Genomic DNA, 72089 nt, shown 5'->3' with positions numbered 1-72089 from the left:
CATGTTAAGTAACATACATAACCAAATATGTCTGGAAATACAAACCATATCTCAATAGTTACCCTAAATGTTAATGGCTTAAATGCACCAATCAAAAGACATAGGCTAGTAGAATGGATTAAAAAAAAGATCCAACAATATGCTGCCTACAGGAGACTCATCTGATAGGAAAAGACATACACAGACTGAAGGTGAAAGGTTAGGAAAAATCATATCACTCATACGGACCCCGGAAGCAAGCAGGGGTGTCCATACTTGTATCAAATAAAATAGACTTCAAGCCAAAGTTAATCAAAAGGGATAAACAAGGACACTACATACTGCTCAAGGGAACCATACACCATCAAGACTTGACCATCATTAATATATATGCCCCAAACAATGGTGCAGCTACGTTCATCAAACAAACTCTTCTCAAGTTCAAGAGTCTAATAGACCACAACACAATAATCATGGGAGATTTTAACACACCTCTCTCACCAATGGACAGATCTTCCAAACAAAAGTTGAATAAAGAAACCATAGAGCTCAATAATACAATTAATAATTTAGACTTAATTGATATATACAGAATATACCACCCAACATCAAGCGGATACACTTTCTTCTCAGCAGCACATGGATCCTTCTCAAAAATAGACCATATATTATGTCACAGGGCAAATCTTAGCAATTACAAAGGAGTTGAGATACTACCATGCATTTTATCTGATCATAATGGAATGAAATTGGAAATCAATAATAAAATGAGAAAGGAAAAATCCTACAACACATGGAGATTAAACAATATGCTACTGAATGAACAAAGGGTTACAGAAGACATCAAAGAGGAAATTAAAAAATTCTTAGAGGTAAACGAAAACTCAGACACAACATATCGAAATCTTTGGGACACTATGAAAGCAGTACTAAGAGGAAAATTCATTTCATGGAGTTCATTCCTTAAAAGAAGGAAAAGCCAACAAATAAATGACCTCATACTACACCTCGAAGCCTTAGAAAAAAAAGAACAAATCAGCAGCAAATACAGTAGAAGGCAAGAAATAATTTAAATTAGAGCTGAAATCAATGAAATTGAAACAAAAGAAACAATTGAAAAAATTGACAAAACTAAAAGTTGGTTCTTTGAAAAAATAAATAAGATTGATAGACCACTAGCCACGCTAACAAAGAGAAGAAGAGAGAGAACCCAAATTACTAGCTTACGGGATGAAAAAGGCAACATCATAACAGACAATTCAGAAATACAGAAGATAATTAGAAATTATTTTGAAACCCTATAATCTAATAAAATAGAAGATAGTGAAGGCATCGATAAATTCCTTGAGACATATGAACTACCCAGATTGAGTCAGGAAGATATAAACAACCTAAACAGACCAATATCAAGTGAGGAAATAGAAGAAGCCATCAAAAGACTACCAACCAAGAAAAGCCCAGGACCCGATGGATATACAGCAGAGTTTTACAAGAACTTTAAAGAAGAACTAATACCAATACTCCATAATCTATTTCAGGAGATAGAAAAAGAGGGAGAACTTCCAAATTCATTCTATGAGGCCAATATCACCCTGATTCCCAAACCAGATAAGGACACCTCAAAGAAAGAAAACTACAGACCAATATCCCTAATGAATTTAGATGCAAAAATCCTCAATAAAATTCTGGCAAATCATATACAAAAACATATCAAAAAGATCATGCACCATGATCAAGTAGGATTTATCCCTGGGATGCAAGGCTGGTTCAATATACGGAAATCAATAAACGTTATTCATCACATCAATAGACTTAAAGATAAGAACCATATGATCATCTCGATAGATGGGGAAAAAGCATTCGACAAAGTACAGCATCCCTTTATGTTAAAACCATTAGAAAAACTAGGGATAACAGGAACTTACCTCAAAATTGTAAAAGCTATATATGCTAAGCCTCAGGCTAGCATCATTCTAAATGGAAAAAAACTGAAGGCATTCCCTCTAAAATCTGGAACAAGACAGGGATGCCCTCTCTCACCACTTCTATTCAATATAGTTCTCGAAATACTGGCCAGAGCAATTAGACAGACAAAAGAAATTAAAGGCATTAAGATAGGAAAAGAAGAACTTAAATTATCACTATTTGCGGATGATATGATCCTATACCTAGAAGACACAAAAGGGTCTACAAAGAAACTACTAGAGCTAATAAATGAATTCAGCAAAGTGGCAGGATATAAAATCAACACGCATAAATCAAAGGCATTCCTGTATATCAGCGACAAATCTTCTGAAATGGAAATGAGAAAAACCACCCCATTCACAATATCCTCAAAAAAAATAAATAAAATACTTGGGAATCAACCTAACAAACGAGGTGAAAGGTTTATACAATGAAAACTACAGAACTCTAAAGAGAGAAATAGATGAAGATCTTAGAAGATGGAAAAATATACCCTGTTCATGGATAGGCAGAACTAACATCATCAAAATGGTGATATTACCAAAAGTTCTCTATAGGTTCAATGCAATGCCAATCAAAATCCCAACAGCATTTCTTGTAGAAATAGATAAAGCAATCATGAAATTCATATGGAAAAATAAAGGACCCAGAATAGCAAAAGCAATTCTAAGCAGGAAGTGTGAATCAGGAGGTGTAGCAATACCAGATTTCAAACTGTACTACAAAGCAATAGTAACAAAAACAGCATGGTACTGGTACCAAAACAGGCAGGTGGACCAATGGTATAGAATAGAGGACACAGAAACCAATCCACAAAATTACAACTGCTGGGAGCCATCAGCCAAGTAGGTATGACAAATTCCTTGCCAGCTTACTCCCATGCTGTCTAGTGGAAGGACTTCTGAAAGGTGACCTTGCTCAAGGACCAGGTCAGGATCCGTGTTTAGGGTGTTCCCCCTTTAGAATAGGGCAGTTTAATAGGAGATTAGGGTGTTCCCCCTTTAGAATAGGGTGTATCCTGCTGCTGAGTTCCTCTTGAGTGCTTAGGGTCAGACAGTATATTTTGGGAGACAGAAGCCCATGCGGAGTGGATTTGGGCAGAGAGTGGATTTGGGAGAGAGTGGATTTGGGCAGAGAACGTGGATTCCCCCAGAGCGTGTTTGTAGACGGCCGGTGTGAGTTAGGGAATAAAGAATTGCTGTTTGAATCTACAAGCTGTGTGGAGACTCATGATTTGTGCCCAGCCAGAGACTGCGGCATTTGGTGGCTCGTACGTGGAACGCCTGAAGCTTGGGGGTAAGTGAAATTGCTCGCCCCTGAGGGAAGGCGAGAGATGAGTGACCATTTCAAAAAACAGTATGCTCTTGTTCTAATTTATTTTGTTTTTATTTCAAGTTGCCTGTTCCTAGAACTTTCTCAGGCAAACTGGGGAAAATGGTTGGCTCAAAGTTTGAAGTTGTTCGCCTCCGAGGAAGAGAAATTGTTAGAGAAAGGAGGCAACCCAGTAAGACCAAGAACAATTAGGGCATATGTTGATACAATACAAAAATGCAGCCCATGGCTTTTAAACGAGAAGTTATTAAATATATCAAAGGGACCATCATGGTATCCTGTAGAAGGATTTTTCTTCAACAAGAAAGAGATGGTTAATTCTGTTTACTACATTTGTCTAAGGTCTTGGTTTCTACAAAGTTCTGATTAATTTACAAAGCTAAAGTGTTAAAATATCAACCACTAAATATAAAATCAAGTACTCTTTACTTATTAAGTTCCATAAGGTAATATATTTAAACATTATGTGTGTTTTCATAAATTGGTAAATGGAAAAAAAAAGTTTAATTTTGCTTTGGTCTGTGTCTTTGCTAAAACAAGGTTACTAAGTGTTAAGATTCTATCAGGTGTAATTTATATACAATAAGAAAGAAGAAGTTTCAATTGGGTTTCAATTACAGTATTATAGTACCATAAAAAAACATGAAAGTATTTCATCTTATTAAAGTGGAGTAATTTGTCTAAATCAGAAATTTTATAAGAGTTGTTTCAGAATGTGAATTTATAAAAAGGGTTAATGGCTAGAAAAGAAATATTAAAAGATTGAAGATGTGAAAATATATTTTAATATAAAAGGTTAATAGAAAAATAAATGTTTCTAGATGAGATAATCTCTGTGTGGTAAAGTAAAAAGTTGTGAAATGCCATTTAAAAAGATTTTGAGGAAACTAGACTTACTTTAAAAGTTTGAGAAGGGAAGAAAGAAAAAAAAAGATATTTGTACATGGCAGATTGAGACAAAGCTTCTTAATGGAGTAAAAAAGGCCTTTGGTTGAAGGGCAGCCATGTAAACTAATATTAAGCGATTTAAACAGAATCTAAGCCTCGTTTAAAATAGTGAAGCTGTAGGTAGGTAGTGAAAAAGTACATTTAAAAGTACAGTATAGATGATAATTAAAAGGCTTTAAAAGGTTAAATTGAAGGTGGTTAAGATGCCTTCATGACGGAGGGAAAAAAAAAAAACCCAGGATAATGGGAAGATAATACGATAAAAGATATTTAGATAAAGAAGATTAAAAATTTGAAGTGAAAAACTTTAAAGACAGAAGTATAGAAAGTTAAAAAGAAAAAAGTTAGAAAAGATGTAGGAAGACAAGAATTAGAAAATGGTTAAAAATGTCAAGTAAAGGTATTTCAAATTAAAAATACAAAAAGCTAAGACAACTATTAGATACAGACATTCAAGATAGACTTAAAACGTGCTTATTAAAGCAAAAAGAGGGAATTGGAAAGGGGTATATATCCCCCAAAGATAAACTTAAAATAACCCTTTTTACTCTAAACTTTTTAAATTTGGATTCATCAGGACTTAGTGCTGCAGAAAGGCATATGTATCCAAAAAATGTACATAAGCCTAAAGTATTTTGGAAAGATATTCTAACAGGACAATGGAAAGGTCCTGACCCAGTGATTGTCTGGAGTCGGGGTTCTGTTTGTTTTTCCACAGGAGAACAGCAGCCGATTTGGATTCCAGAAAGACTAACCAAAATGATTTCTACAGATCGAAAAGAAGATGATTTGACTCAAATCCATAACAGCTGATATCCAGAACTCCAGCTTGGCCATTCTTACATCTGCGACTGTGATTAACCAGGATGCTTTTTTCAATATCTATTTTATTATTGCATTTTCCACATCATAAGGTTCTATTTTTATTTTTTGAGCTCATACAAACCTAGGTTAATGTTTTTCTGATCAGTTTTATTTTTTTGACTGTGGAGTTTTTAAACATTGCAATGGAGATTTCACCTAGGTAAAGCTACAAGGCCTTTATTATTATCTTATGTGTTGTACGTTTGTTTGCACATTTGTGTTTTGTGTTGTATGTCTGTGTGTGCGTATTTTATATATGAGGAGCGCTCATGAGAAAATGGATCCAAATAATCATTTTTTTTATTCACGTGATTTAAATGGCCTAATTTAAATTAGGTAAACAGCTGTTAAGGATTGTTTTTAAAGGTGGTTAACAGATCTGCTTGTTTACTAATTTAAATCAGGTAAACAGCTGTTAAGGATTGTTTTTTAAGGAGGTTAACAGATCTGTTTGTTTACTTTCACCTTTCCTTTTCATTATATTTAATAATTCTTTTCAGGATAATGTCTTTTTAGCATCATTGCCAGAATTCCTATCTTCATCCCAATGAATATAACTCAACAAGTATGCTCAATCAAGAAGTCAACTTACTTTGGGAGGAAACGGACTTTGGGAAGAGACGGACAGATTGATAGAGTCCTCCCCTTTGAACTGCTTACAGAACTTGCCTGGACTATGTAACTACGTTTAGTGCAGCAAATTGTGGTAATGCTGGCATATCTTTGCTGATGGTGTCACCAGTGATCTTTGCTGATGGTGTCACCAATGATGCAATTTTTCCAAAGGAACTGTCAATTGGCTTGGTGTCGTGGCATTTCTGTATCCTCCTCCCTTCTGCTAGTGATGGTCTAAATTTGGGGGCCAATGGCTATATGCTGGACCGGCAGTCAGTGACGGGTATGATCCAATTGCAGTGGTATCAACCTAAGACAGGAGGCTGACGCCTAAAGGTCAGTTGCCTAAAGGTCAGTTTTCCGATGACGGGTAAGAACCATATGTTGAATTGGACAACCTACCAGGCGCAGTCCTTAAGCCACATTAACCTCACTCCCCCACTGGCACCAAGGCCAAATTTGGGGGCCAACAGAGGTGAGGCAAAGAACCTCACCCCCCCACTGGTGCATAGACCTATCCACAAGTATGGCTGTATGCTGGACCGGTAGTCAGTGACGGGTATGATCCAGTTGCAGTGGTATCAACCTAAGACAGGAGGCTGACGCCTAAAGGTCAGTTTTCCAATGACGGGTAAGAGCCATATGTTGAACTGGACAACCTACCAGGCACGGTCCTTAAGCCACATTACTTGTTGTTTAATTAATCAGAAGGGGGGAGATGCTGGGAGCCATCAGCCAAGTAGGTATGACAAATTCCTTGCCAGCTTACTCCCATGCTGTCTAGTGGAAGGACTTCTGAAAGGTGACCTTGCTCAAGGACCAGGGCAGGATCCGTGTTTAGGGTGTTCCCCCTTTAGAATAGGGCGGTTTAGCATAATAGGAGATTAGGGTGTTCCCCCTTTAGAATAGGGCAGTTTAATAGGAGATTAGGGTGTTCCCCCTTTAGAATAGGGCGTATCCTGCTGCTGAGTTCCTCTTGAGTGCTTAGGGTCAGACAGTATATTTTGGGAGACAGAAGCCCATGCGGAGTGGATTTGGGCAGAGAGTGGATTTGGGAGAGAGTGGATTTGGGCAGAGAACGTGGATTCCCCCAGAGCGTGTTTGTAGACGGCCGGTGTGAGTTCGGGAATAAAGAATTGCTGTTTGAATCTACAAGCTGTGTGGAGACTCGTGATTTGTGCCCAGCCAGAGACTGCGGCATACAACTATCTTATATTCGATAAAGGGGCTAAAAGCATGCAATGGAGGAAGGATAGCATCTTCAACAAATGGTGCTGGGAAAACTGGAAATCCATATGCAACAAAATGAAACTGAATCCCTTTCTCTCGCCATGCACAAAAGTTAACTCAAAATGGATCAAGGACCTTGATATCAAATCAGAAACTATGCGTCTGATAGAAGAAAAGGTTGGCTCCAATCTACATATTGTGGGGTCGGGCTCCAAATTCCTTAATAGGACACCCATAGCACAAGAGTTAATAACAAGAATCAACAAATGGGACTTACTTAAACTAAAAAGTTTTTTCTCAGCAAGAGAAACAGTAAGAGAGGTAAATAGGGAACCTACATCATGGGAACAAATATTTACTCCTCACACTTCAGATAGAGCCCTAATATCCAGAGTATACAAAGAACTCAAAAAATTAAACAATAAGAAAACAAATAACCCAATCAACAAACAGGCCAAAGATCTGAACAGACACTTCTCAGAGGAGGACATACAATCAATCAACAAGTACATGAAAAAATGCTCACCATCTCTAGCAGTCAGAGAAATGCAAATCAAAACCACCATAAGATACCATCTCACTCCAGTAAGATTGGCAGCCATTAGGAAGTCAAACAACAACAAGTGCTGGCGAGGATGTGGGGAAAAGGGTACTCTTGTACATTGCTGGTAGGACTGCAAATTGGTGCGGCCAATATGGAAAGCAGTATGGAGATTCCTGGGAAAGCTGGGAATGGAACCACCATTTGACCCAGCTATTGCCCTTCTCGGACTATTCCCTGAAGACCTTAAAAGAGTGTACTCCAGGGATACTGCCACATCGATGTTCATAGCAGCACAATTCACAATAGCTAGACTGTGGAACCAACCCAGATGCCCCTCAATAGATGAATGGATAAAAAAAAATGTGGCATTTATACACAATGGAGTACTACGCAGCACTAAAAAATGACAAAACCATGGAATTTGCAGGGAAATGGATGGCATTAGAGCAGATTATGCTAAGTGAAGCTAGCCAATCCCTAAAAAACAAATGACAAATGTCTTCTTTGATATAATGAGAGCAACTAAGAACAGAAAAGGAGGAAGAGCAGGAGGAAAAGATTAACATTAATCAGAGTCATGAGGTGGGAGGGAAAGGGAAAGAAAAGGGAAATTGCATGGAAATGGAAGGAGACCCTCATTGTTATACAAAATTACATATAAGAGGTTGTGAGGGGAATGGGAAAAAATAAGGAGGGAAATAAATTACAGTAGATGGGGTAGAGAGAGAAGATGGGAGGGGAGGGGAGGGGGGATAGTAGAGGATAGGAAAGGTAGCAGAATACAACAGTTACTATTATGGAATTATGTAAAAATGTGGATGTGTAACCGATGTGATTCTGCAATCTTTGTAATGTTTTGAATAACCAATTAAAAAAAAGTACAGCACTTTAACTTATAGGGGTTTTCTTTGACAAAGAAATAACTTGAAATGCTTGTCTGATATTTTATGTATGTAAAACTGTCAATGATAGATTAGGTGGATGGAAATAAAATAAATATTTATAAATGTACTCTTCATGGAGTTTTAAATTTCTGTTATGCTGAATATTGATTAAACATCTGAGTCATTTATAAATAAGAAATTTAGGGAATGTTGCTTATTTCCCAAAACAGCTGGATATCATCAGTAAGGATGCCCATATGCCCGAGTATGGTAGCACCCCTTGTGATTTGCCACAGAAGCAGAGAAATTGACCTCCAGGTAGGCTGTCACTGTACATATTCCCCTTGCAGGTACAAAAGAAGTCTGTGGACTTACCTGGGGAGATGAGGCAAGTATCAAACTACATTACTAAGTACTTCTAATGTCACCCTGAATTCATGATACACTTAAACCCAGCCACCATGTTTCCCACTGATGCTTAAGTACCTATTCATGATTGTGTACAGATTATAGAACAAATTTATCCCTGGCATCCTGATCTAATAGAGCTGCCTTTCAAGAATCCATAACTTCAGGTGTCCACTTACAGAAGCATTTTTTAGAACCAAGTTGTGTTGCCTTGCTGTCACTATGATAAAAATACCAGATAAGAATACATGAAGGAAGAAAGTATCTTCCACAGGTATGGTGGAGGAAAGTGGCTCAGTCTTGGAAGCCAGGAAGCAGGGAGAGAGAGAGAGAGAGAGAGAGAGAGAGAGAGAGAGAGAGAGAGAATTCCTACACAGCTGCTTTTGTGCAGAAATCACTGCTGTTGTGCCTGCATGTAGGGCTCCAGGCCTCAGTGTTCGAGCAGGGAGAGGAGAAGGAGGAGGAAAGAGAAGAAGAGGGGATGGGAGGGGACAGGAGAACAGAGGTTAGGGCAAGATACAATACCCAAAGGCAAACAACCAATGAACGACCTTTTCCAGCCATGTCCCACCTGCCTACTCTTATCACCCCATAATCCATTCAAATTATTAATCCTTCAAATGGATTAGTCTACTAACCAGGTTATAGCTCTCATAATCTAATAATTTCACTTATGAACATTCCTGCATCAATATATGAGCTTCTCCAGGGACACTAAAGAGCCAAACCATAAACAAGGACAGCACAGAGCAGGTTATAGGGTGGTACCCTGAAAAACATTGGAAGAAGAAGTCCTACCATTCATTGCCTTTACACAAGGAAGGATCTAGTGACTCTCACAAGGCCACTCCATTTAGCTAAGGAATAATGGGCACTCTAGAAACACACACACACACACACACACACACACACACACACACAGAAGCTCTTTTATAAGTTAGATGAAATATAAGGTGCAAACTTTTTTGATTCTCTTGTTTTGGCCTTGTTTTGAATGAGAATATGATGCTAAGCATTGTGTCTCTTTATATGTTCATTTTATCAATTGATTTTACCTTTGAATAAAACGATATGTTAATTTTAAGAGCTGTAGTTTTGTAATAAATCAACTATAAAAAATTACACTAGGGATTCCACCTCTTGGGTCTCCTTCTTCCTCTGGGGAGAAGTCTTTTCTGCTGTCCTTTAATAAAGCTTGTACTTTCCACTCTTAAAAAAAATTACACTAAAATACATCATGAAAAAAATAATAATATTATTGGCCACAACAAATATTTCATTATTTTCATCCAACTCTTTTCTACACAGAAGTTTTTGGTATACATTTTGGATTGATTTATTTATTGACTTCTTTATGTGTGTGCAGAGGATAAATCCAGGCTGCAATTCCTCTATCATTGAGCTTCATCCCCAGAACGCTGATTTATTTTATTTATATAATTTCAAAACACTATATACAACCTGTTATACTGTTTCTGATTTTTTATGCTTCATGTCAATTTCACATTTTATTTCTCCTTTTTTAATAAATATAACCCTTCTTTGAACTGCTTTCAGAGAATTCTGATACCACAATAGTCATTAAAATCCAGCAATGAATAATTTATCCTAATTCTGTTTTAAAATGAAACATGAATAAAATGTATTTCTATATGGGTCTTCAAGAGTCTTTAAACTACCAAATGAATCCAAAAGAATAAATTCATGATAATGTTTGAGTGCATATAGATATACACCTAAGTTATTTAAAAGTCTACAATATAGTATTTTTAATATTCTGAAACATTATATACTACAAAATTTGTTATCTTCCCTGTTTGCCTGAAACTTCCCTGAATGGAACAAAGAAATAATGCTCAAAGTCTGGGATCCAAGATGGTGGGCCAGAGGGGGGCAGCATTCTGAGTTGCTCCGTGACCCGGGTCTCAACTAGTGGGAATACTGCTTTTCTGAGAGTGATAGAGGACCCCTACACAGCTGCTTTTGCACAGAAATCACCACTGCTGTGCCTGTGTGCATGGATACAGGCCTCAGTGTTGGAGCAGGACCCCTGACTCCCGACTCCCATCTCCCAACTACTAGCCCACTCAGGACTGCAGGTGCCTTACCAGGATCACGGCACCGTTTCTGAACTCCCAGACGCGCTCTGCTCCCATGCAGGACACTCAGCTGCTACCCACCCATAGGAACTCCAGCTGCCACTCCCTCGTGGACCCCCATCTACTAACAGGGGGCTCTCCCAGTCACCTCTTTTTGGGACTCAGCAGCTACTGCCATAGTCCCCTACACACGGTAGTCTGCCTGCACCTGGGGACATCCCACAGTGGCTGAACAGACAACAGCTGCAACACTGCATGCCACAGAGAGCTCATCTCTGAACACGATGCACAATGCCTTCACCCAGCTCCCCCCAGCCAACCCAACACTCTATCGCCAAAATCAGTCTGCCTCCATCTTGGGTCACCTTCATCACCATCTTTATTGGGAGTAACTCTCAGATTGGAATTCCAGCTGGCCAGGAACCCAGTTTCCAACCTCCCCCTCTCCCCAGTACTCAGTAACCCGGCACAGTTTCTGCCCAACACAAAACAGCTCTCAGGGAGGCAGGTATGCAGTGTGATCAGGGCGCCACACACACGAGTCCCAGTGAGAGAGGTCCCTTACTTAGGAGAGGGTAAGGGTTCAACAGTTTAGAGACTAACAGAGAGACCAGGAACTGGGAGATCTTTAGGCAATATCAATAGATAAGACCAGACATTCAAATCATACGAGCAAGTGGGCCCAAAAAGATACCCTTGGGGTGCAGTCTCCCTTCCAGGACTGGTGGGTGCCACACCCCACTTCCAGGAGCCCTGCACCAGGAACAGCCCACCCACAATGGCTACCTTCACCATCCTGAGGTTAGAGACACCACCTAACAACAGACAACCCTACCTAATGGATGAGAAGGGAAGCAGGAAAAAAACTGATCTCCAACCAAAACAATCAACAAAACTGGTTCCTTCCTTCAAGGTATTTTTTTCTTCTCTCCCTCTATTCTCTCACCCTCACACCCCCAACATATGTGAAACCAAGTACTTTGCATTAATTAGGATTTTGAGAACTGGGATGTCTAAATAGTATATTATTGTTGTGTTGTATAACCCTTTTTTCTTTTTTTCCCCTCCAATTTTACTATTTTAACATCCTTTATTTTTCTTAATAGATGTGTGTGTGTGTGTCTTATGTACTCAACTATCTTCCCACATACTTGCCTACCCAAATTACTTCCTGTCTATTTTCCTACTACTAATCCTCATTTTTCTTTCACACTTCCTAATATATATTAACTCTAGATCCTCACATCCTGCCTCCTCAGCATATCATCCTATGCCTCTCCCCTGGTTCATTGTCCATCAGAAACTGTAAACCCTTTTACAAGCCTAGGGATTATATTATAGATAATAATCTAATTCAACATTTCTGTACATTGTGACCAAACTGTATACTTCTTAATAGCAATGAATTGTATATAGGTTGTATATTATTTATATTGGGATATGTGAACATTGTCCTTCCCCACAAAGGAGAGGTATTGGAACCCTACAGGAGCCTACAGGGTAAAAATGGTAATGCTTCAGACCCACAGTGCTGGAAGGGAAGACACAAGAGCAAGATGAAAATACAAGGGAAGAAAGTGCCCCAAACAAATCAAGATACCACATTATTAGAATCCATGGCCAGTCCAGCAGAAGAAATTACAGAGAAGGAGTTTAGAATGTACATAATTAAAATGTTTTGTGGATTAAAGGATGATATAAGAGATAAAATACAGGCAGCAAAAGATCATTTCAACAAAGAGCTACATAAACAAATACAGTAAGCAAATGATTACTTCAATAGGGAGATAGAAGTTCTAAAACAAACAAACAACAACAACAACAACAAAATAACCCAGAAAACCTTGAAATGAAAGAAACAATAAACCAAATAAAAATTTCAATTGAAAGCATCACCAACAGAGCAGACCACGTAGAAGACAGAACCTCAGACAATAAAGACAAAATATATAATTTTGAAAAGAATGTAAAACACACAGTGAAAAACAGTAAGAAACCATGAGCAGAACATTCAAGAAATATAGGATAGAATAAAAAAAACAAACTTAAGAGTTATTGGGATAGAGGAAGCCATAGAGTTCCAAACCAAAGGAATGAACATTCTATTCAATGAAATAATATCAGAAAACTTTCCAAACATGAAGAATGAATTTGAAAGCCAAATTCAAGAGGCTTACAGGATGCTAAATGTACAAAATCATAACAGATCCACACCAAGGCACATTATAATAAAAATGCCTAACATAGAGAATAAGGAAAGAATATTAAAGCCATGAGAGAAATGAATCAAATTACATATGGGGGAAAGCAATTAGGATAACTGCAGATTTTTCCACCCAGACCCAATCCTGGAACAATGTATATCAGAACAACATATAATGGTCGCCAACCAAGAATCTTGTATCTAGCAAAATTAAGCTTTAGATTTGATGATGAAATAAAAAGCTTCAATGATGAACAAAAGTTAAAAAAAATTTACAGCTAGAAAACCTGCACTACAAAACATCCTTGGCAAAATATTCCATGAAGTGGAAACAAAAAACAACAATGAAAACCAGCAGAGGGAGGTATTACCATAAAGGAAAAACTAATTAAAGGAGAAACCAAGTCAAGTTAAATAACAAAAATGGATGGGAATATAAATCATGCCTCAATAATAATCCTGAATGTTAATGGCCTAAACTCATCACTCAAAAGACATAGGCTAGCAGATTGGATTTTAAAAAATTACCCAACAATATGCTGCCTCCAGGAGACTCATCTGATAGGAAAAGACATACACAGACTGAAGGTGAAAGGTTGGGAAAAATCACACCACTCACATGGACTAATGAAGCAAGCAGGGGTTTCCATCCTCATATCAAATAAAGTAGACTTCAAGCTAAAGTTAATCAAAAGGTATAAAGAATGACATTTCATACTACTCAAGGGAACCATACACCAACAAGACATACAAATATAAATATATATGCCCCAAACAATGGAGCATCTGTGTTCATCAAACAAATTCTTCTCAAGTTCAAGAGTCAAATTGACCACAAAACAATAATCTTGGATGACTTAACACACCTCCTTTACCTCTGGGTAGATCTTCCAAAATACAACTGAACAAAGAAACTATAGAACTCAATAATATAATCAATATCTTAGACTTAACTGACATATATAGAATATTTCATCCTTCAACAAGCGAATACACTTTCTTCTCAGCAGCACATGGATCCACCATATATTATGCCACAAAGTAATTCTTATCAAATACAAAAAGTAGAGATACTACCCTGCATTTTATCAGATCATAATGGAATGAAATTAGAAAACAATGACTCCAACACCTGGAGACTAAATAATATGCTATTGAATGAACCATGGGTTGCAAAAGACATCAAGGAGGAGATTAAAAAATTCTTAGAGGTAAATGAGAATACTGACACATATATAAAATCTCTGGGACACTATGAAGGCAGTATTAAGAGGAAAGTTCATTTCATGAAGTTCATTCCTTAAAAGAAGGAAGATTCAACAAATAACATTACATCTCAAAGCCCTTGAAAAAGAAGAACAAATAAACATCCAAACCATTAGAAGACAGGAAATAATTAAAATCAGAGCTAAAATCAATGAAATCAAAACAAAAGAAGCAATTTTAGAAATTGACAAAAAATTGATTCTTTGAAAAAATAAAGAAATTTGACAGACTCTTAGCTATGCTAACAAAAAGGAGAGAGAAAACTCAAATTACTAACATACATGATGAAAAATGTGACATCACAACAGGCACTACAGAAATACAGAAGATAATTAGAAATTATTTTTAAAATTGTTCTCCAATAAAATAGAAAATACTGAAGGCATCAACAAATTTCTTGAGTCATATAATTTGCCCAGATTGAACCAGAACGATATACACAATTTAAAGAGATCAATATCAGGGGCTGGGGATGTGGTTCAAGTGGTAGCACGCTCGCCTGGCATGCGTGCGGCCCGGGTTCGATTCTCAGCACCACGTACAAACAAAGATGTTGTGTCCGCCGATAACTAAAAAATAAATATTAAAAAATTCTCTCTCTCTCTCTCTCTCTCTCTCTCTCTCTCTCTCTCTCTCTCTTTCTCTCCTCTCTCACTTTCTCTTAAAAAAAAAAAGAGATCAATATCAAGCAATAAAATAGAAGAAACCATCAGAAAGGAAAGAAAAGCCCAGGACCAGATGGATACACAGCCAAGTTCTACAAGATCTTTAAAGAAGAACTAATACGAATAGTCTTCAATTTATTTCAGGAAACAGAAAAAGAGGGAGCACTTCCAAATTCATTCTATAAAACCAATATAACCCAGATTCCAAAACTAGTCAGAAACACATCAAAGAAAAAAAAAACTTCAGACCAATATCTCTAATAAACATCAATGCAAAAATTCTCAATAAAATTCTGGCAAATTAAATACAAAAACATACCAAAAAGATTTTGCACCATGATCAAGTGGGATTTTACCCAGGGATGCAAGGTTGGTTCAACATATGGAAATCAATAAATATAATTCATCACATCAATAGACTTAAAGATAAGAATCATATGATCATCTCAATAGATTCAGAAAAAACATTAGACAAAATACAGCATCACTTCATATCAAAACTCATGAAAAAATAAGAATAGTAATAACATATCTCAACATTGTAAAAACTATCTATGCTAAGCCCCAGGCCAACATCATTCTAAATGGAGAAAAATTGAAGGCATTCCCTCTAAAAACTGGAACAAGATAGAGAACAAGATAGAACTTTCACCACTACTATTTAACATAGTTCTTGAAACACTGGCAAGAGCAATTATACAGATGAAAGAAATTAAAGGGATACACATAGGAAAAGAAGAACTCAAATTAGCACTATTAGTTGACGATATGATTCTATACCTTGAAGATACAAAAAGTTCCACCAGAAAACTTCCAGGACTAGTATATGAATTCAGCAAAGTAACAAGATATAAAGTCAGCACCCATAAATCAAAGGCATTTCTGTATCTCAGTGACAAATCCTCTGAAAGAGAAATGAAGAAAACTACCTTATTTACAATATCCTCAAAAAATAAAATACTTGGAAATCAACTTAATGAAAGAGTTGAAAGACCTCTACAATAAAAACTACAGAAGCCTAAAGAAAGAAATCAAAGAAGACCTTAGAAGATGAAAAGATCTACCTTGCTCTTGGATAGGTAGAATTAATATTGTCAAAATGACCATACTACCAAAAGCACTGTACAGATTTAATGCAATTCCAATCAAAATCCCAATGGCATTCCTCATAGAAATAGAAAAAGCAGTCATGAAATTCATCTGGAAAAATAAGAGACCCAGAATAGCTAAAGCAATCTCAGCAAAAGAGTGAAGCAGGTGGCTTCCCTATACCAGACCTTAAACTCTACAACAGAGTAATAGTAACAAAAACAGCATGGTATTGGCACCAAAACAGACTGGTAGACCGATGGTACAGAACAGAGGACACAGAGACTAACCCATAAAATTACAATTTTCTTATATTAGACAAAGGTGCCAAAAACATGCATTGGAGAAAAGATAGCCTCTTTAACAAATGGTGCTGGGAAAACTGGAAATTCACATGCAACAAAATGAAATTATATCCCTATCTCTCATAATGCACAAAACTCAACTCAAAGTGAATCAAGGACCTAGGAATTAAACCAGAAACCCTGTGTCTAGTAGAAGAAAAAGTAGCCCCTATGCTTCATCATGTCGGATTAGGCCCCAACTTCCTTATAAGACTCCTATAGTTCAAGAATTAAAAGCAAGAACCAATAAATGGGATAGATTCAAACTAAAAAGTTTCTTCTCATCAAAAGAAACAATCTCTGAGGTGAATAGAGAGCCTACATCTTGGGAGTAAAATTTTACCCCTCACACATCAAATAGAGCAATAATCTCTGGGGTATATAAAGAACTAAAAAGCTAAAAAAAAAAAAAAAAAGTAAGTCAATAAACGAGCCAAGGACCTGAACAGACACTTCTCAGAAGATGATGTACAATCAACTGACATATATGAAAAAAATGTTCAACGTCTCTAGAAATTCAACGTCTAGCAATTCTAGAGAAATACAAATCAAACTACTCTAAGATTTCATCTCACTCTAGTTAGAATGGCAGCTATTATGAAGACAAACAATAAGAAGTGTTGGCGAGAATGTGGGAAAAAAGGAACATACATTGCTGGTGGGACTGCAAATTGGTGCAGCCAATATGGAAATCAGTATGGAGATTCCTTGGAAAACTGGAACTGGAACCCCCATTTGACCCAGATATCCCACTCCTCAGTCTATATCCAAAGGATTTAAAAACAGCATACTACAGGGATACAGCCACATCAATGTTTATAGCAGCACAATTCACAATAGCTAAATTGTGGAACCAACCTAGATGCCCTTTAGTAGATGAATGGATAAAGAAACTGTGTTATATATACACAGTAGAATATTACTCAGCAATAAAAGATAATAAAATCATGGCATTTGCAGGAGTTGGAGAATATAATGCTAAGTGAAGTTAGCCAATCCCAAAAAATGAAATGCTGAATGTTTTTTTTCTAATATAAGTAGAACTCATAGTGGGGTAGGGAGGGGGAGTATGAGAGATATAGACAAACTCTAGATAGGGCAAAGGGGAGGAAGGGGATGGGAGGGGGCACAAAGTTAGAAATGATGGTGGAATGAGATGGACATTATTAAACAAAATGCATGTATGAAGACACGAATGGAGTGAATATAATTGTATACAACCAGAGATATGAAAAAATGTGCTCTATATGTGTAATATGAATTGTAATGCATTTCACTGTCATATATAACAAATTAGAATTTTAAAAAAGTCAAAAAAAAATAATGCTCAAGGTCAACAACGTGATAATGTGAGATTTCTTTGTAAACTGCAGATAGAAGAATTTCTCCATGCTGATGCTAGTTTCTGAGGGTAAAGCCAGGGAGTGAATTCTGGGATGGCAGTACTCACTCACAGAGCCTGGTAACCAACCCTTCTCCCAAATCCATTCTGTAACTTTCTAGGATTTTTACAGCCTCAAATTTTTGCAGAGAAGTAATTATTTCAGCAGTGTGAAAACACTGAAACAGTCCACAGGAATACTTTCATTCAAACTCTCCACCTCCTTATATTCAGTTTCTGATTTATTTGGCCCTGGGCACAATCATCTAATTTGTCCCAAACTCATTGGCCAGAAATTGCCTATTGCCCTTGGGATGGGTGAAGTGTGAGAGGAAAAGCCTAGGTGTCAGAGTCCCCAGGGCTCAGGGGCAGGAAAGCAGCTGTGCCAAACACTTCCAGCCACTTGAGGTGTCATCAGCTCGGGAAGTCCCACTGATACCAGAGCGAATCTCTTCTGTTCATTTGGAAAAAGCACCAGAGCCTGGGGTTTCGGTTTGTCCCTGTGTGATCAGGGACAGTGATCTCTGCGACAAGAATTCCAAACGAAGGTGGAGGTCCCCTACAGGAGCACCCAGGGCTGACTTATCAAGGTTGGTCAGGCTGCGCCACACCTTTTGCCTTCTGTCCCGCCCTGACCCAAGGAGCTCCATCTCTGGGGGAGAGGTGGTCTTGGGCATTCTGGCCCCAAAGCCTGAGCATCACGGTGCGAAGTCAGGTACACGCGCCTTCTTGCTGTCCAGCTCGCTGCCCACAACCCTGAGCAGGGCTGATAGCACCTTCCCAGGAGGCCGCCCGCGGTGAGTGCCTGGCTCCAGGAGACCCCCGCAGTTGGGGTGTTCCAATACTTGGAAGGGCTCTGCCTCTGCTGCAAGCAGTGTCCTGAGTCCAAGCGACGGAGTCCCCAAGGTGCAGAAGGGAAGGGGAGGCCCTTAGTCCTCCAGTGAGCAGGGAGGAGCAGAGAGGAGTGGGAAGGAGCAGGTGGGGGCGGGGCGGGGGGTGGGTCGGGAAGCCTTCGGACCTGGGGAAGTGCTTGAGGATTTCCAGGGCGGCACTGATGCGTGATGTCCTGCTTCAGGGAATGTTTGGAAGATCAAGCTGACTCCTTTCGACCTTCTTATCCGTGCTTTATATCCATCTGTTTTAAAGCTCTGCCCTTAGTCACTTGAACTAATATTAAATGAGCAAATTTGTGTGACAGGAAAGGTGGATGGATATTAGGTGCACAGTTTGTTAAAAAAAGAGCATACTGCTCAAATTACATGACTAAGTTTGTGCACTTGGCAGTTTGATTTCGAAATAGGAAATAAAAACTGTCCATTAAGAATGTTTTATTCAGAAAATAAAGTGGTGGTGCTACTGATTCTGCTTCTGGTGGGGAGTCTTGCATAGGTCGGTTAAGATAAAACTCTTGCCTGTCCCCAAATGTGTGATGATAAGGAGAGTTAATATTGAAGAAGGAAATGGGAGTTATTGCTAGTGGAAAAAACACTTTTTAGCATTAATATTTTGAAGAAATTGGGGAAACTATTCTTTTTCTTATACTAAGACATAAATTTTGCCCACAAGTTTGGATAGCATACTACAGAGTTCTTGGATCTCTTTCAAAAATTTTCTGTGGATATTTTAGTTTTAAAAGTTAACTTTAACAATTAAACAACTGTTTAACACACTTATTAAAATAATGCTGAAAACATTCAAATAATGCAAAAATACAAACCAAAAAATGAAATTATAAATTATCAGTTTATAAAATTATATGTAAACAAGGCACTATATATACACCAAAAATTATATATGTACATATATAATTTTCTACTATTAGAATTATAATTCCTTTTTCAGGAAAAAATATAGATTAATAGTAATAAATGTTTACTTGGCATATTTGTTCCAGGCCTCTGGACAAATTATTTAATAGTTCCTTTAGGGAGCATTTTTTTCCCAAAAGGTGTATTAAAATATGCACAAGCATGTACAAAACCTCTTTCTGCATTTATTGTCATTAGGCATCCATGAAGTATTTGAAGTGAGCAGAAGAAAGGTAAATGGAAAATAAAATACTACCCAGAGGGATTGGGATTGTGGCTCAGAGGTAGAGTGATTGCCTAGCATGTGTGAGGCACTGGGTTTAATTCTCAGTACTGCATATAAACAAATAAAAAATAAAGGTCCATTCACAACTAAAAAAATTTAAAAAGTACCACTCAGAGTGGAACAGTGCCCTGAACATGCACATTGGAATGGACATAGGTGAACTGAAAGGTCCTCAGCACTTAAAAAATTTGCATCTTGGAGGACATAATAGAAAGGGAATGACCAGTCATTTCCTCTGAAGCTGACTCTTTAGAAAAGCTTTACCTGGCATTTACTTTGTTTTTTTCTTCTTTTTTTCCTAATTTAAAAATTTTTATTTTTTCTATATTTTTGGTATATTATAGTTGGATATAATGGTGGGATTCACTGTTACATGTTCATACATGCATACAATATAACAATATAATTTGACAAATATAATTGTCTAGTATATCCCTTTTCCCTCCCCTTCTCCCACCCACTGTTCCCTATCCTTTACTGATCTCCCTTCCATTTTCATGAGACAACCCCACTGGCCACCTTTCTTTTTCATTTTCCTCTCTATCTTCCACAAATGATAGAGAACATGTGACCCTTGACCTTCTGAGTTTGACCTATTTTGCTTAATCTAATGGTTTCAAGTTTCATCCATTTTTCTGCAAATGGCATAATTCCATTCTTCTTTATTGTTGAATGAAACTCTATTTTGTATATATACCACGTTTTCTTTATTTATTCATCTGTTGATGGATACCTAGCCTGGTTCTCTAGCTTGGCTATTGTGAACTGGGCTACTAAAAACATGGGTATGTGTGCATCACTGTATTATGTTGACTTTAATTCTTTAAGATAAATACTAAGGAATTGTTCAGCTTAGAAATATGAGGGTTCCATTTCTAGTCTTTTCAGCAACCTCCATAGTGGTGATACTTATGTACAATCCTATCAATAGTGTAAAAGCGCTCTATTTTCTCTACATCCTCTTTTCAACATTTATTATTGTTTCTATTCTAAATGATTACCATTCTGACTTGGGTCAGATAAAATCTCAGGGTAGTTTGAATTTACATTTACTTAATTGCTAATAATGTTAAACAGTTTTTCATATATTTGTTGGCCATTTTTATGACTCCTTTCTAGAAGCGTCTGTTTAGTTCATTTGCCCATTTATTGATTAGGTTATTTGGTTTTGTTCTTGTTGTTTGTGTAAAGCTATGGAGTTCTTTGTATGTTATAAATATTATTCCTCTGTCAGAAGCATAGCTAGCAAAGAATCTCTCCCATTTTCTAGGTTCTATTTTCACATATTTGTTTCCTTTGCTATTATACACATGATCTTTAAATGATGCCATCCCATGTATTAACACTTGGCATTATTTCCTGAGCTTTAAGAATCCTATTAAGAAAGTAATAATCTGTGTTTATATTGCTTGAGTGTTCACCTACATTTTTTTTTTCTAGGAGTTGAATAGTTTCTGATCTAATTCCTAGATTTTTGGTCCATGTTGAATTGATTTCCATATGGGGTGAGATAATCAATTTTCCCAGCATTGTTTATTTTAAAGGCTGTCTTTTCTCCCATGTTTGTTTTTGACACCTTTGTGGAAAAGGATCAGGTTACTGTATCTGAGTGGGTTTGTCTATGTGTCTTCTATTTCTACCATTGTTCCACTTGCCTGTTTTTATGGCAATTATTTTTTAGGGCATTGTTGTTTGTGTGTGTGTGTGTGTGTGTGTGTGTGTCACATGGGGGTGCAGAGGGGACTGAGGAATGGCAATGGAGAACACCCTCAGTGCTATCCTTAACACATGCAGTAGTACATGTTCTAAGTGCACTTCGTGAGATGGCTTGTTGCAGTTGTAACTGTTCTTACCCTAAGTGTAACAGCACACACTTGGACACTAAGACTCTGTGGTCACATGTGGTATAGTTTAATGGCTGGGTCTTATTTGGAGATAAACCTAGATTTTATAGAGGAACAGGTGAGCCTCCTGTTCCTTTCCTTTCCTTTCCTTTCCTTTCCTTCCTTCCTTCCTTCCTTTCCTTCTTTCTTTCTTTCTCTTTATGTTTTACTGCTTGCTTTATATTTTTAAGTAGGAGTAGACTCTGTAATGATAAAAGCTATAGTATAGTAAATATGTTATGAGCAACATCATCATTTACCATTGCTATCAAGTGTTATGTACTGTACATAACTTCATATGCTATTCTTTTATGACTAGCAGCACTATAGATTGTTTATACCAGTATCACCCCAAAGATATGAGTAGTACATTTGCTAGAACATGATGATAGCTGTCATGTCACTGGGCAACAGGGCTTTTCCAGCTACCTTATAATCTTATGGGATCATTATAAGCGCACTCAATTTTGACCCAGCTGTCTTTATGCAACCATATATCTTTGTTTTTTATTCTCAATTGCACACAGTTGATTGATCCCGTTGGTGAGTTGAACTAGGTTGTTGCTGATTTTATGCCACTAGATCTGTCCATTTCTAACAGAGGAATATTGAAGTCTCCCACCGTGGTTACAGATTCATCTTTTTCTCCCTGCAGTTGTTTTAGTTTTTGCCTCATATAGTTTGATAATCTGTTTTCATAGCTATGCATGTTAAGGGTTTTTACATCTTCTTGATATTTCATTTTACTATGATACTCCTTTTATCCCTAATAACTTTACATTAAGCATGCCCTGTCAAAATACATAGCTACTTCTGCTTTGACATCATTAACGTAGACATGGCATATTTTTCTCTATGCATTTACTTTTAATCCTTAAGCATGATTTTTAATGATTTTATTATTTTTTCAAATACATGACAACAGTGGAATGCATTATAATTCTGATTACCCATATAGAGCACAATTTTTTGTATCTCTGTATATAAAGTATGCTCATGCCAATTTATGCCTTTATACATGTACTTTGGGTTTGTTTTTTTTTGCATTACAATTCTTAATACACATATATATCACCATTTTTCATATCTCTGTTTATATATAAAGTATGTTGACACCCAATTCAAGTCTTCATACATGTATTTTGTATAATGATGGTATTGCTTGTTGAACCCAGGATCACTTTTACCACTGAACTATACCTCCAGTCATTTTTTTTTATTTTGAGATAGATTCTGAGACTAATCTTGAAATTATGATTTTCCTGCCTCAGCCTCCTAAGTCACTGTGACTATAGGCATGCACCCCACACCTGGATATGTGAATCTTTATATTTAAAGTAAATTTCACGTGGGCAGTGTATTGTTTGGTCCTGTTGTACCTGTCCAATCTTGTACAAATTTAGTTTATTATTAGAACTCAGCATATTAATCAGACTTTTAAAATTCCCTAATCCATTTCTAACATCCCTGCCATCTTTGGTTCTGATAACTTCTTTGTCACTTCAAAGTGGTTTTGGCCAATTAGAAAAGCTATTTTTTTTTAATTCAAAATGAAGTAGCAGGTAACAGAAACTATTCCATATATGCATTTAGTAATGTGTGGGTAAAGTATTAGGGGAGAGCAAGTTTGTTTAGTCCACTTGTGCTACTGTAATAAAATGACAAACTGGGGGATTTATAAACAATAGAAATGTATTGCTAACTGCTCTGGAGTCTTGAAAGTCCAAGACAAAGAGCCAGCAGACTCCATGTGTGGTGAGGTCTCAATTGTTCTCTCAGGGTGAAGGAACGAGAAGCCCCCATAGAATGTCTTGCAATGGTATTGTTCCCATTCACTAGGTCAGCATCCTGATGGCCTAAACACCTCCTAAAATCCTCATCTCTAAATGCCATTGCACTGGGCATTAGGTTTCAACTTATGAGATTTTTATTTCATACGTTGAAACCTACTGGTTTTATATATGTACATATTGAGCATCACTGAGGGTGGCCATCTGGAGGAGCAGTGCTAGTCTAAGCACTAGTCTAAGGAACCAGCAACAGTCAGTGTGTGTGTGTGTGTGTGTGTGTGTGTGTGATGTGAAAATATCCTAAATCATCCTCTGGATAATTTGAAGTGGATCACCTAATGATAGCTAGACCTAAGATCTAAATTACCTAATGCTATATTTCTAACACAGAAGGGATTGTTATTATGTATATATGTGATGTGATTGAGCTACAGAAATTGAGCGTATGTATAGTATTTGGTGTGACATTTCCTTACACATCTACAATGTGTAACAATCAGAATTGTTATTGTTTTATCTGTCAACTCAGACATTGTGCTGACAGTTTTTGATATGAGTTTGGCAGTAGATGACAGCAGCATCAAGAAGGAAGGCTTATATTGTGTTACATATAGACCATATATTGTGGGATGAGAAGTTAGGAGTGAAGTGTTTTGTCAAAATCAAAGAGCCTGAATGGCCTCCCTACCTGTATGTATGGGTTATAGACACTTACAAAATCTCATCTGTTCTTTAAATAATCACTACTGAGTTCAACTCAGAGTGGGAAAAAATTGATAGTCTAGATGATTTTTGTTCATAACCTTTTTCCTTTTCAATTATGTATAATCTTATTCACGTACCACATAACTCTCCTACTTAAAGTACGCTTCTGTGGTTAATAATGTATATTGATAATAATGTTAATATATGTTTTAGTCAGCTTTATCTCTGCTGTGACTGAAAAATCTGAGTAGAACAATGGTAGAAAAGGAAAAGTCTATTTGAGGGCTCACAGGGCTCACAGTTTCAGAAGTCTTAGTTCATAGAAAGCCAGCTAAACATCATGGCAGGAAAGTGTGGCAGAGGGAAGCAGTTCAAATCATGGAGATAAAGAAGCAGAGAGAGAGACTCTACTGTCAAGAAACAAAGATATACATCAAAGCCACACCCCAATTCTCACTCCTCCAGCCAAACCCTACCATTTCAATTACCACTCTGTTAATTTCTACCAGGGGATTAAATCACTGATTGGGTTAAGGCTCTTACAATCCAATCATTTCTTCCCAAAACCTTATTGCATTATCTCACATGTGAGCTTATGGGGGACACTACATCTGAACCATAACAATATATATTCAAAGTCATTCTTGCACCATGATCCCACAAAACCCATACTGATGAGTACTTATTCTTCCTACTCACTAGGAGGCTGATAAGAGTGATTCTCTAATTCTGAGCTACACAGCTAACTTACTTACAGAGATAAAATATTGAGTGAATTGTATTCAAAGTTATAAGTATAGTAGTTGTTTAAGCCAGGAATAAGTGATAAGTACAGAGAGAAATTGCTATTCTACCTTCTGCTCCGATCCTAGTCCCCAAATAAGTTTGTTTTCACAAGAAGGTAATGAAGTCTTGGTCAGACCCTGCTGAACCATAGTTCCTGCACTTTGTTGATCACTAGTTCAATCTCTTAAATTTCTCGCTGAAAAAGCCTAACTGCTATTAAAGCAGAGTCTGGCTGTAATTTAGATCTTAGGTCCAGCTAGCATTAGATAATCTACTTCAATTTATCCAGAGGATCAAAAAGATGTTTCTAGAAAGGAATAAGTCTTGTGATCTCCCACTGAAGCCAAAGGATGTGAGAGTCTTACAAAAGAACAGGAAGGACTGACTGAGAGGTGCCAAGTTTATCTACCCTCTCACAGAAGGTCTAAACAGGGTGCCAGGGTGGGGTCAGCTTGGCAAAGAGAGGAGATAAAGGGTGAAGACTTCCCAGGGCATCTGTCAATGTCATCCTCCTGACTCCCACAGACACACACTTCTCCACATCTTGATACTTACATCTCTTGTTTGGATTCATAGGAGCCTCTCCATGAGATCCTTTTTAAATTTGCATGAGTTTTTCTCTAGTTTCTATGGGACATAAAGTCAACTGTTATTATGTATTGTACTCTTTTTATTTCCTAAATTGATCATGCGGTGCGTGAGGCTAGGTACCGGGATGGTTTGGAACTGGTTAAGATCATAAAGAACCTTTATAAATCCTCTGTTTGGTTGTCCCCTTGCTGTGGGAATGAGGTTCTCCTCCTCTTGAAGTTCAGTGCCTTTCCCACCTGAACCCCCACTTTCTTGTGAGACAGGAGAGAGTACTACAGGTGGTATGTTCTTGGTGTGTTGTGTCTGATAAACCTGGTGCTGTTTCTGTTCTTGGAGTTCCTGAGTGGTATCGCACAGGGGCAGCACATACAGAAATAAAGAAGACTTCCAAGATCTTTCAACAAAGGAGGGTTCAGAACAGTGTTCCCATGCTGGCTCTTGGGTTGTTATAGTAGTCTCTTATATGATTTCCTTGCTTCATTCCCACCCCTGATAAATGTCTGAGTGGTCTTGTAAACATAGTTAAATCATGCCATTCCTTCACCCAGAACTTCCTAGTACCTCTCTGTCTCATTCCCAGTGGAAGTCAAATTTCTCATGGTGGTCAGTGTTGGGCTATGCCTGAGCTCTCCTTCCTCTGACCTCCTATCCTGTCTTCTTTCCCTTACTCACTCTTCAGGCCCTCTGGCCTCTTTGCTGGTTCCTTAGACTAGTGCTTAGACTAGCACTGCTCCTCCAGATGGCCACCCTCAGTGACTGCTCAATAGCATCATTGGAGAGTGCTTTCCTGACCCCCTGTCCCACCTCAGTCTCCTCTGTAGCTAGATTTAGAGGTTTGCACCACTATGTCTAACTTGAATTCTTAATTTTTATTTATTTTTAATTGTAAGGAAAATAAAAAGGGACATAGAGACAAGATGCAGAGACGGGAAAGAAAGTGGGCGGAATGACAGAGAGGCCGAGTTGCCAAACTTTATTTATATAAGTAGGTTACTTTAGGTCATTGGCATCATTAGTACTTATTGTTCATTGTATTACTAGGCAGGTTACAGACTTAGCAACATTATGCAGCTTATTCCTCAGTTATATATTAAGTTGCAATGTGCAATGTTAGGAGGTTTATGTAGCTCTCAAGAAAGTCTATTGTATAAAGTTCCTGTTATGTGGGCAGGTTTGGGCTCAATAAACCTTGTGGTTGTCTAACAAGAGACTTCTTTTATTCCCAGGAGCAGTGTGCCTGAGATCAAGGTCGAGGCTAATAAGACTCTAACACAGAGCCTCCTCATGAAGGACATTGCTAAAGCAGCTAGGCATCCTGTGTCTCTGCACAGGAGTTTTCCCAGCGGCCAGGCATTCTGTGTCTTTGCACAGAAACTTTCTAGCCATCAAGCATGCCACAGTCACGAAGCTATCAGAGACCTCAATCCCAAACACAGAACCCCTACATTAAATATCTACCTATTTGGTGATGATTTCTGTTTTCCTGAACATATTAATCATTGGTTTTAATGTCAATGTTTGATAACTTCAGTCTAGATTACCTGTGAAACCTCTTCTATGTTATGATTATTGGAACTTTAGCTCCCATATTCTGACATGTATGGTAATTTTAAATTAATTAGAGTGAAAATTTGGAGGATGGGAGCTTGTTTTGTTTTATTTTTTGTTTGTTTATTTTGTTACCAGGGATTGAATCCAAGGTCCTTAACCAGCGAGCCACATCCACATCCCATTTTCTTATTTTTTATTTATTATTATTTTTTATTTTGAGGCAGGGTCTCACTGGGTTGTTTAGGGCCTATTTATGTTGCTGAGGCTAACTTTAAACTTGTGAATCATCTGGCTCAGTCTTCTGAGTTACTGGGATTTTGTTGTGTGCCACCACCACTGGTGATAATATCTTTTTTTGAAAGTGGATTTTAACTTTCTTCTAGCAAGGTCTGAGCAGAGAACCTTGATCAAGCAGAGAATGGTCTCTTTTTGGTTTTCCCACATTCCCAAGCCATAATGTTTCTGGGATTTCAAAATCTTAGGTTCCTAGGAATCCTCACTTTTGCTGGCCACAAGTCCAAATTTTGTCTCTCTAGAAGAAAGACTGCAGAGATAATTGTTCACATATATTAGGGGCTTCTGGGAGATGCCTCTAGCAGCTTCTTCCTGCCTGGATCCCATGTTTGTCCCATGCATGTGAAGTTTGGGTTTTTAAATTCCTGGAAAGAAAAAGGCATAGGGTGCTGGGATTACCCAGTACCGTTCCCTGCTTACTGGGATTTTGGTTCCTCCAGTCCCTGTGGCTTTCTTGCTCTCATCAGAGAACTCTTCACACACTCTTTCTCATGTTCTATCTGCTTCTATGGTCATTCTCTGGAGAATGATTTGTTGGGAGCAGCTTGTTCTCCATAGACGGAGAGAAAGTACTTCATGAATGTCTTTAGCTTAAAAAAAATGAAAACTAGAATTATTGCATTTAGAATTTCAAATGTATTTAACAGACTCAATTCAGCACCAGATCTTACTCTCAGTGAGTCTTTTTAAGGGACCTTCGTAATATCTTTAATGAAATTTTTTAAAAATATTTTTTTAGTTGTAGGTGGAAACAATATCTTTATTTTATTTATTTTTATGTGGTGCTAACAATTGAACCCAGTGCCTCAGACTTATTAGGCATACCACCGAGCCACAGCCCCAACCCAAATGAAATATTTTTAACTTCACTTATTAATATCCAATTTTGCTTTAAACCAAAATTGTGCTGCTTAACTGTTGGTTCAATATAATTCATCATTATGATATGTTTGTCCATTAAAGAAATAATTTCAGTGAAAAAAAATGTTGGTGTTTAAATTCTTAGTTGATTCAAGGTAAACAACAACCAGACTTGTACAACTTTGAATTATTAATTCTTAGAAATCTCTCCTGCCCCTGCCTAAGAAGCTAAGCTCCTTTTGGTAGTAACAATATTATTAACTCCAATATTAAAACATGTGGGAGCACATAAGATCATGTAGACTCTCCTTGAACTAAAGTTGTATCGTAGTATTATATTCAAGACAGAGGAGACTAAACCCTCACCTGCCTTTTTCCTCTTTCATGGTTTTTGAATAATTTGTATACTCTATTTACTCATTAGGACCCATAATTTGGGAATTTGACATCTAATTGAAGTGCAGGTATTCTAATTCTACATTGGCTCTCATTATATGTTCTATGATTGTTCTTATCACATTGATAAGGGATGCTCTTTGGAAAGGAAACTACTCATTGCAGGACAGTTTAAAAGAAGCTCAGTTTAAATGTGTTAATTTGTTGTTATCTTGTGTCTAAAAACCTCATTTGCCTGGACTATCAACTTACTATCACTTTTCCCTCTACAGAATGACAGAACTCTCCAGATGTCTTCCAATAATCACCCGTTGTTTTCCCACAAGACCCAAAGAAACTCTGATGACCTACCTGGGACGGCCTCCAGTGGCAAGAAAGGGCCTGTGTTATGTATTCAAAACCTCTCTTACGAAAGTCAAGGAAAAAGTGGCTTCCCATTTTATTGGAAAACAACTGAAAAAAGGACATTATCAGTTATCAAGTATGTGCACGATCTTTTTAAAGGACCACTTTATTGACCTATAATGAACTTCCAAGTTTTGGCTATTACCAATAAATTACTATGAATATTTGTGTTCAAGATTTTATACAGATATACTGAGAAATGCTTGCATTTATCTTGGCTAAACTAGGACTGAAATGATTGGACACTTAAGTGTATGTTTAGCTTTGAAAGGAACTGCACTGAGAAACCACTCCTAAAAGTGATTGTGTTATGTATATCAATGATTGTTTGAGAAACTGAACAATCAATGTGTCATTTAGTTATTTGTGAGTAAGCTTTGTGTTTTGGTGAAAAGAGCCCCAATTTTTCAGTTTATTGCTTTTTGATTGTGGGTATAAAATTATAACCATGATTTTTCCAAACTGTGAAATTGAATGTGTCTCCATTTCACTACTCCAATATTTTTGAGACAGATGCATTTTAAGTAGCTGTACAACTTATGTCCTTTATGTTCTAGAGGCAAGGAGGTTGAAACGATAATATATTGTGAAGGTACTTTACTTTTCAATAGACCTGTTTTAAATGAATGGTCTATTTATAACAATTTAAATTGTTATATTTTCTATAACAATTTACATATTACTTGCTCTTATAAAGACAGATAGAACATACTTAAATATAAGATCCCTGTAACAATCGAAATTATGTGGTTTTTAAAGTACCTAATATTTATGATTTTTATACTTTTTATCCAGCAACAAATTCAGAATTCAAAATGTGATGTTGAAGTGGGACCCAAAGTAGGAGGGAAATGAGTGTTTCTCTGTAACCTATCAGTATCAGGTACCTTTTTAAGTTCCTAGATGCTGGCCATTTCAATGTTTTTCTGATATTTGTGATACTCTGCTTCCCCTCTATGATTTTGTCTTTCCTCAGGTACCATGCCCTATGAGTTATGTTTGTGTAATAAGGAAAATGATTATTTCTAGTCAAGTAAGCACCTTCTCCAGGCTGTTCAAGTCTGGGCAGTGGTTATAAAAGCAGATCTATATGTAATAAGTTTGTTCTGTTTTCTTGATATTTTTTACATGACTTTACACTTCTCTGTTAATACCAGCTAACTCCCTTCAGAGGACAATGAAGTAACAAGATAGCATAGAAAATGTTGAGGTATGGATGGGAAAGAAATGGTGAGAATCTGGGGGCTGACTAGCCTGAGGCCAGGGCTGCTGTGTAAGATTAGAACTATGTCCACACAGCAACGCCTGCCGACTTGCCTACTTCTTGTCTTTCTCTTGTATCGACTGAGAAATCCTGACTAGGAGAATAAGGAGAGGAATGGTGGATGACAGGCTTTGATCTTCTGCTACATCATTGGATAGACCTGACTTATTAAAATCTGAGAAGCCTTTGATGAAACATAGTAATTAACAAATATTTGTCCTTACAGATTGTGTGATGGAAGAGGTAGAATGTACCATGCTTTGAATATTTGCAGGTTGAATAGTTACAAAGCACACAATGTGCAAGGGTTCATTTACCTCAATTATTCTTTCCAGGTAATCGACTAGGGACTCAGTACACTAAGGCGGAGACTCACTTATTTAACAAATTTCGGGTGCCTAGTGGTGCCTGGTGTTGTGTAAGATGCTAGTGACAGAGACATGCCCTGTGTCGTTGGAAACCTTGCAATCTAATGAGATTCAGAAAACTCGAGCAGTTTGCCTGCATTGTTTGCTGTGATCCATTAAAGTATTCAAAGACAGAATATAAACCCCTCTCCCTGAATTGGAGTGCCAGGTACATGGAGATTGAGAAAGTGAAAACTGTGTGTGTGTGTGTGTGTGTGTGTGTGTGTGTGTGTGTGTGTGAGAGAGAGAGAGAGAGAGAGAGAGAGAGAGAGAGAGAGTGTGTGTATGTGGGGAGGTTGACCACGCCAGGAATGGCATTTACCTCCTCTGACCATAAACAAAACAATACCGAAGGGTGGACCTCAATCTAGTAAAATATAATAGATCCTAGAGCTATCATTCAGGTTTCTTTCATGCCATGAACTCAGTATTTGGGATTCAGTGTGCTGTGTGTAATGGGGGAGGGCAGGAGGGAGAAGTGGTAACAGTCAGACACACAGTCTTGTTGTGAAGGTTTTACAGTATGAGGAGAGAGGACCCCTGCACGCACATGCTGTAAGCAGAAAATAAGGGGGAAAATGGCTTGTGAGGGGCTAGAGAAGGGTGGAGGGAGGGTGAGGAGACAGGGAATGATGAGCCATAGTTGACAGTTTTAACTGTCATTGTAGCATGAAAGCAGCTCTAGATTCTACTTAAACCAATGAGCATGGATGGCTCTGTGCAATCACAGTGTTTGTGAAAATAGAAAATAAGTGACAAGCTGTAGGGTGTTTGTCTCTGGACTAGAATGTGTACTCCCGGGGTCTGGGACTTAGTTTGATCTGCTTGATTTATTCTCAGCACTAGCCCCTGCCCTGGAAGAGTATCTGGTCCACACATAATAGACAGGTCATGATTGTTTTGCCTGAATGGATGTGGAATTAGCCACCGTTCCACATTGGAACTTTGGCATTTGGGGATTCTACTCCTACTTCTGTTTCCTATAACACTGGGGTTTAAGTGTCAGAGAAAGCCAAACAGCAGTACCTGTGAAATGTTTTGTCTGAACACATTCATATTCAATTTCTGGTTGAATCATTCAGGATCGATTGCTCCTTTCTTGAGTTCATCTCTTAAAAACCTGGGAAGTTTACCAGGCAATGAAGCCTTAGTGAATAATAAGGTTTTTTTATGCTCATTTTAGAAGTAATTGCTGTTAGCTATTAATAAAGAAGATGCATTAAGAACTGTAGAAAAAATGCACTTTGAGCGTTTACCCAAGACTTTTTAATTTGGAAGTTTGCTAATGATTGAACCCAAGACTTTGTGCATGCTAATCACCCACTCTAACACTGACCTACACCCCAGATATGCCCAGTCATTAGCATGTTTTTACACTGGCAGAGGAAGGTTACCACAAGGGTAAGATTTTTCTGTGTCACAGCCTGCTCCTGATTTACCACACTCTCATTATGGTAGTCCAGGGATTGAATGAGATCCTCCCCAGTCAATGAGCAAAGTGAAAATCACGTTTTACTTCAGTTTCCAGCAGCCCTAGTATCATTGGGAGACAGAGCAGGTGCCTCAGGCCATGAATACCAAACTCATAGTGGATGTGAATGCGTGGGGCAGATGTGCTGAAACGATTCCACTGTAAAACAACACATCTTGATGTACGTAGCAATTCTGAAGAGAGACTGGCATAGATACCAGAGTTGTGAATGGGTGAAATCAGACTGCTGTTTCGTCATTTCTGTGCAATTAAATTGTCCCTGCCCTTAGTTCTCCTTCCTGTGTTTCTTTCCTCTTGGTAATTTCACCTCTTACATTTAGGACAAAATTCAGCTTTATCTTGAGTGTAGCACAGTCAGTAGTGCCATAATCACCTCCTTCTACTCTGAGGGTTCACTACCCTCACATACACACTTAACATGATTGAAACATACTTGTGTCTGTTCCGTGCATCCCTAAAGGACTTCCAGGCTTGAGGGATGTCCTCAAATTCTAAACTGAGCATTTTCCAGTCCATTTATCAGACACAGAACAAAGTAGTAAAATCTATCCTGGGTTGGTTTCTTTTTTCCTTTCTTTTTTTTTTTTTCTTAATTTGTAACATGTTTTTCTTAAATGTAAAAAACAGGTGATAGCTTCTTATACTCTGTAGTGCTTTGTTCCAGTCTTTGATTTCTACTTAAGATGTGTTGATTTTTGTTCTGATTAGATTTTAAAAGTGAGGACACTACTGCTGATAGTCTACAAATCAGTTGTTCTTTAATTGTGTGTAACTTTACTGGGAAGCAGGTAAGGGGATTTGAAGAGGCTGATCATCAAACATTATTGAGAAGCTGTTTTAAGAGGAGTAAGAGTCATGGAGATTATTCATGAGAAATGGTTAATTATTTCATGGACTGTGGACATGAAATGTGTCATTTCCCGAAAGGGATTAGTGGTCTGAAGAATAAATGAAAGGAATTTTCAGGTATCTAACACATTTTTCTTATAGGTCCTAGTGATTGATATCCCTAATATACTGGACTACTTTTAATCAATTAATTTTTTCTTTAAGATTTGGTGCTTGTTATCTGTCTGCAATTTCATCAACCTTTATTGAATATATTCGTTGTAGCCCCTAAACCTATAGAACTCTTTTTTTTAGGTTTATTTATTTAATTAGTTTTTACTTTATACACAGAGTTATGAAAAATTGTGCTATAGAACTCTTTAAAAAGTGAAATAATAAATCAGTATAATTTTGTGTTTACAGTGGGATCATGAAACCTGGCCTTAATGCCATCATGGGACCCCCAGGTGCAGGCAAATCTTTGTGAGTACAAAAGAAAGTGTAAATAAGCCTTTTTGGTGCAGTTTCAGTGTGCTTTTAAACATCACAAGCATTTGCTGTGCTTACTTGTCTGGTCCTAGGTCCTATGGATGACCTTCATTTGGACTATTTTATGGTTTTAATCCTATGACCAGGAATTCTTATTAAATTTAGCTTTACTAATACAGCATGATAAAGTGATTAGCATATAACAGTTGGCCATATTATGGGATAATGAGGAAGGAAGATAAGGGAATAATATTAAAAGTGAAGAGAAGGAGCAGAAGGGTTCTGTGAGGACATGCATCAGAGATGCAGGAGTGTATTGCCAGGTTTGGATCTATCAAGGTGAGGGTCATTTGGGAGGTCTATACTGGATTATCTGGTGATATCTTGCCTTAATGTTTTTGGCTTTCTTCTAGCATAGGTAAGAATTTGTGTATGTGCTTGCATGTACAGACTCACACACACACATGTTCAACTACAGAACTTGGCTAGTTCATGTTCTATTTTGAATGGAATTTGGATTCAGACTAGGTGAGGGATGTGGCCTTTGTTGGAAGGAAAAATCTCACAACATATGTGTCCTTTTATAGGCTATTAGGTCTGTTAGCTGCAAGGAAAAAACCAAGAGGATTATCTGGAGATGTTTGGGTACATGGAGTACCCAAATGTAATTCAGGATATGTGGTACAGGTAAGTATGAGTGGATACCCCTGTTTCTATATGGGCAAGAGCCTTGGTTTGTAGTATAACATGCTTCCAATTGAACATGCTCAAGGAACCAATTTTATTTACGCCAAATTTACATAATCTCCCTTAAGATTGACAGATAAGTTAAAAGGAGAGGAAGAAAGGGCCTGGAATATGAACCTGTAGGCAATGGTATCAATTCTAGCTTTGATATCATTTACACAAGGGTCTACTGTTGCCCTTTTGCCCTTCCTTCACCTCTCTTTTTCTCCCCAAAGATTTCCCATCAAATCCTCATACAAAGCATTCTGGAAGTGTTTAGAAGTCACCATAATCACCTGTGCTCCATCTGAGTGTGCAGATAGGGAAGGAAAATTATTCCCTGGGCCTTGAAGCTCTTTGTGGAATCACTGAAATTTTAGAGTTGGAAGTTCATCGTTACCTAGAAATCTTCCTTGGGTTTGTTATTTTTGTGAATTAATTTACATTCACTGGAGTGATGGTCTTAGAAAAGATTCAGTGTGACTCACTGAAACCGCATTTCCCTTCAGGATGATGTTGTGATGAGCACCCTGACAGTGGGACAAAACATGTGGTTCTCAACTTCTCTTCGGCTTCCAACAACTATGTCAAAGGAGGACAAAAATGAGCTAATCAAAAAGGTCATTGAAAAGTTAGGTCTCTCTGAAGTGGCAGATTCCAAGGTAACGTGAAAATTCCTGACAGAGTCATAACCAGGAAAGAGGACTTCCCCGTATAGTCAATGTGACCTTCATCAGAAGTTAAGATGTGTGTGGTCGAAACTGGCTGCTTTCTGTGATAATGAAAAAAGAGACCAGATTCCCACTTCAAAAAAGTGAAAAAACAATCTTAACTGTTGTGAATTCTGGGAATGGAGTTGGTCTATGTGGAGAGACCCCAAATGGCTTTTCCATGGTCCTCCCACCCTCATTGTTAAGAAACAGATCATTTGATGTCATTTCACTGACTTTTCTTCTTTTTGTTTATCTCTTTCCTCACTTAGCTGCTCTTCTCCATCTCTTTCCCTGGGGAACATTGTTACATTGTTTTTTGAAATATACTTCGGGACTCAATAAATGAAAAGAATCCAAGAATTCTTTTTTATGGGTTCTTTTTATTTGTATATAACATTAGGATTCATTTTGAAATAATTAGAAAAGCAAGGGACATGTTTTGTTCTAATTCAGTCGCCAATGCTTTCACTTCCACTCCTCTCTGCCCCTGTACACTTCCCTCTGCTCTACTGAAACTTCTGATATTTACTTATAGTTTTTTTTTTAATTAGTGTCTTGTGGATATACATGATTGGGGGATTCATTGTTGTTTATTCATATATGCACATAGGAAAGTTAGGTGTGATTCATTCCACTGTCTTTCCCAAGCATATCCCTCCTCCATACCCTTCACCCGCCTTAGGCTATTCCACTGAACTTTTAATTTTTTTAAATCATACGCATTCTTATTTGGGATTAGCTTACACAAAAACCTCAGCTTTTTGAGACAGGCTACTTTCACTTAGCATGATAGACTTCTGTTCCATCCATTTACTGGCAGATGCAATAATGTCATCCTTTATGGCTTAGTAATACTCCGTTGTGTATACATACCACATTTCTGTATCCATTTATCTGTTGAGGTGCTACACCTAGTTTGGTTTCATAGCTTGGCTATAGTGAATTGTACTGCTATAAACCTTGTGACTGCATCAGTTTAGTATGATGATTTTAAATGTTTTAGACATATTCCAAGGAGCGGGCTAACTGGGTCAAACAGTGCTTCCATTCCTAGTTTTTTGCGAAATCTCCATACTGCTTTCCAGAGTAGTTGCACTAATTTCTAATCCCACCAACCATGTATGAGTGTACATTTTCCCCACATCCTAATTAACATTTATTGTTATTTGTATTTTTTATTGATTTTTTAAAAAACTAAATGACAGTGGAATGCATTAAAATTCTTATTTGTTATTTGTATACTTGATAATTTCCACTCTAATTAGAGTGAGATGAAATCTCAATGTAGCTCTCTTACTCTCTTGCTCTCCCTCTCTCTTACTCTCCCTTCTCTCTCCCCCGCTCTCCTCTCTCCCCCCCTCTTCCCCCTCTCCTCTTTCTCTCTCCCCCTCTCTCTCTTCCCCCTCTCCTCTTTCTCTCTCCCCCTCTCTCTCTTCTCCCTCTCCTCTCTCTCTCCCCCTCCTCCTCTCTCTCTTCTCCCTCTCCTCTCTCTTCCCTTCTTCCTCTCTCTCATCTCTCTCTCCCTCCCCCTCCCCCTTCTCTTCTACAACTGGCCACTAGGATCCTGCTAATAAAATCTTGGACAGGTAAACAGTTGTTTTGGCTTGCTGAGTTTATGGAGCTTTTCCACAGTCCTTTACAGTCAGAGCACAAGACTTTCAGGTTGAAGTTATATTTTCCTTGTCCTTCCCTTTGTCTCTGTCTTTTTATATCTTACTCATTGATTTCAATGAAAATATCCCCCAAAATTCATGTGAGAGTACATTTGTTTCTCAATTGCAGCCATAAATTAACTAGATACAAGGGTTCAGCAAAAGTTAATTAAAAATATTCAGTAAGAATAAATAACTACATTGAATTTACCCCATGAATTTATCTGTCTTCCTCCTGTAGTAGGAGGAATGGTTTATAGGGTTGAGATCAGGCAATGCATAGTGCATATTTTTATTATTTACAAGTTGTGTGTTACATTTTTCTATTTATACCTGAAAGTTCAGTCCTCTTTCTCGACACCAATCCAATAATGAAGGAAAAAATCTTGAGAAAAAGGAAAAGTGTTTATTGTTTTGCTAGCAAAGGAGAAACACAGGGAACTCCTTCCCAAAAGCTGTGATTCTGTCCATTCGCAGGAACAGGGGGTGATTCAGAGAAAATGAGACGAGAGAGAAGAGATCAGAAAGGAGAAGTTTAGGGAAAAGATTAGGGAGGAGAAATTTAGAGAAAAGAAGATCAGTGAAGAGAAGTTTAGGGAAAAGAAAATCAGGGAGAAGTTTAGGGAAAAGAAGATCAGGAAAAAGAAAAACATGTAGTCATAGCATCAAGTAAACCCCTGTTACTTGTTATTATTATTATTTTGTGGTACTGGAATTGAACCCAGAGTGTTCTACCGCTGAGCTACATCCCCAGTATTTTTTTTTTTAATTTTTCAGTTTTGAGGGAGAGTAAAAAAAAAAAGAAATCTCAATGTAGTTTTAATTTGCATTTCCCTGATGCTAGGGATATTTAACAAGTTTTCATGTATTTGTTGACAGTTTGTATTTCTCCTGTTGAGAAGTACTTGTTTAATTCCTTTGCCCATTTATTGATTGGTTCATTTATTTATTTGGTGTTACTTTTTTTGGAATTCTTAGTATAGTCCAGATATCAATGCCCTGAGGAGCACATGGCAAAGATTTTCTCCCATTCTGAAGGTGTCTCTTTATGCTCTTAATTCTTCCTTTTGTTATGCAGAATTATTTTAATCTGATGCCATCACACTTATTTATTTTTTATTTTATTTTTTGCACTTTAGGAGTTTTATTTAAAAAGTCTGCTCCTGTGTTGACATGTTGGAATGTTGGACCTGCATTTCCTTCTAGCAGGTGCAGAGTTTCTAGTCTAATTCCTAGGTTTCCAATTCAGTTTGAGTTCACATGTGTGCAGAGTGAGAGGTCAGAGTTAAATTTCATTCTATTCTATATGGATTTACAGTTTTCCCAGAGCACTGCATAAAAAGGCTATCTTTTCTCCAGCATATATTTTTGGCACCTTGGCTATCATGAGATAACTGTATTATGTGGGTTTATCTCTGTGTCTTCTATGCTATTTGATTAGTCCTCATGCTTGTTTTGGTGCCAGGTACCATGCTATTTTTGTTACTATAGCTCTGTACTATAATTTAAGGTCCAGTATTGTGATGCCTCCTGATTTGCTTTCCTCACTTAGAATTGCTTCGGCTATTCTGGATCTTTTATTTTTCCAACAGAATTATATAACTGCTTTCTATAGTTCTGTGAAATTTGTCATTGGAATTTTGATGGGAATTGCATTGAATCTTTATAGTGCTTTTGGTAGAATGGTCATTTTGACAATATGAGAGATATTTCTATTTCTACGGTCTTTCTCAATTATTTTCATCAGTGTTCTATAGTTTTCATTGTAGAGATCCTTCGCCACTTTTGTTAGATTGATTCCCAAGATTTTGTTTTTGTTTTTGTTTGTTTTGAGGCTATTGTGAATAGAATAGGCTTCCTAATTTCTTTTTCAGCAGATTATTTATTGGAATTTAGGAATGTAATTGATTTATGGGTGTTCTTCTTCCATACCGCTACATTGCTGAATTCACTTAGGAGCTCTCAAAGTCTTCTGCTGGATCTATTTGAGGCTCTTCTAAATATAGGATCATATCAACAGCATACAGAGGTAATTTGAGCTCTTCTTTTCACATATGCATTCCTAGAGATTCTTTCTCTTGCCTGATTTCTCTAGCTAGAATTTCAAGGACTATGTTGAAAAATAGGTGTTGTGAAAGCAGGCATACTTGCCTTGTTCCTGTTTTTAGAGAAAATGATTTCAGTTTCTTTTCTTTCAGCCTAATGTTGGCCATGGGTTTGTCATATATAGCTTTTAATGTTGAGGTAAATTTCTTTTCTCTGCATTTTTCTAGTGTTTCAAATATGAATGGGTGCAATACTTTGTCAAATGGTTTTTCTGCATCTATTGTGACAATCATGTGATTCTTATACTTAAGTCTATGTATGTGGTGAATGACATTTATTGATTTCTGTATTTTGAACCAACTTGTATCCCTTGAATGAAACTCACTTGATCTTGGAGCACTATCATTTAATGTGTTTCTGTCAATATCTTCAAGATTTTCTGGCTTATTGGGGTATAAATTTTCAAAATAGTTTCCGATGGTTCTCTAGATTTCAGTAGTATCTGTGGTGATATTTCCTTTTTCATTGCAGATTTTGACAATTTTTTGTTTCATCTTTCTTTTCATTGGTTTGGCTAAGGGTTTAATCAACCTTGTTTATCCTTTCAAAAATCCAACTCTTTCTTTTGTTGAATTCCTCTTGAATTTTTTGTTATTCTCAATTTCATTGATTTTGCTCTGATTTTAATTATTTTCTATCTTCTACTGATTTTGGTGTTGGTTGGTTTGTTCTTGTTTTTCTATGTCCTTGAGATATAATGTTAGATTGCTTGTTATCTTTCTATTCTTTTAATGTATGATCTAAATGCTATGAACTTAGAACTGACTTCATACTGTCCCAGAGATTTTTGATATGTTGTATGACTATTGTCATTTATTTCTAAATTTTTTTTATTTCTCCCATGATTTCTTCTGCTATGCTTTCATCATTCAAGTGTTTATTATTCAATCTGCTGGTGTTAGAATGAGATCTTTTTTTAATCTTATCACTTATTTCTAACTTCATTCCTTTATGATCTGATAGAATGCAAGGTATTATCTATATTTGCAAAGATTTGTCTTGTGACCTAAAATATGGTCTATTTTAGAAAATGCTTCATGTGCTACTGAGAAGAAAGTGAATTGAGTGATTGATTCATGAAATATTCCATGGATATTGACTGTTCATTCCACTTATTCATTGTATTTTTTAGTTCTGTAGAATCTTTATTTAGTTTATGTTTGGATGGTCTATCCAGTGATGAGAGAGGTGTGTTAAAGTCACCCAGTATATTGTTTTGTGATCTATTTGGTTCTTAATATTGATAAGGGTTTGTTGGATATATGTAGATGTTTTGTTGTTTGGTACATTAATATTTATGGTCAGTATTTTGTCAATATATGATTCCCTTAAACAGCACGAAGTGACATTCTTTGTCTCTTCTGATTAATTATGGCTTAAAGTCCACTTTATCTGATGTGATAATTGCTACCCCTAATTGTTCATGAGTACAATTTGAATGTTATGTCTTTTTTATCCTGTCACCTTCAATCTATGGATGTATTTGCCTCTAAGGTGAATCTCTTGTAGCCAGCATAATGTTGAGGCTTGTTTTTTAATCCAATCTGCCAACCTATGTCTTTTGATTGAATAATTTTAGATCATTTACCTTCAATGTTGTTATATAAAGATGACTTTTATTCTCTGACATTTTGTTTTATTTCTAATGTTTAAAGTGGACTTGATTCTTCTTTATCTATTCTACTAGTGCACTTCATTCCTATGCTGCTTTTCGTTTTTATTCTTCATTTCTTCTTCATAAAATATTTCATTGTGTCCTGTAGTTCAGGCTTACTAGTTATGAATTCTTTTGGTTCTGTTTAATCATGGAAGGTTTTTATTTCATGTTTAATTCTGAAGCTTAATTTTGTTGGGTATAGAATTATTGGTTGGCATCCATTTTTCTTTCAGAGCTTTGTATATAATATTTTAAATCCTCTTGGCTTTAGGGTTTGGGTTGAGAAATCAGCTATAATCTGTATTGATTTAGCTCTAAATGTGATCAGCCATTTTTTTTTCCTGCAGCCCTTACAATTCTATCCTTATTTTGGCATTTCATTATAATGTGATTAGGGTGGATCTATTGCGATTTTGTATAATTTGAGTCCTATATGCCTTTTTATTTGAGTTTACATTTTATTCTTAAGGTTCGGAAATTATTCTGATATTATTTCATTCAAAAGATTGTGTACCCTTTAGCTCAAATTCCAGATTCTTTACTTATCCCAGTGAATCTTAAATTTGGTGGTTTAATGTTATCCCATATTTCTTGAATATTCTATTCATGGTCTCTTAACATATTTTCTTTATGGTTAATTTTATTTTCAAGATTATATACTTTGTCTTTGAGGCCTGAAAAATCTATCTCCCAAAGTGGTCTACTCTATTGGTGATACTTTTATTTCGGTTTCTTGAGTGTTTTATTTCTAGAATATCCATTTGGTTTCTTTTCAGAATTTGTGTATCTTTATTGAGATAATCTTTCATTTCCTGTATTTTCTCTCTAATTTCACTTAATACATCTTCATTTAGGTCACAGAGCATTTTAACTATGAACTTCCTAAATTCTTCCTCTGACATTTCCTCCACTGTAGTGTCAATGGACTCAGTGGAAGCATTATGGGCTGTTTGGGATGGTTCATACTGTTTGTATGTCTACCCATCTATAGGTGTAGTTCTCACTTCTTTTAAGAGAGGGACTACTTTGTGAGTTTCTTTATCTTAAAAGACCTGGGTTGGTAGAATATCCAGATATTGTTTTTTAAGTCCACATTTGATCTCTGCTGATCCCAATATCAGCACCACTTTCAGAGATGCCACTGAACCCAATTTACTATCATCACTTCTGAGCCAAGCCTTAAGCTCCTCAACTTTATGAGCAACTAAAATTTGTGGCTGTTGTTTTCTATGGTTCTTCAAATCCAGGTATAAACGTGGAATAAGTTTCTGGACTAGGTAAAAAAAATAGTTATTAAGTTTATTAAATATACTAGAGCCTTAAATGAGGGCTAAATGGGGGGAAAGAAGAAAGGTTGGGCAAAAATGGGTAGGGAAAAGAGAGAGTGAAAGTAAGAAAGAAAGATAGAAAAGATATAAAAGCATAATTCAGGCCCATGTATGAAGGAGTAATAGATGGATGGTGTATATTTTTAGTAGCAAATAATGCCAGAGAATAAATAGGTGTAAGAGGAGCATTTATCAGCTAGAGCTAGGAAAACAAATATTGAAGATCAATTTCAATTAAATGCTTTATATCATTAGATGAAATACATCCAAATGGTTTGAAGGTACAATGTTGGTTATTGGATAGCAACTATCATTCAAGTTAAGGAATTATATATATATATGATCAAAGTTTGTGTTAGAGTTAATTTATAGTAAACCATGCCTAGGTGAAAAAAAAATCTTTTTGAATCTGGGTTTGGATTTCAGTGGGGTTTGGACATTTAGCAGATTACCATCATTCTTTGGCTATGGATCTGTCCTGATTACAGGGGCATAGTAGTGAACCTCCACAACTGATTCTGGTTTGTCAGCTCAGGGGCCTGAAGCTGACTGCTTGGAGGGTGCAGTGTTGGATGTTGGTTGTTTCTATTGTGTGCAGGAGATCAGGATGTAGGTTCCGGAGTGTGCCTATGAGTACTGTGGCTCACTGTGTACCTGTTCCCCTCCATAGGATTCTTTTAATGGTGTTGAAGATCCTGGTGGTTGTCTGTGCATACAACACTATGAGTGCAGGAATTCTGTGGTTTGTGGTGCAGCTGTCTGGTTTGGGAAGTGGCCATGTTGATTTAAGAGGATGGATTTAAAGGGCTGAAGGTGCCATGAGATGACTGTGGATTCCAGCTCAGTTTCCTTTTCAGATTTGGTTTTAAGCTGGTTTTTCTGTTTTTAGGACTCTGCTTTTCCTGTCACACTTGAATTTTTGTCTGCCTTTCTACTTGTTTTTAAGTGGGTGAGCTTAAGAGTTTTTCTGCTCCCACCTTTCTCCTTCACTTGCCCCTCCCCACTTCACCTACCTGATTCGGTTTTTTTTTTTTTTTTTTTTTTTTTTTAGAGGTAGAGAGAGAGAGAGAGAGAATTTTTAATATTTATTTTTTAGTTATCGGCGGGCACAACATCTTTGTTTGTATGTGGTGCTGAGGATCGAACCCAGGCCGCACGCATGCCAGGCAAGCGCGCTACCGCTTGAGCCACATCCCCAGCCCCCTGATTCGGTTTTAAGGTTAGGAGACTCTGCACTTATTTTCTACTCTGGTAACTAAGCTTTGAGTCTCTCCAGGTATCAGATTTTGCAATATTGCTTCTTAAAGTATTTATTTTGTCATGCGAATCTCACTTCTGCTTTTCCTTCACTGCCTTTTTCTGTGTTGAGAGGTGATTGGGACTCTCTAGCTCCCTTCCACCATCTTCACCAGTCTAATCCAAGGATTCTTGCTCTGGGATTCACTTCGGTGTATTTTGGCTTCCAAATTATATTTGGTTACCTCAGTAGTTACTTCTCATTCATGTAGTGATTAAGTTATTTTTCTATAGCCTTTTTCTTCTCTCATCCTCTCCCTCGCAGTCTGTATTTTTTTTCTTCCCCAGTATTTATTTCCAGACTCTGTCATGCCCCTATCTTTGAGGTATTAGAGATATAGTTGTGGACAAGAGGAAAACAATGGAGAAAGTAAATCTTCCTTGTGTGAGTTGTGCAGGATCATGCAGATAAAGGGAGACAAAGGTGTCAAGTTTACAGTTGATTATTAGGTGTAGGTGGTGTAGACATTAGGAGCTTAGTGCAAAAATAAGCTATCTAGAATGTATTATCCAGGGGGCTGGTGATGTGGCTCTTTGGTGGAGCACTTGACTATCAATTATGGGGCTCTGGGTTCAGTTCCCAGCACCACAAAACAAACCATCAAACAAAAACTGTAAGCCTGTGCTTCATCCTGTTATCTCCCTCCTTAGAGGCAATGAAGGTAGTGGGTTCTACTGGCTGTTGTTTCCCATGGTCTTTCCTAATAGCCTCTCATGATTAGTGTATTTTTTTTTTAATAACCTGATGCCACCTTTCACCACTTATTTTTGTTTGTTGATTGACTGTGTTTACTTTGGAACTAATCTTGTGTTCCTAGAAAGGCACTTTCTTTACTGTCTTATTTAGCTCCAAGCAGGTACTTCCCTGAGTTGCTTGCTTGGATTTCCAGGGGAAACATACAACGGCAGTTGTTGGCATCTTAGAATCATATAAAACTAATTGATTCAAATAGTTTATTTTTGTGGCTCTTAGGATATTTTAAAATAACAGAAATGTAGAAAAATAGTCTGATTACTCAAATGATATGATTGATTATCTAATAATTAATGTCACTTTACCATTAATATAATTTTCTTCAATTTCTCATTTGCTTTCCTCTCCTCACATAATTGCAAAAGGAAATTAGTACATTTCCTTACCTTACCAATACAATTATCAATGATCAAACTGGAAAATGTCTCCATATCGTCACCTGTTTCAAGTCCATCTTTTTTGTGACAATCATTTATATTATTAAAAATACAATAAACAATTGCTTTAGACCAATGATTGATGAAGATTTAATAAGATGATTTTTTTAAATTTCATGATTCTTATGGTTTTCTTGGTCTTAAATCTTTTTTGTTTAAAGGTAGTAAATAAACATGGATATACAGGAAAGATGAAAAATAGGACAGACATTTGACATTCAATACCTTGTTGACTTTTTTCTTTGTAAATTATTCTCTGTTCAGTACTGACTAGCTAGTCAAAATCTGAATCCCATAAGACATTATGTTATTGGTCATAATATCTTACTTCAAGTAGAGGAAAAAATCAAGAAAAGTCTCCTTTGGGAAAGGTTTCCTAAATGCCCAGCAATTACATTTTAGTAGATTTTTCTTTTGAAGGATATATTTAGGCAGATATGTAAAATTAACTGGAAAGAGGGTAGTGGTAATTATCATGTGTCTGTGTAGCTCTTTTAAATTAGTAAGCATCAAGTCCATATTTATATTCAAGTCTTTTTTATTGGTTTACAATAGTTAAACAGAATAATAGATTTCATATTGGCATATTTGTACATGCATATAACATTTTGGTCAAAGTACCCAAATGTCTTTTAAACTTCATTGGTTAATAGAACCCAAATCAAGGGCCATGGGTAGCATTTAATTATGATCTGTTTGTAGATTTCAAATTCCAGATATGTTTCCTACTTTTACCTCCCCCAAATCTTCTTTCTCCCTTCCCACACATTTACTTGTTGTAAAGATTGGGCCAGTTGTCCTGTGGATTATCTGCTTAACTGGATTTTTCTGAAAAGATGAATCAGGTGTACCGAGGTAAGTTAGGTATACAAAGCATCATTTTGGCAAAAAATATTAAACTGAAAAGATGCTAAAATGGTATGGTAAAAAACATACCTTCCTGGCCCCAAGTTGACTCTCTGTTTATCAGTCCACTTGGGATCATTTTGTGGAGGTGATGTGTCAGAGGGAGGTGGTTAGAACACACTGAAAGATCACTACAGGCAGTTTCCTTTTCCTCTCCTATCTTAATAGGGATTTCCTTATGTCAGAATAGTATTCTTTAGTGTTATAACTTATTATCGTAAAACTAAATATTTGACTTGGTTAGGAACATAAAGGACTATTAAAAGCCTGAACTTCATATCAGGTGCAGTCACTTGGCAACTCTGCACTGGGGCTCAGCTTATGCATGTGGTGAATGAGAGACCTTCTTCTCCCAGGTATCATTTACATGATGTACAAAATAATGAGCATAATGAGATAACATGTCGCTTTGAAGAATGGTACAGATTAATTCACCAAATGACAGTGACTACACTCATTCATGTGGATGATGATAATAATTTGTGTTTCAGGTGAAATCTAAAGGAGAAAGAAAAATGGTTAGTATAGGAATGGAGCTGATCCTTGATCCTTCCATCTTGTTCCTGGATGAGCCCACAACTGGTTTAGACTGGAACACAGCATATAAGATCATTAAACTCCTGAAAAGGTAAATGCTATGGCAACGTTGTTTTTTCATTTATTTACTCTCTGTTCATTGCTATGTACCTGGTATTCTTGGTGCAGAGGATCCAGAATGTTAAAAAAAAATAATTCTCTTGATTAGTGTGATACAGTCAATAAATAATAAATGGTTCAAGAAAAATGAAACGAGAGCATAGGGAAGAAAGTTCATGTGAAGTTGGGAAGCTTTTAAAATAGCAGGAAGGTCGGGGAAGACAACAAGCATGGGACACAGGAGCTGAGAGACAGAAAGAGAGAGAGACAGAGAGACAGAGAAAGTGAGATATGCTATGAATTTAGCAGAGAGTTCTAGTTGGAAGAAGCAACTAGTTGCCCTGAGGCAGAGCATTTCGATGTGTGTGGAACATGACAGAGGCCAGGACAGACCTTGGTACTAAGAATAGTGGAGGTTGGCTGGGGGCTTAACAAAAAAAAAATTTCTTATGGCTCTGGAGGCAGTAATTTGAGTTGATGCATCCTCAGGTTTGTTTCTTCATTGGCCTCTCTCCTTGGCTTGTAGAAGGCCATCAACTCTGTTGTATGTTTTTGCCCTAATCTGCTCCTAATTGGACAGGCAGATGAGGACCCTCAATGACCTCATTTAAATTTAAAGACCTTTTTGCAAGCACTATGTCCAATGTGGCCACATCCTGAGGCACTGGGGGATAGGATTTTAACATCTTAGTTTGGGGAAGACCCAGTTTAGCCCATCACAGGTGGATTAGGACATGAGGTGGAGTGGATCTGGTTGCAGATTGCATTGTCCTCAGAGGCCATGTAAGAAGTATGGCTTTTCCTGTCACTAGGGGACATGAGGATGTATTGAGAGTTCTAGAGCAGAACAAATGCTGCATACAAGACTGTGCTGTAGAGCAAGGGTGAGGGAGGACCCCATGAAGGACCCACTGAAAGATGATGGAGTTTTGACTAGGAGGATTGTGGTGAGAAGTGGATGGTTTCTGGGTTTGTTTTCAAGGGAACTAAGAGAATCAGACCAGGAGTGGACCTGGGATGGTAGGATCCAGACAAACTGCTAAGATTTGGGGCCTGAAGAAGTGGAGGAATGAAATTTAAGAAACGATGTTTCCTTTTATCAAGATAGAAAAATGTTTGGAAATATTTTAGGAAAATTTTCAATAGCTGAGATTTAGACATGTCATCTTTAAAACTATAGAAACATATTTCCTACTGATAGAAAGGATCCAAGAACAAAACCAGTGAACTCCTACTCTTCTCTCCTTGATTTCACTGCATCTACAGCCCCTCCTTCCCTTTGGATGCTCCCTACATAGTTTCTATCTGTCATCATGCCCTTTCACCCCAAATACTCCCTACTGCAGACTCCAATCAGGGAGGACACATCATCATCTGCACACCCTAGACAATAAACATGACTTTCCCAGGATCCAATCCAGAGCTGCTCAAAATTCCCCAGTTATCCCTACTGTCTCTGTTTATATTCTGCCTCAGAATCCTCTCCAGAAACATACTTTTCCTGTCTTTTTACAACCTGGAGCAGTTCATTTGGTGACTCTCAGCTGTGTGCATCAGGTGATTGTTGCATGAAAGGATGCTGAGTTATCAGTGCAACATACCTGGGAATGCGCCCCCTATAGGTGGTAGCAGCTTCAGCCCTATGACTGTGGTGGTGTCAGTCTCCATCATCTGATTGTGATGGTGTCTACTGGGCCTCTCTGCTCTGAAATTATCATTTTTACCCTGAGAAATGATTAGCATTTTGTGGTCTTATGCCTTGACTTGACCAGTGGGAACCTCTTCCATGTGGCTTTTGTGTTTTCACATGTCCGGTGCGATTCTTTTATAGTACTTTACTTCATGGTCACGATGTTATTTATGGCTTATCATGTACATCTCCTGAGTGAGCACTTTCTTCCAGCGGTCCTGGTTTATTCTGTTTGTTAATACTTAGAGATCAATATCTGTTTGTTCAGTGTGCTCACTGATCCTAGAGCGGCATTGCTTCTAGGTCCATAGTAGACAGAGCTGGGAAGTACATGTATAAATGTGTTTGTGTGTGATATATGTCTATACCCACACATAATATTAATATACTTTCATGTTTTATTTGGAAATATATTAAATAACAATATGAGCCTTTGTATATGTGTATGAGTGTGTGTGTGTATATATATATATTATTTTTATTTTATATATATTATTTTTATATATATACTATTTTATTTATAAATATATATAAATATATTTATAGGTCTATGCTGGGGATCCTCACCTAAGGCTTTTACATACTATGCACCCACTGTATTAATGAACTACATCTAGACTTCATATCTATTTTTTTCTATAAAAATACATGCATAAACAAAGATCTATAACTATTATCGTTTATGTTAGTGTGTATATATTGAAAAGCCCATGAGTTCATAAAAATATTTGTGATTTCAATCTAACACCACTGTCTTATGTTTAGTCTTTGCCATTTTTATATCTGTAAGTGACTTTGGACAGGGAGAGCTTGGGCTGCCATTATTTCAAAATATTTACTTACTTGCTCAGGGAAGTACTTTAATTTTTACTGAAAACACTCTCCCAGTAGTTCTGGTCACTGCTTTTTGTCCACTATCCCTGGAAACTCCTCTGCTCTATCTTTTTCAGCTGCTAGACACACCATCATTGGGAATTTGGATATTCTATTTATATCACCTGCAGACTGGGTTATCACTCTTCTTTTTTTTTTTTTTTTTGTTTACAAGGAGCCATTAGCTACTTTTAATCCACATTTTATTGAAATTATAGGTTCTTATCTCATGTTTCTCTTTGAGACAGAAGATCCTTGGATACATTGTTAGATATACAAGGCCCTTATCAAATACTTAAATTAAAGTGATTCTTCTCTTAAAATATTTTAAATAACAGTTTTGAATAGTGATTTTGGCCTTTGTGTCTTCTACTCATAAGTAATAATTTCTGTAAAAGATAGTTTAGCAGTGTTCCTAGCTTTGCATTAGATCAGAGCTTAGATTCCAACCTTTCCCCATTAGTAACTGTGAGCCCTTGGTCAGTTGCTTAACTTTTAAGCCTTACCTGTAAAAGGAGTAAAATAATAATATTAGACTTTCCTTATAACAACATTGTGTAAATGGAAATGAATTTCACTCTAATTCATTTAACAAATATATCCTGAGTGCTTAGTAATAATATTAGAGTATCTGCAATGCTTATTAAGAATACAGATTTCCTATACATACTCCAAGAGATTGTAATTCCCTGTCTAGGAAAACTATGTAGAAACCTGCATTTTCACTAAATTCTAGCCAATTCTATACTTTGATGTACCAAATTTTAAGAATCTTTAGTCTTCTGAATAAAAGCATTGGATTTAACTTCCCCAATTCTCAAGTATATAAGTTGAAATGAGAACTTTGTAAGAGAAAAACAAGTTGATATGAGATAAAATGCTCTACTGGCAGGAATAAAGCATTTTACCAAGAAGTTTCCAGTTCAGATGTTTAATGATTCATTATTTTCCCTTTTAATTTAGCCTTTCTGAGCAGGAAAGAACAATCATCTTCTCCATTCATCAGCCTGGGTACTCTATCTTCAACATGTTTGACAGTCTCACCTTATTGGCCTCAGGAAAACTAATGTACCACGGTCCTGCACAGGAGGCTTTGGAGTACTTCAAATCAGCAGGTGTGTTTGACCTTTTCATGCACTAGATTTTTCATTCATAGACTCCTGAGGAGATCAGAGGGGGCAGCAGGAGTACTACTTGATCTTTGCATAGACCTAACTGGATTTTCAGCACTCCAAAACATTTTTGATCAGTTTGGTGCCAGAATTTTCCTTCATTTTGCAGAACTTGCTTGTTGTTCAGGGTTCTCTCTTTCTCTTCTCCTATATGAGTATGCATGGCGTGTGTGTGTGTGTGTGTGTGTGTGTATGTGTGTGTCTTGGGCCTTTGTCTGTTCTCTTCCCAGGTGTGGTAACCTTCCCTGATAGTTTAGTAATTAACATGTTACATTTATAGCTAGTTATTCTGTTAGTTGAACACTTTTGAAAAGTCCCAAATCATTGCCTTTTCGACTATGCAACAAATTGTAAATTGTTGTTTTCCAGTGTTTCCCCTGGCACGTGATCTTGCTCTGTCTCTCTGAGGGTTCATGAGATGCTGCTGCATTTTCTAGTAACATTAGATTGAAGATGTAAGTCTTGAGTGGTGTGAGTGACTATTAACTCAATGGAACAGCTGGCCCTGAATCTGACATTAATGGGCCAACATTTCCAGGCTGCTTGGTTCTTTCTATTTCAGATTAAATATTGTGATTTCTTTAATGGCTTTTCCATCTTCTTCTTTTTAGAAGTTTTTGGGTATTATTATAGATGTTTCTCCATGACCCTAAATCAAATTGTTAATATTATCTTTCTCAATTTGTTTTTATTAAATCTTTGTTGTTTAAAAATAATCAAACACATGTGAATCTGGGGAATCCAGGGAAGATGAACTAAAGAGTCAAGCATAGGTCAAGTTTAGATGATTGTGCCACAGGAAGTTGAGGTGACTGCTCAGGTGTGCTGTGCTGGTTATGTTCTCTTGATAGTGCTTCTCTGGGAATTTGTTGTCAATTTGGAATTATGTCAGCTTGAGTTGTGATTATTTGGATCTCTGGATTAAACAGGTTGCCAAGCAATCCTTGCTGATGTGCCTTCTGCCATTCCAGTATTCTCTAGGAGAACTCAACAATACACACAGAAACTTAGTGTTTTTTCCTGGACTTATATTTAGATTTTTGAAGGAGTATTGATAAGTACCAGAGCATATTGATAGCTCCTTGGGGATTTATGAGAAGTGAAGACTAATAACATAAGATGTTCTGAAGATTTCAAAATATTTTGAAATATGCTTTTTTTTTTTAACTTGGGGACGGAATGGTTGAAATATTGTGTGACTGAATAAATAAAAGGAAAGGATGAATCAGTAAAGGAAATAGAGAGCAAAAAGATGAGGAAAAAGTTGAGTCTGTCTTCTCCAGCCATAACTCCATCAGACTTATTGAGTTTTCTCCATTTTCCAAGACCTAGGTTGAGTTCATGGTGGTGTATCTTCTTTTCTAGGTTACAAAAGTGAGTGCTATATCATCCCTGAAGAATTCTTCCTGGATATCATTACTGGTATAATAAAGAGAGAGTCAGAAGACCATGAAGGTATGTGAAGATCTTACATTTACATATTTTTGCCAAATTGAGTTGGTTGAGATTTAGCAATGCAGTGGCTCATTAAAACATGGGCTTGTGAATTCACACATTAGTGCACTGACCAAAAAGATTTTTTTTTTTGCTAGTGAGTAAGTGTATTTTTATCGACTTCACGAATTATCATTTTTTTTTGTACTCAAGTTTCAGATTTTAGGAGTTATACAAATAAGAGTTCACAGAAAAACTGGTGAAACCAGTAGTAATCTGTTACTTATGAGGTAGTAATCTGAGGCCTGTTATCCACTTTTATTCCAGTCAACAACACTGAAATGCCTTTAGATAATGAAGAGTCAGTCATAGAAGCATTATCTGATTTTTATACAAAATCCCCCGTCTGTGGAGAAACAAAATCTGAACTAGAACGACTCTCAAAGGATCAGAACAAGAGGCGCTTATTCAGGGAGGAGATCACCTATGTTACCTCTTTCGGTCATCAGCTCATACACATCACCCAGCGTTCATTCCAAAACTTGATGGGTCATCCCTGGCCCTGGATAGTTCAGGTAACTGACAGATTCTTCTAATTATAATCTGAAATAATCATGTGAGAGCAATTTGTTCTGATATGGACTGCTCCAGGATTGTTTTATCTTCTACCCATCCTTCCATTTACTTGTCATTCTCACTTTATTAGAGATATAGTCAATTGAACCAGTGTTATGGTTTGGATATGAAGTGTCCCCAAAGACTCCTGTGTTGAAAGCCTAGTCCCCAATAATAGCCTTCAGAAGTGGGGCTCTTGAAAAGTGGTTGAATCATTTGACTGCATCAAAGGATTAATTGATTGAGTGGTTGGATTATAGCTTGATAGGAAATTGGGAGGTGGAGAAACTGTAGGAGGTGAGGCCTAGTTGGAAGAAGTAAGTCACTGGGGTAAGGGGTGCCGTGGAACAGTTCATCTTCTCTCTGGCTGCTTCCTTGCCCTCTCTGCTTCCTGGCTGCCACGAGGTGAGCAGCTCTGCTTTATCATGCCCTCCTGCCATGATGTGCCACGTCACCTCAGGCCCAAAACTACTTAGTCAGCAGACCATGGACTGAAACCTCTGAAATGTGAACCAAAAAAATCTTATCTCCTGTCAGGGTCTGTGTTTCTGTGACCAAAATACCAGAAAACAACTTCAGGAGGAAAAGGTTATTTGAGGCTTATGGCTTCAAAAGTCTCAGTTCATGGACAACTGACTCCATTGTTCAGGGCCCAAGGTGACAGAGCACATGCCATGCTTAGGAAGCAGAGATGAGAGGGAGAAGGGGCCTCAGGAAGAACAACCCTGTCAGGGCATGCTCCCCAGTGACCCACCTCCTCCAGCCACACCCCATATGCCTACAGTTACTACTCAGACTTTCCATTCCAACTAGGATGGACTGATTAGGTTTTAGCTCTCACAGTTCAATCATTTCACCTCTGAATATTCCAGCATTATCACAGAAGGTTTTGGGGGACACCTCATATCCAAGTCATAACCTCCTCTTTAAGCTGATTTTCTTATGTATTTTGTCTTAGTGATAAAACATTGAATAGCACAACAGGTCAGACACAATTAAGTTTTTACTTGTGCAATGCTTTGTTAAGTGTTTTCCTGGACTATATAATGCAAAAGTTTTGATGATATAAACAAACTGTAATGGAAAAATCTTCATCAAAATTTTATTTTTTTAAAAAATGTTAAGTAAAGACAATATCAACTAAATATGGCATTTTCTAGTAGCTGTACACTATAATTTATTGATTCATTCCAAAAATTCAACCCAAGAGTCTGTGTTCCATTTTGAGACTCTACTACACTAGTGAATGAAATGGGTAAAAATAAAAACCTCCACTGACATAGACCTTAATTTCTATGAGGACAGAGAGATGATAGTTGAATACAGAAAATATATAGCATGCCAGATGGTAGAGGGACTAAGAAGGTTTAAGGAGAGAGAGGTTTAAGGAGAGAGGGCAGAAAGTAAACCAATGAGTATTGGTTTGCCCTTGATATCAGGTGTTGAAGGAACCCAGTGTTATTGACTACGCCTAAGGGTAGTTTGTTCTGTGCACTGTCTGAGGGAAGAGCCTGAAGGCAGAATGCTGTTATTTATAATTAACTCTCCTCATGAAGAGATTCTAATATTGGTAAAGCCATAGATGTCTCAAAGAATGTGCAGTTTATGCACAGGAAGTAACCAGACGGAACAAGGCTATTCACTGTCCACTTAACTCCCTTAAATAAGATATGATGGTGTTTTTTTCTTTTTTTACTGGTTCTGTGGTAGTGATTGATTATCACTCCTCTGGGCTTTTTGTTTCTCCCCAGTGCTGGGGACTGAACTTAGGGCCTCACACATGCTAAGCAATTGCTCTGCACCTGAGCTAAAAACCCCAGCCCATTTTTTTTAGTTATTCATAGCCCGATGCCACACAAAACACTAGTTCTCTCAGACCATTGGCCCATCATTTATAAGAAAAGAATTTAGCTGGTTGTTTGGGGATCATTATTTTTATTATCAATCATTGAGTTTCTGTGGAGTATTTAGATGTGTCATGTTGTTGGCTCTAAATAACTGACTTCTCAGCATGAGCACCACACTTTTCATATTTAAGTACTGTTGCTTTCCAAGTGTGCCTGAGAGCCAGCATCCCCTTTCCAGTCATATTGTCTATGCTGCAAACATTTTTGATCCTGTGCTTTGGCATTTCTCTCAGAAAACAGGCACTTTGGTTTCTTATCAAAAGTAACATATTTTCTTTAATAGTAGATCTAATGTCATTTGAAAAATTGTCAGGTGAGTTAGATCCATGAATCTCATTGCCCATTGTTCAACAGTGACATGATGTTTGTAATGAGTTGATTCTTTAGATTTATGCATTAGATTTTTCTTTCTTGCTTCTACTACTGGTATGCAATGTCCAAGACACAAATAGTAGTTATGGGCAGGCATTATTAAAACATGGCTACTTGTAATACACCAGGATTGTGCGTGTTTGGGGTCTAGGCTTCCTTAAGGTGCAGACACTAGGCCAAGAGCCTCCAGGTTGCATGTTCAGCCTACTTGCCTCATCAGTGAACTCAGTTCCAACAAAGGAATCCCAGCAATGTTCAAAGAAACAGCAATCTCTAAAATAAAAGTAGAAACCTGTAATTCCCTTGTTTAGCAGGACAACTCTTGTCCAGGTTTGTAAATGTTGGCATATTAGCTGAGGAGCAACCAAATACTTTCTGGTAAAGACCCAGAAGGTAAATATTTGGCACTTTGAGGGCCACATATAGCATTTTTCTCAAATACTCAAAATACTCAACCTTGCCACTTCAGTATAATTCTAGCCACAGCTAATATTTATTAAATAATGAACATGACAGTGTTTAAATAAAACTTAATTCATAGACACTGAATTATTAATTTCACAGATATTCCATATTGAGAGAAATATTATTCTTGAGATTTTCCTCCCAATTATTGGAAAAAAACATTTTTAGTTCACAGGCTAGGGCTATTTGTTCTATGGGCTATAATTTACTGACTCTTGACAAAGGTTCTTATTCTTGTATTATGATTATTTCTCTAAGTTTTTGAAAATGGAGTTGCTAAAATGTATTACATCTTCCTGCTGATAATCCTGTATTTATTGCCTTACTACTGTCCTTTGTTTTGGACTAGTCATTTATTGACATGATTCAGACTTTCTTATCTCACCAGAAAACATATTGGAAAGATCTACAATGATTGGATTCTTTTAAAAAGAAGGTTTAGTGTTCATTTAATGTGCTATGTTTTCTGATCAAATCAATTTGAACAACATTGTCATTAATCACTCAGAGTGTCATTGTTTCTATTTGAATATTAAACAATTAAAGAGTTAACTATGCATCCTCTTCTTCCTCTTTTCCTCTTCCCCTCCCTCTTCTCCTCCCATCCTCTCCTCCTCTTCCTCCTCCTCCTTCTTCTTCTTCCTTTGTGAAAGCTGCAAACAATCCATAGAACACACCTTGAGAAATGTTGTTTAAATACATCTGAATAAAAGCACAATAAAATGGTTGGAGAATTTCTTATTTTATCTGTTTTGAACAGAAACCAGAGGACAGATGCACAAAGCTCAAGATAATGTCATTTGCTCTGTTGTGAAATGTCCAGTTTGCTCCGTGGCTTTCTTTTTCTTTGTACAAGAAGGAATAACACACATGAACCTTGTAAAAGCATGGCATGCTTATGGATTTATTATTTTCTCAGGATGTTTAGAAATTGGCTGAAAATAGGAAACATCCTAAGATAATATCCAGTCTTAGTATAAGATGCCAAGTTTGGATGCAAAAGAAACAAAGAATGCAGAACATCTGTTTTGAAGTTTGAATATCTTTAAAGTTATACTGTGAGAAAGAAAAGACTCTTGTATACATGTGCATACTACATGTCAATAGAACCATCTGCCTTTATTTTGAAAGTCTGATCTGTTGAAATGAAGTAGAGCATGTGCTGAGGGTACTGAAATATGGCAGGACAATGTTTTCCTCCCTCAATTTCTCTTATTAGCGAAGGAATTTTAAGGACATCTCATAGGTGAAACATTTAAATAATACTGTTTCCAGAATCTGGTCTTTACAAACTAGTCTTTACAGATCATGATTCTGTTTTTGCATTTTGTTTGACTTTTTGCCATAAGTGTGCTTTACAAATTAGTTCATGGCATGATATTGTGGTAAATTTGAGGTTTTTTTTTTAACTTTGAAGTTTCCAATAAATGTGGTAAGATTTTTTCTTTATATTACAATTTTCTCAATTATTATATTCAACCTAAGAAGAATTTTAAAAAGAATTCTCCTAATAGACTATATTACAGTGTAACCCTTCACCTTTTGCAAATTAAAACTTTCTTAAGCCACTTTTTATTCTACAAACAAGTGTGATATTGGTCCATTCTATCTGGGGGCCTTCACATACAGTGTGTAGTTAAAGATGGGCAAGAATGGCAAAGAATTGGAGGCTCAGGTGTGTCAAATAAAGTGTAGGCATTGGCTGGGGTTGAAAGAAAAGCAATGTCAGAGGAGATGGTAATGGAACCTTTGAGCATGCTCAGCTGGCTGAGTGCTTTAGTAACAATGACAATGTATTTTCCAGTACAGGTGGGGATATCCCATAGGCTGGATATGAGCATGTCCTTAGCATTCAAAATTCCATTGTTAGAATTTGTGTGTGTGTGTATGTGTGTGTGTGTGATTACGTTTTGTTTATCTGTTAATTTTGAAGTAATGAAGATCAAACCCTAGGTGTGGCACATGCTACAACAGCATTCTATTGGTGAGCAGTATCTCCAACCCTGAAATTTCAGGTATTTCTAATGATTAGAGTAAAGCCACTTATTTTCACTTGAACCTCTTGAAGCACAAAGGTGCAAGTTCACTGACATGACAGTTGAGAGCTCAGTTCTAGCCAAAACTCTGATTTTGTTTCTGAAATGACTTCCCCATGCCTGCATTGCTCTGCTGTGCACTGTGCCTGGAGGAAACTTAGCTTGTCTAGTCCTCAGCTCTCTTGTCCTATCAGTGTCCAAATAACAGAATCCTTACATTTTCAATTTGATTTTTAAAGCAGTGGGACTCCAGCCAAGTCATTTAAGGTGTGCATTTTAGTGGAAAAATTTGATTGGGTAGCCCTATATTTTATAACAAAATTTTACAACTCTTTTCTTTTTCTTTTCATTTTTCTTTTTGAAAAGTTAATTGGCACATTGATTCTGGGACTCGTGGTAGGTGTCACTTTTCTTTTGCTGAGGGATCACTGTACTGAAATCCAAATTAGGTAAGTAAATTTGGATCTTGCTTTTGAGAAAATTCTGTCTCTTGGTTCAAGCTCAGGGACATCAGATAAGAATTTGAATTTATGACAATGCAGGGTGTTTCTGTTTTACTATGGGGCAGCATGTGTTAGTGGATTGTAAATCAATGGAGGAATTACTTTGTGGTTTCACACATATATATGTGGTGGTAAGTTACATACATCTCCTACACAACTTAACCATTTTTAAGTGCACAGTTCAGGGGCATCAGATACATGCACATTGTCAACTGTCACCACCATCCAACTCCAGAGCATTTTTTCATCTTCCCAGGGGGAATCTTCAACCCACCTAAGAGTAACTACCCTCATCCACCTCTGCCACCTCTGCAACCATCTTTAACTTTCTGTCTCTGAATTTGGCCATTTAGGAACTTCATGAATGTGAAGTCTTACAGTATTCATCTTTTCATGACGGCTTTAGTTTCCTTAGCATAATGTCCTCAAGTTTCTTCTAAATTATAACAGGCATTCTAATTTCTTTTCATTTTTAAGGTTAAGGAATATTCTATCATATGTGTATACAACATTTTATTTATCCACTCCTCCGTTGCTGAAAATCTGGGTTACTTATACATATTGGTCATTTGTGTGATGCTGCTATGGGGGTACACATACCTGTTTGAATCCTGTTTCTAACAGGGCTTTGGGACAGAGATCCAGAAGTAGAATTTCTGTTTCATTTGGAAATTCTGTCACTTTTTAAAACCACTACTATACTCTCTTCTACCTCATTTTACATTCTTACCGGCAGCACACAGAGTTTTAATTTCCCACATTCTCATTAAAACTGTTTATTTTTTGTTTTCTAATATAACAGAGATCACTAGATCTTTGGAGATATGTGTTTTAAGTCCTTTTGAAAGGTTAATAAAATAGGTACTTGTCACTCTGTTTTTCTGTATGCTTAACAAAACACTGTTGAAATCTTAAGAACTGTTTGCTAATCTTGTTCCCAAAATGTGCTGTCCCCAACTGCGAACTGTTTGCTAATCTTGTTCCCAGAATGTGCTATCCCCAACTGCCAAACTGCAGAATGTAACTTCCCTCCCTGCCCTCTCCAAGGAAAGTATATAAGCTCTGCTTAAGCTGTTATCAGGGCTCTTTGCTGTCTCTCTCTTTTTCTTTGCTCTGTTCAAGTGAGTTCTGAGCCCCAGCATGCTGGTCAATAAACCCTTTGCCGTTGCATGAGATAGTCTCTTGGTGGTCTCTTCCTCCGACGCTCACCTGACCTTTACACTTTGTCAATTTTAAAATAGGATTATTTGGTTTTGGTGTGTTTTATTGTTGTTGTTGTTGTTGCTAAGCTGGAGATCTTAATGTATGGGTTTTTCATCTCTTTTCAGATACATGATTTACACCTATTTTATCCCATTCCATGGGCTTTTTTCTCTCTGTTGATAGTACCTTTTATGCACAGATGGTTTTAATTTTGATATAGTCCAGTTGACCTGTTTTCTTTGGAGGATTGTAAGCCAATTTTATTGATGCTTTTCATTTGCATGACTTGGGAGTATAGGACACATGATGGGATTGAGTTGTTCCTGCTTCTCACGTGGATAGCTCTTTATCAGTGTTATGATTCTTTCTAGTTTCAGTCATAATGTGTCCTAAAAACTATCATTCCACAATGTCATTTTAAACAGCTGCATCATAGTCTGAACCCAGATTCTGAACATCAGAGTCTGCAGGGTTCTCATCATAATTCTTATAAGGAGAACCACTCCTTGCTAGGCTCCATTATCAACAGCTATGGCTCATGTTACCTCTTAATGGCCAGAGGAGTGGATGGTCTCATCCTAATTTTACTATTGATAACATTTGAAGAATTTTATATTGAATCTATTTTGATAACTAGAAAAGGCTTGATTGCAAAAGCTCAGTCCTTGTCCCAGATGCCAGTCGAAATAATGAGAACAAATTTTTGTGATAAAGAAAAAAATAAGTTTTATTGATTTGCTAGTATGTGAGGAAAAGAGCAGACTAACATTTCCAGAGCTATTGTCCTCTCTTGGGGGGAGGGAGCAAAGGGCTATTAAAGGAAAATTCTGGGACCAGATTCCAAGTGTGACTTTTTTTTTTTACACACTACCTTTATTTTGTTTATTTATTTATGTATGGTACTGAGGATTGAACCCAGGGCCTCACACATGCTAGGCGAGCACTTCACCACTGAGCCACAACCCCAGCCCCACCTAGTGTGACTTTTTTATTCTTGTTAATGAGCTGAAGGATATGATAACCCAGCCTGGGACAGGAAGAATATTAGAGTAGAAAGGTTCATACTCAATGCCTAAAGTAGATCCCTGTTACAGGCCCACTGTTCATTTATTTATTTATTCATTTTTGTTTATTCTAATTAGTTATACATGACAGCAGAATTCATTTTGATTCATTGCCTACTGTTTTTGAATGAATCAATAACCATAAAAGTCAATTCATTTATTCAGGTAAAGTGAATTTTTCTGCTTATTTAATCAGATACTGTTTTCCCATGAAGAGATAATTATTACAGCTGTTTTCCAATGTTAAGTCACCTTTTTATCTTCTAAGGACAGAAACGTTTAGTTGTTTTTTTGTTTTTGTTTTTTTTTTACAGCTCAGCTAGTACTTGGTTTATGTCCTGGGAAGATGTCATTTCTTAACCAAGTTCAGTATACTCACAGGCTCTCAAAGTCATGCCAGGAAGCATTTAGAAATATTGAAAATCTGTCATCAGTTGCAATAAAGAAGTGAAATGCTAGCCATTAAAGTTTTTTAGTAGAAAAATCCAGAGTAATAAAGAGGAACTTTAGCAGAAGGATTCTTGAGAAATTGAACACTAACCTTATCTTAATTTATATTTTTGACTTAGATTTGCTACCACCTTTTTATAAGTTTGGGCATTGTAAAGTGGCCTGTGTATGTGGCTTATCACATCCATCTTGATGTGATAAGTTCTAAAACAAGTTCCACACAGACAAGATAAACTGGGTTTAAATGGGCTGGCTGCAACATGAAGCTAAGAATCCAGCAAAAAAATTATACAACAAAGAAGGTAGTATCCAGTTGGGGAGGACAGCTGTTTGACCTTAAGGTTCAAGCTTCCAGACTGGAAAGAGAGTGAGCAAGCCTGCAGTTCCTTTATTTATACAAAAGGGGGCTTCAAAGGATATCCAAGGAATGTTCTTTTGCCCAATAAGGTAGGAGGTGGACTGTCCAGGCCCAATGGGTAACGCCCAACTACACAGCAGCCTCTATAGCCCAGCCAAAGACTTAGATCACTGGCTTGGCTTTGCATAAACCACAAAATGACTTGTAAGGCCAGACTAAAATCTCCTTGGCTTCAAGGCCGAATAGAGGCTATGCAAATAGCTCAGGGATGGCCTCCCACAACCAGTGATTGATTCTTCTGCTTAGGAAAAAGAAAGCATTCTCAGTTTTGTCTCTAGCACCAGGTTGTCAGAGCTTTCTTCAGAGGTGAATAATCAGGGCCTCATCATTTGACATTGCTGGAGAAGCCAACAATTTAGCTCTTCTTTGGGACCAATCACTGTCTTTGCACTCTATCTAACCTCTGTAACTGAGGTACTGGGTTAGAATCCTGTGTGGAGAATGAGCTTATTTGAATAGTTTTATGGTGTTGTAGTGAGAGCTGAACAAATTAGGAAAAAAAATGTATTTAGAAAAATATTTGAATCCAGTAAACCCACTTAAGGGTGTTTACACAAAATATTTGAAGTCAGTTTGTTGAAGAGGGATCTGCACTCCCACGTTCAGGGCAACACTGTGCACAATAGTCAGTTCAGGAATCGATCTAAGTGTCCATCAGCCCATGAATGAATTAAAAAAAAAAAAAAAAACATGTGCACGAGAGAATGCTGTTCAGCCTCAGGAAAAGAAATTTTGCCATTTGTAACAACATGGATGGAATTGGAGAACACTATGCTAAGTAAAATAATCCATACAGAGAAAGGTAAAAGGCACATGTTCTCATTTATGTGTAAATTATGAAACTACTGGAGTCATAAAAACAGAGAGTAGAGGCTAACATATAGGGAAATGAGGTGATGAAGGTCAAGGTGAAATCTCCTAAGGCAGGATGGATAGGCTTTACTTTTTCTGAGAGATACACTATACTTGGTGGTGAATCCAGCAAATAATACTGTACAATTCACACTTGCTGAGCATAAATGTTTTCACCATAAAAATTATGAACATTTGAAGCAGTAGGTATCACTATAATTATTTTCATTTTATTATTCTTTAACAGTGTGTTTTTGAAACATAACATCACTTGGAACCTAGCACATATGAATATAATTTGTCTATTTATGAAGAAAAAATAAATCAGATCTATTTATCTATCTAGAAGTAGATACAGCACATGGGTTACCACATTGGAAAAACTGGATATATTAAATTCTTTAATAATTATACTTGTTTAGTGTCAAATAAATCACCTTACATATTAGACAGAATTTTACTGTCCTTTCCCAGAATCATGAATATTACTGTATTATTAAATGTGTGACAATAAATTGAATTGGATTTTTGCTCTGTCCCATATTTCTAAAACTGCCATTCAACATGTTGTTACATTATTTCAAATCCAAAAGTTAAACAACTTGTTACCCCTTGGACCAGCCTATTTTCCATTCAATTTAATTACTGTGTGAACTTTTAAATTATAAACAGCCTGAACTCTTAGTTCTTCAGTCTTTAAGTGTGAAAAACAATCTACGGACTCTCTTTTTTTCTTTAAATTAGTTGAGATTATTCATTTGACTTTACATTTATGAAAGTGTTCTTTTTTATCATTTAAATGATGCACATCATCTTTTTCTCTGTTTTTCCCTGTTATTTCAGTTGTTTGGTTAGGAAGGGAAGCTGCTCCCTATTTCAGGGATGTTGGCATGAATTCATGAGATACTTATTTCTGTTGAAGTATAAATTAATTGAGTACTTTTCATTCTAAATCTCAATTATTTTACCAAGAAATAAGCATTAATAGTCTACATACATGTGATCAAATTACTTTTTTATTACAAAAAGTATCAGATTTATTTCTGTTTTGATCACTTTGGAAATCTTGTAGGATAGTGGCTGTTCCATATCAAGGATAGCTGTCAAGGCTACTGATGGTCCTGGCCTGGGTGACTGTAGTAAGGAGCTGAGTGCAGGTTTTATCAACATATCATTTCCTTCCACATGCCTTAATTTCTTATTATTTCCCCTTAAAACCAAGCTGGCACAAAACTCAACTCAAAGTAAATCAAAGACTTAGACGTTAGAACAGAGACGCTGCACCAAATAGAACAAAAAGTGGCCCAAGTCTTTACCATGTTGGCTTAGGACCTGACTTCCTTAACAAGACTCTTAATATGCAAGAAGTAAAATCAAAGAACAATAAATGGGATGGATTCAACCTAAAAAGTTTCTTCTCAGCAAGGAAAAAATTAATAATGTGAAGAGAGAGCCTATAGAATGGAAGATAATCTTTACCACATTACCCTCAGATAGAGCACTAACCTCTAGGATATATAAAGAACTCAAAAAACTCTACACCAAAAAAAAAAAAAAAAACCAACCCAGTCAATAAATGGACTAAGGAACTGAACAGAAACTTCACATAAGAAGAAATACAATTGACCAACAAATATATGAAAAAATGTTCAACATCTCTAGCAATTAAAGAAATGAAAATCAAAACTACTCTGACATTTCATCTCACTCCAGTCAGAATGGCAGTTATCAAGAATACAAGCAATGATAAATGTTGGAGAGGATGTGGGGAGAGGTACCCTCCTACATTGCTGGTAGGACTGAAAATTCTTGCAACCATTATGGAAATAGTAAGGACATTCCTTGGAAAACTTGGAATAGAACCACCATTTGACGCAGCTATCCCACTCCTCAGTTCATACCCAAAGCACTTAAAATAAGCATATTACAGTAATGCAGCCACATCACAAAAATACTCAGCAGTTTTTTGAGTCAATTATTTATAACAATTCAATTCACAGTAGCCAAACTATGGAACCAACCGAGATGCCCTTTAACAAATGACAGGGTAAATAAAATGTGGTATGTATACATAATGGAATATTACTTGTTAGTGTCCGTAAACAAGTCAAAATGGTACCTGGCATTTTGCCAGAGGGAGTGGTTTGTGAAGTAAAAACAGCTAGCCATTAAGATGGTAGAGATTCCTTAATGACTGACTGCTGTGTCTAGATTATGTCAATTAAGTTAAGCTGTGTGTAATCATTATGATGAGGATTCCTTATTGGTTGACTGCTGTATCTAGTTTATGTTAATTAAGATAAGCTGTGTGTAATTAGTTATATATATATATATATATATATATATATATATATATATATATATATATATATATATATATATATATATATACCCCCACTGTCCTACAATAAACGGCTCCCACTCCCACCTTCACAAATTGCTCGTCACCCCACCCACCGTTAGTTTGCTATAGCCAGACTGCGGCAATTACTCAGCCATAAAGAAGAATGAAATGATGGGATTTGCCAATAAATGGATGGAGCTGGAGAATATTATACTAAGTGAAATAAGCCAATCTCAGAAAGCCAAAGACCAAATGTTTTCTCTGATTTATGGATGCTAATTCACAATAAGGGGTGGAGTGGCTAGGGAAAAGTAGAAGTGCTTTGGATTAGGAAGACTGAAACAAAGAGAGGGGAGAGGTATGGGGATAGGAAGGATAGTAAAATGAACTGGACAATATTGCCCTATGTGCATATATGATTACACGACTGGTGTGATTATACATCCTATACAATCAGAGGAAGGAGAAGTTATACTCCATTTATGTATGATGTGTTGAAATACATTCTACTGTCATGTATAACTAATTAGAACAAATTTTTTTAAAAAACTGGATAATCAAATATTTTAAACTTTGGGAGCTTTATTTAGGCTTACTTAGGTTAACGTTTTTATGTTAGGAATGATATTCAGCATTTTTGTGAGTTAATTTGAAGATGAGAGGGTATTTTATGTTAGTTCAGGCTGTCATAGGAGAATACCATGTACTTGGTGGCTTAAACAACAGAAATTTATTTTCTTTCAATACTGAGTCTGGAAGTCTGGGACCAGAGTTCTCTTTCAGTAGATCAGGCTCCTGTGAGGGTCCCTCCCTGGCTCCTAAATGGGGCCTTCACTTCCTCTCATGGCAGAGAGCACCTGATGTTTCTTCCTCTCACCAATTCACTAATCCCATTTTGGGGGCTCCAATCTAAACCTTATTACTTCCCTAAGGACCTACCTACCACCCAGGACTGTCACATTGGGGACTATCTCTTCAACATCTGAATTTTAGGGAGCACAAGTCCATGCACAGCAACCAAAAACTGGTATTTTAATATGTGCATAGTGTGGAGTCACAGAGGCACCACTGAGACACAGAGTTGGGGGAGCAACTAGAGGCAGGTCACACTTTCCTGTCCATTGAAACCTAAAGAGCTATGTTTGTTTTTAAATTGTATTTGATGTCACATTATTTCTGGGAGGAGTTCTGTGGGAAGAAACCAACCTAAGAGCACTGAGTTGACTGAGGAGCTTTTGTTCCCATTCTGTCCTGGCAGAGCAGGGGTGCTCTTCTTCCTGATGGTCCACCAGTGTCTCAGCAGCGTGTCGGTGATGGAACTCTTTGTGAACCAGAATCAGCTCTTTCTGTGAGTTGGTCTCTGTTCTGGTAAGGGGCATTGCTGGCTGGGGGAAAATGTTCAAACCCAGAATTGGAACTGAAATGTGATTTTTGAGATTACTGGTATTTTTCTTTTCTTTTTCTTTGTATTCTTTTCGTTTTAAATTGCATATCTTTATCATGTACAACACAAGCTTTTGAAGTATAGATAAAGATTACCAGTATTAATTGAGAAAAAGCAAAATCTTGATTGGGGTGGAAAAATCAAAAGAGTGTATAGGGCCTGTTACAAAGAAAAGTGAAATTTTATGGAGGGTATGGCAGCACATACCAATTCTGTGGAGAGGAATAAAGGGGCTGAGAAATATCTTTTGTTTTTAGAAAATAATAGGCCACAATGACTCTCTCAAAGAAATTTTCAAGAGATTTGGTAGAGATTAATTGGTGGCTTAAGCAGCAATTTGGAAACAGGGTATGAAGTTGACAAAGTATGTGCCAAGAACAGCCCTGGGTGAATCATAGACTGGAGAGAGCCAGAGGGCAGCCTTACAGGAAAGAGCAGGGTGGTTCTACCCCTGTATTTTTCCAAGATGGAGGAGATTTGTCCATGCCTACATTCCCAGGACAGGAATCATCAGAGAGGGAAGGAGTGAAGATTGTGGTGAAAGAGTTTGGAATTTGGGGAGAAAGGTGCCAGGAAGAGGGGATTTGATTGCTGACAGTGGTGCACATTGGAGGCATGAGCACTGAAGGAAGAAGTATATTTCTTTTTTTAACATGAGAGTAGAAATAAACAAATTTAGTGATATCAAGCTGCTTGGAGGCCTTGGAAAATAACAATGTCAGCATCTTCCCACTCAGAAATGGGGAAAAGGAAAAACAACAGTTACCCCTGAGATTGTCCCCTAAAGTGCTGCTATTCAGGCTGAGGCAACCTCAGAGGAGAAGTAGAGTCTCTGAGGAGAGTGAGGGGACACAGATTGTGTGACCCTGGAGAGGTAAGGTGGGGCCAGAGTGGGCGACAGCAAGAGAGGGTCACAGCAAGAGTCTCATGGGGTGATGCTCCAGGGAAGCTGCACCTGAGGTGGAGAAGGGTGTAGAGGGTCATCCTGGAGCCTATGGGCAGCTATAGAGTTAGACCTGGTGGCAGCAGGAGTCTGCACAGCAGCATCTCATCTGGACTGTGTCTTCTTGGACTAATTGGGATGTGTGGTGTGTGTTTTTGTTCTGCAGACACGAGCTCATCAGTGGATACTACAAGGTGTCATCTTATTTCTTTGGAAATATATTATTTGATTTACTATCCAGGAGGTTCTTGCCAAGTTTTATATTTACTTGTATACTTTACCTCATGATGGGTAAGTAACAAGACAAATAGGATGTGTCTTTAGTTGGATATGTAAAAAAATTTAAGTTCTATTTGCAAACATATTTTTTATTCCAAAAATTATTTTACAAGATATAAGGGAGGAATCATGTATCTATTGTATATTCTCTAGAATAGACTTTTGCCCAAGTAAACGTTAAAATGTATTTACAAAATTATATTTTTCTGAGGGATGCCATGTGTCATACTCAAACACGGAAAACATTTGTAGTACTATTTAAGACTGCGCTATAGGAGCTGGGATATTTAATGCCTATCTATATTTTTTCTCTATATCCTACTTATGTATCTCTATATAGAAATAAAATATACATAAGCAGATAATATCTCTAATATCTGCAGAGATATGTAGAGAGAGATAAAAAAGAGTGTACATATATATTCTCCCCCTGTCCCCTTCTCTAAGATGGTGATTTGGGATTTATTGATGTAATAAAAGTACTCATTTGTTGAAGTAGACAGAATAATTTGTGCATTATGCTCTGGCTTCATTGAATTCTCATTTCTATATGTTTCACTGTTTCATACACACACACACAAATACACACACTCACACATACATATACACACACCGGAATATACTTTCTTTGACAACACACTAAAGGAGAACCAGTAATAGAGCTTAAATTTTTCATTTTACTAATAAGAAGTATGTCATAAGATTAGGTATGGAATCTAGAACAATAGACTCCTGATCAGTGTTCTTGTAACTGTTTGAAATCTTCAGACCATATCACACAGATCATTAGTCATGATAATTATAAATTAGCTTAAGAAACTTCACAGCCCCATTTTCAATCACAGAACCATGTGGCAATTATTCTAAGGGCCTTAGCTTATGGAGACACCTCCCCTCGGTAACATGAAGGGACACAATGAAATTTGTGACCCAGAATAGTTGCATAGTGGATGAGATTTGTGTTCTCTTCTTCATTTCTCAGAATACTGTAGTGCTATTGGCACAAAAAAAATAGCCCCCAATATACCATGAGTTACACAGAACCGATACCTTCCTTTCTTTTTAAGGACTAAAACCAGCGGTGGAGGCTTTCTTCATCATGTCCTTTACCCTCATGATGGTGGCTTTTTCATCCATTTCCTTGGCACTGGCCATAGGTGCAGGTAATAGTGACACAACTACAGCAACACGTATTGCAGACATCTATTTCATATTTATGATGGTGAGTGTGTACTGTTCTTCTCTGGGACACATTTTTTCCCCTTGCTTATGCTTGTACCTTCTTGTCACGTAAGCCAGCTGCAGTATTCTGTGTTTGTGATTTTGAGGCTTTTAGGAGGTCACAGACTGAAATATGATCCATTTTTTTTGTTAGTTTATAATGTAGTTACTTAAGCACCATGTCCTCACTAATGTAATTTTAAAAGAGATTTCTTTCTGACATATTATGAAGCCCTTGATAAATTGGAACTTCCAAAACCAGAATAATTGGCTGATTCCCTCACAAAAGTCACCAGGCTCTCTGCCTGCCTTTCATGCTGGTGCTAGAGAACTGCCAGCTGTTTTACCAGCAAGGAGGTTTGGTGTTGGATTCATTACTCTCCAATGTGAAGGTTTCATGAGAAGTGTAACAGGGGTCTAGCTTGGATATTTCCTATATCTGTGGGTCTAGCTTGGACATCTTTATAACAGGGAGTCTAGATGGACACCTCTTGCATTTTGATAATGTTTTAAAATTACTGGAAAAGTATAAAGTCCATAGTAGTAGCTCTTGTCTGCTTTCCTGAAAATCTCTTATAACCATGTATTTCTGTTTCATCTTTTCAAAATCATGGTTATTAAGTCTTAATCTTTCATGCTCCTAAAATTTGTACTCACATAAATGAATCAATAGATAAACAGAACCTATTACCTCAGTTTCCCCCCTTACAATATCAGCTAAACAAACACGTTCAGCCTACAATAGGAAGAGATGTCTTTCAGTGACACATATGTAGCACATATACTTTAAACACATTTTTTATTATTGTGGTTATCCATATAGTTATCCATAACGTCAGGGTTTGACATAATCATTCAGGCTTAGCTTGCACATACTCTTGCCAAAGTTTAGTTCTTCGCTTTCTGAATTTCAAATCTACCAATGTATACCATTGAGAAAGTGATATTTATATTTCATCTGCTATAAAGAAAATGTCCTTCAATAAATAAAGATGTTTGTTTGATTTATTTGATATATGATTGTTATTTAAAGGTTTCTATGTAGAAATTTAAAAATGCAAAAATTGCTTTTCACCCAGAGAAAGGTCAAGGGTGGCATATGTAGGCACAATGCAGCTCTGTTATTGCTGTGCATATTCTAACCTCCCTTGCTTCAGTTGGCTCATGTGTTGTGTGGGTCTCTTAGCTGCCTCTCATTCATCTCCAGCATTTCTTCCTGAGTCAGCATTGCAATACCGCTTACTCATAGCTTTAAATGGGGGGATTTACCACATTTTCGTCTACTATACCACCTTAGGCCATTTATCAGTTCTAGGCTTTGGGAAACCTGAAGCCTGCATTCTGAAACACAAATTCTTAACATCATGGATACAAAATACAAACTCTTGTAAACAACAAGTCTTGTTGCTGTTTGGAAGTAGAGAGAAATACGTAATGCTCAGGAATGTCCCTCTATCTATTCCTAGTTTGGGGGGATTATTGGGGGGGGGGCGGGAAACATGGTAATGGGTATAATAAGAATAGTCAGGAGTCAGCTCATTGTGTCTGTGAGTTCTGCATTGGAAGATTCAACCAACCACAGATGAAAAACATACAAAACAAGAATTATGTCTCTACTGAATATGAATAATAGCTTTTAGTAATTATTCCCTAAACTATAACATATACATGGTTACATGCATATGGTATAAGCTACATATGTAGCATTTATATGGTATTTGGTATTATAAGAATCATGGAGATGATTTAAAATATAAAATATGTTCATAAAGCATAAAGGATTTACTTTGGGTTCCATATTTTTAAAATGTGATGCTATTTTGAAATAAAGGGATTTGAACATCTGCAGATTTGGGTTTCTCTGTGTGGGTCCTGGCACCAGTCTCCTTTGGACACCAAGAGACAAGTGTACTTCTTAATCTTCCATTATGTAGGAGTACAGAGAATGTTCTTGACAGAGTATTGACAATTAAGGATCTTCCAAGTAAGTAGAATATATAATATAGATTATACTCTATTTTCCTTAACTTAAAACCATAAGCAGCCTTAGCCATGCAGAAATTTACACATGCAAAGGAAGACTAATGTTTAGGGCAAGTGCAAAGTATTTCAAGAGTTGTTCCTAGAGGAAATGTTTAGAAGGTTGTAGGGTTCTTAGAGCCTATCTTCCCTAGAATTTCTCATGAAATTCCTGGACCAGTTCTAACCCATGATTTTTATTTTTGTAGATTTTTTGGGGTCTGTCGTTATATTTTGAAAACATGACTCCTCAGCTCTCCTGGATTCATTACTTCAGCATTCCTTATTATGGCCTAACGGTAAGGTGTCCTTGACTGTCATTGTGAGTGGGTCCCCAAGGTGGGAACAATGCAAATAAAACCTACCCATCTGTTTCCCCTGCCATGACCTATGAATACCTTCCATCCATAATTTCCTTTCAGGAGCAATGGATGAGGATTTCCTAATAGCCTTTTTTAAGCATAATGTCAGGAACTCATTCCTGGTTTTCTTTAGTCACTCTGTGGTTTGAGGGCAGAGAAGGGTGGGGAGAATAAATCTCATAGTAAAGCAGAAAGATTGATGAAAACATTATGTTTCAGTTCAATGAGGAAATAAATAAAGGGATAGGAGACTGGGATATTTAGCTTATGATTAAAGGGAAATTATAAGAGAAGCAGAGGCTAAATAATACTCCTAGCCCTATAGCTCTAGCAAAGGAATCAACTCCAAAGAATGCTGTTTCTTAATGCAGTGTAACCAGGTTCTAACTCCTATAAGTGATTTTGATGAAAACAAGAAATCATCATTGCCATAAATCAGTATTATTCATTGAGCAATACTCTATCATTTTGGTTATAAAGCTTATAGGGTTATACAATTAAGGAAAGAAGAAGGAAATCGCTATGGGATTCCAGCAAGAGGTCTCCCTTCTTGGCCAATTGGAAGCAATATCCCAACCTTAGGCCTCTTGATTTCCAGGGGCAATAACTTTAGTTACTTCGCTGTGGTACACTATGAATATGCAACTTGGTATGCCTTTGAAAATACCATTAAGGATTAAACTTGAGGACTTAATTGTGATAATTCTTTGGAAATTTTTTGAAATTTAAAACCACCTTGCCTTACTCTTTGTTTCACATAGGCTTTGCTGCATAATGAATTTTTGGGACAATACTTCTGTTCAGCACTCAGTACAACACCTGGCCGTATATGTTCCAACTATGTAATGTAAGTTGTATACAATGTTATAAGGGGTTTCCTTATCACTGAGATGAGGTATAGGGGGTCCTATGGTGTTAGAGGTGGTACAAGTCTTTTTAGGGACAACAAACCTTTCTAAGCCTACATTTTCTCACTCATAAAGTGAGTCATTATGCACTGATGCATGTGAGTATGTAGTACTTATATTCTGCTATAATCAAATTGTTTTCAATGTGGAGAAATGTTCATTGGGGCCTTTTGAAAGATTAATGTTTGAGTTTTTGAGTGATTTTGAGTTTTCACTTTTCAGAACATTTGAATTTAAAACAGGCTGCTTTAATAGTTTAGCAAAGCTTATAGTCTTGATTTATGGATTTTGTGCTGTCAGCCCAGACCATGGACCATAGTAGGAGCTAACAGGCAGCAGTAGCATAAAGGGAATAACATTAGGATCTGGATCTAGTGTTTCCCTCTGCTCACATGGTGTTGTGTATGACTGACTTGGAATTCTCCCTATCTGTGTTTATGTTCTTTAGTGAAAACACATATTTCAGCAACTGGAGAAAGAAATCTCATTTTTACATCATGTCCTTAAAACAGAAATACAGGTTTTAATAAACTTAGAAGTCCTTGTATTATATTTTTAATATTTTACTTAATCATTTGAAATTGATACAAAAATAATGAGAGAAAAGAGAATGCTGGTATCCTAAATCCCTTTTGGGAGTTCTTAGTAATATGAAAAATTTCTATTTTGAATTACCAACCATAAATACCTCCAGGAGGACAGGTTTTATATACTGGGCCTCCTCTCCTTGTTTTGATCTAGGTGTGTCATGTTTGTAGCACAGAGTGACCACCAGACTGCTGGGCAGGATGCAGTGGTTGGAAGTGTGGGACTAGATAAGGAGGAGCCATCACAGGCTTCATGCTCACCTAGGGCTCCTTCTCACAAGAAGAAAGAAGCGGCTCCTCTTACAGCAGAGGCCATGGCTATTTAAAGAACTGCTAAATATCAAATGCACAAGAATGGCAGCAGGCCACCACTGAGGCTGCAGCATGTGTTTTAGTACCAGGTGCTTTTCCACCTGTGGAAGAAGCACCTCTATGCTCCATCCTGCTCTGTTCCAGCTGGCTTTTAAGGTCTAAGTCTGTTTCCTGGGCCTGCAGGTAATATCCTGTGGCTGAGTATCTGCAATACTCATCACAGTGTTGGAGTGAGAGCCGACAGACATGACTCTGGCTGGAAGCCCTTGCTTCCCTCTGTTCCTGGTTTTAGAATTCTTAGCCTGTTTTTAGGAGGGTTATCTTGAGGGTAAGCAGAACTACAAGGAACTTTGATCATCTAAGGAAGGGGCATAGGCATCACCATTTAGGCTACAGTTTTCCTCATCAGGAGTAAGTGAAAGATCACTTTATAAACATTTCTGTTCTTGGAGAGGATAGTATTACAGACTTGGAAATAAATGAATTTAAACAAGTAGAAATTTGGTTCATAGTGTGACTGTATACTTGGCCAAGTTCATTAAGCCAACTTCCCTTCCTCTTTTAAATGAGTATGATATCTATACCCCTTCTATTTATCTTATTCTAATTATTTTATTCTAATTATTAAGTAAGATATTAGGTGCAAGTTGCTTAGCATAGTATCAAGCTAAATTCTAAGTATTCAATGACTAGTAGCTATAGCTATTGTGTATAAAGGGATAATTGTTGAATTTTGTTAACCTATAGATTTTT

At 37.1% G+C, this 72089-nt stretch overlaps 1 protein-coding gene across 1 annotated transcript; it reads left to right on the top strand.

Annotated features, from left to right (window-relative positions):
* The first annotated feature begins 33593 nt into the window (after positions 1-33593).
* On the top strand, positions 33594-71350 carry LOC143405697 (broad substrate specificity ATP-binding cassette transporter ABCG2-like). Its single transcript, XM_076864050.2, has 14 exons — positions 33594-33646; positions 34240-34339; positions 34888-35040; positions 35518-35532; positions 45719-45855; positions 49390-49541; positions 51360-51607; positions 56794-56876; positions 64520-64609; positions 65815-65939; positions 66995-67149; positions 69377-69466; positions 70291-70376; positions 71179-71350. Exons 1-14 carry the CDS (start codon positions 33594-33596, stop codon positions 71348-71350), a joined length of 1659 nt encoding a protein of 552 aa, XP_076720165.2.
* Positions 71351-72089: the final 739 nt, after the last annotated feature.

This window comes from Callospermophilus lateralis, chromosome 8 (assembly GCF_048772815.1).
Source record: "Callospermophilus lateralis isolate mCalLat2 chromosome 8, mCalLat2.hap1, whole genome shotgun sequence".
Taxonomy (NCBI): Eukaryota; Metazoa; Chordata; class Mammalia; order Rodentia; family Sciuridae; genus Callospermophilus; species Callospermophilus lateralis.
This window is presented reverse-complemented; position numbering and strand designations above follow the sequence as displayed.

What these genes read in the sequence shown, in the direction of transcription:
- LOC143405697 (XM_076864050.2), top strand. Translation starts at nt 33,594, where the DNA reads ATGAAACCTGGCCTTAATGCCATCATGGGACCCCCAGGTGCAGGCAAA. An exon ending in CCAGGTGCAGGCAAATCTTT is followed by an intron (nt 33,647 to 34,239) that starts GTGAGTACAAAA and finishes GTCCTTTTATAG; the next exon opens with GCTATTAGGTCTGTTAGCTG. An exon ending in GGAGTACTTCAAATCAGCAG is followed by an intron (nt 49,542 to 51,359) that starts GTGTGTTTGACC and finishes CTTTTATTCCAG; the next exon opens with TCAACAACACTGAAATGCCT.